At 33.3% G+C, this 72,089-nt stretch overlaps 2 protein-coding genes, 2 long non-coding RNA genes and 1 other non-coding gene across 6 annotated transcripts in view; 4 read left to right on the top strand and 1 right to left on the bottom strand.

The window, feature by feature from the left end:
* LOC18434590 (Tetratricopeptide repeat (TPR)-like superfamily protein) overlaps nucleotides 1-1,292 on the top strand; it is a 2,568-nt gene extending 1,276 nt beyond the window's left edge. Inside the window, exon 1 of the mRNA XM_006844658.4 lies at nucleotides 1-1,292. This exon is cut by the window's left edge and continues 1,276 nt beyond it. Coding sequence (XP_006844721.2) covers nucleotides 1-560 — 560 coding nt within the window. The 3' untranslated portion in view covers nucleotides 561-1,292.
* Nucleotides 1,293-11,767: 10,475 nt separating this feature from the next.
* Nucleotides 11,768-16,367, top strand: LOC18434591 (large ribosomal subunit protein eL21z/eL21y). The gene is made up of 2 exons (XM_006844659.4): nucleotides 11,768-12,060; nucleotides 15,858-16,367. Exons 1-2 carry the CDS (start codon nucleotides 11,824-11,826, stop codon nucleotides 16,113-16,115), a joined length of 495 nt encoding a protein of 164 aa, XP_006844722.1. The 5' UTR covers nucleotides 11,768-11,823; the 3' UTR covers nucleotides 16,116-16,367.
* A 4,232-nt stretch (nucleotides 16,368-20,599) lies between these two features.
* Nucleotides 20,600-32,262, top strand: LOC18434592 (cysteine proteinase COT44). Its single transcript, XR_016058024.1, has 2 exons — nucleotides 20,600-21,131; nucleotides 30,825-32,262. It is a non-coding gene; the product is annotated as a cysteine proteinase COT44 (transcript).
* A 9,614-nt stretch (nucleotides 32,263-41,876) lies between these two features.
* On the top strand, nucleotides 41,877-42,081 carry LOC148781478 (uncharacterized). The gene is made up of 2 exons (XR_016058023.1): nucleotides 41,877-41,966; nucleotides 41,998-42,081. It is a non-coding gene; the product is annotated as an uncharacterized LOC148781478 (long non-coding RNA).
* LOC148781477 (uncharacterized) lies at nucleotides 41,927-47,950 on the bottom strand. 2 transcript variants are annotated; one of them, XR_016058021.1, is made up of 4 exons: nucleotides 47,914-47,950; nucleotides 45,538-45,765; nucleotides 44,241-44,344; nucleotides 41,927-42,343 (listed from the first exon to the last, which is right to left on the bottom strand). It is a non-coding gene; the product is annotated as an uncharacterized LOC148781477 (long non-coding RNA). The 2 variants fall into 2 exon arrangements; XR_016058020.1 differs by lacking the exons at nucleotides 41,927-42,343; nucleotides 44,241-44,344 and having other exon boundaries at nucleotides 45,010-45,765.
* Between the last annotated feature and the right edge of the window lie 24,139 nt (nucleotides 47,951-72,089).

The following is a 72,089-nucleotide window of genomic DNA, read 5'->3' as shown; positions in this document are numbered from 1 at the left end:
ACGAAGCCTTAGAATTATTCATCTTAATGCTAAGAGCCAATGTGAGACCAAATGAGTTCACGATTGTTAGCCTTCTCCTTGTCTGTACGAGCCTTAATAGCTTGAGATTGGGGAGGTGGGTTCATGAGTTTATGGCAAAGAGCGGGTTCGAGTTATCGGTTTATTTAGGCACAGCTCTTATAGATATGTATAGCAATTGTGGCAGCATTAATGATGCGAAAAATGTGTTTGATGGGATGAGCGAGAGAAGCGTCGCAACATGGAACTCGATGATCACCAGCTTGGGGGTGCATGGAAAGGGCAAAGAGGCGCTCAATGTTTTTGGAGCGATGGAGAAAGGGAAAGTGAGGCCTGATGACATTACATTTGTGGGTGTGTTGTGTGCTTGTGTTAACATGGGGCTGGTAGAAGAAGGTGGTGTATACTTTGATTCTATGTACAGTGTGTATGGAATTGTGCCCACTTTGGAGCACTGTAGGTGTATGGTTGAGCTTGTGGAGCTTGGGAGGAACAATGATGGGGTTTTAGTGGAGAAAGGGATCATCTCAACCTTATGCTAAAGAGGACGGTGGGGATTGGCCAGTACTATACACACCATAGACAATTATACATTGTGTATAGCAATGTTACCTGGGCATGGACACGGCTGTTTGAGTCCGGTGCATGTCTTTAAGTGTTAGATGTGCTGGACTCAAACCAAGATATAGGAAGACACGCTTATACGACGAATATTTGATTATAAAGCAATAGATTTCTAATGTGCATATAATTAGAAATTATATTCGTTCCATTTATATGTGGTTGGTGAAGTGATATACCAGATATACATCACAAAATGCAACATGAACACCGAGGAATGAGTGTGGTGGTGCAACATGAACACTTGGTTGAAGTTGTGGAGCAAGGATTTTGGGACTTGAATGCTTTTAGAGGGAAAGGTGGGCAAGGGGAGGAGGGTAGAAGTTGTGGAGCATGGATTTGGGGACTTCAATGCTTTCAGTGTTGAAAAACTTGAGGGCAGAGATGGACCCATTTTTAGGATTAGGGGCAGTGTCGTGAGACTATCGATCGTAAAGATCAGGCTTTTATCTGAATTGTGAGAACTCTGTAAATTTTTTTGTAACTCTCCATGGCCATGAAACCCTTCTTAAAGAGCGATGGAGGGATGGAGGGGGCGTTCTTCAACATTCAGCTCCCTCCTGAATCTCTGAAGAAACGTGACCTTGTAATCCTATAATCTTGGAAAGTGGGTGGTCACTTTCTAGCCGTTAAATAACGGTACTTTCTCTATCTAAGAACTTCTTTTTTAGTGATAAGCATTAAATTATAAGAGAGAGAAATATTATACGTTTAAAGGCCTCATGGCTACACACGTACCAACATCTCTCATGTGGTTATGAGGGCCGGATATATTAAAATAGTATAAAGTCTTTATCATTTAATGAATTTAACATTTATGTGTAAATTTTTTTGTTTTTTGAACTGTTAGGTATTATCTAAAAATTTAAAATGACAAAAATAGACACATAAATGTTAAATTCATTAAGTGATAAAGATTTTATGATATTTCAATATATCTCGCCCTCATAGCCAAGTGAGAGATATTGATATGTGTGTGGCCATGGAGCGTTTAAACGTGTAATATTTCTCTCTCTTATCATTTAACGCTTATCACTCCAAAAGGGGGGCTTATTAGAGAGAGAAAATATCGTTATCTAATGCTAGAAAGTAACCACCCACTTCCCAAGATTACAGAGCTACGTTTTCTCAAAGATTTCAGGAGGAAGCCGAACGTTGGAGAACGCCCCCTCCGATTTCAAGAAGAAGCCGATTATTGGAGAATGACCTCCTTCATCCTTTTTAAAAAGGGTTTCATGGCCATAGAGGTACACATAAATTTTCAGAGTTCTCACATTTTTGGTAAAAGTCTGATCACACATTTCTGGTAACAGCATGATCTTTGCGATCAATATTCTCACGACACTGGCCCTAATGATAGGAGTGGGTCCATCTCTTCCCTTAAGTTTTTCAACATTGGTATCAGAGCGAGTTGTGGAAGTGTGGTGGGCTCGTAACCTACCGTTTCTAGGTTCCATTATTCATTTATTTATTTTTTATTTAATTTTTGCTCATAACCCACAGGTCACAAGATCGAAATCGATTATTTGATTTCATGTGAGTTTGTATTTTATTGAACAATAGCTCTTTTAATTGATTTTTTTTCAATTCTCTATTTACTCTATTGAAATTTGTCATCTCTGAAAAAGTTGATTTCATAAGCGGTGAGTCAATTATTATTTATTCGCTATTTTCTCTAAGATAATTGTTCCATTGTTGGGTTTATCTTATTGTTGTAAAAATTACCTGAAATCCTTTGATATCAATCTGTTGCTATTTTCTCTCATAAATTATTATACCTTTGCAAGTTAATAGGCGTACTTTGTTAAAGCAACAAAAGTAGATACACTTTGATTTAAACCATATGCACTTTTGATATACACACTTTGTAAATAGGAGATTTCTATTGAAAGGTAGAGAGAAACAAATCACATATTTTTTATTCTCTCTTTGGCCTTTATTTCTTGCTCATCATCAAGGTAACATTTTTTTTAATGCTGATTTTTTTTTTTTTTTTTGTGCCGCTGTGTAGCCAATATTTTTTTTGAGGTGAACTTTTTCAATAGAAATCGTTGTTAATGGTTATAAAAATAAAAATAAAAATAAATAAATAAAAAGTTGCTGAAATTTTAGAGAGAAAAAGATAAAGACACACATAATTGTTGAAAATCAGTTGGCTGCACCTTTCTTTCTTCTATATTTTATTGTTGAAAATGAGTGCATAATTTTATTGGATTATTGAAAATTGTTATGCACACAACAACTATTCAAGTAAAAGTTGTTATATCAATTGCATGCATTTTTTTTTTTTTTTGTGGCTTATAATTTTAGGATTTACTACATATTTTATTTGCATAATAATTGTCAGTGCATTGCATAATTATCCTATGCTTGGGTCCTTTTTAAGTTAGAAAATTTCATGATCTTGATTTGTGAATTCATTATTTTTATGATTATGCAATGTCATATATTTGTTGAAAATATCAAAACATCATTGTAGACTCCATCTCTCTTGTGCTAAAACATATTCATATATTTATGAAACTTATTTTTATGCAAGATTTGTCATAAAGTAGTTGTTGCCTTACTTTATTAATTTTTTGTTGCATCACAGCAGTGCGAACATAAACTGTTTGAGAAATTGTTTTTTGAGGTCTCAGCTCACTAAGCGTCGGCAAACCTATTGAGTTAACTAGCAGACAACCCTTTCTTAAACACAATTAATTTTTTTTTTTTTTGAACTTTTAGGTATTATCTAAAAATTTAAAATGGCATCTAGGCTAGTCATGTTAGAACTATCCAAACTTGAAAAACTCAATGGGACCAATTTTTCTATGTGAAAAAGAAAATTTGAATATATTCTTTTTCAAGATAGGGTAGATTATGTCCTATAAACAGAACTACCAGTTTTAGAGCCTAATGCTAATGGTCAAGCTAGAAGACGACTTGAAAAGTGGTTAGAAGATGACAAAGTAGCTAGGACTACTATGTTGAGTTTTATGGAAGATGATTTAATTAGAGTATTTGAGGTTTACACCATAGCTCAAAGTATGATGGACTCCCTATCTGGAAAGTATGAGACTACTTTTGAGACCCATGTACAATTGTTGTTAGAAAAATACAATTCTTGCATAATGAAAGAAACAGATTCAATGACCGAGCATGTCATATAAAATGACAGTGCTCGCAAAGGATCTTGTTGCAGTTGGGAATCCTGTCCCCGATCGCATGCAAGTATCCATTGTCTTTAATAGTCTCCTTCCATCTTGGGAGTTTGTTGTAATTGCATTGAACAATTCTGCACAAGGGATGACCATGTTAAATCTTCCCATGCATCTTAGTATAAAAGCTGTGAGAAAAATGAGGAAGAAGTCAAATGAGCTCCACTTTGCCTAAAGTTCATCTTCTTAGATCCTCAAGAAACCTGTCAATTATCAGAAAAATAATAGGTATAAGGGAAATGGGAGAAATTTTAAAAATCAAAAGAATAAGGTTGAAAATGCCTGTTTTTATTGTAAAGAAATTGGGCACATCAAGTTTAATTGTCCTAAGTCGAAAAATAAAAATAGGAACCAAAATAACAATCATGTTCAAAATAATCAAAATAAGAGAAAGGACTTGATATGCGTAGTCCTAGAATCAATAGTTACCGATCATGACCTAAGAAATTGGTGGGTCGACTCAGCCTCCACTTGACATGTCTCGATGACCAACGATAGATTCACAAAATTGAAAGAGATTGCAGCCGGTAACCAGCATATTTATATGGAAAATGACACCTATTGCGATGTACTAGGTGTTTGTACTTTCAAGCTGTGTTTTTTGGGTTCATGTGGCCTTTAAAGGCCTTATGAGTGCTTGTAAAATGAAATGATATAGTGGAACATGAACTCAGTAGGAGTGTGGTCCCTCGTGGACCATACTAAGCAAACAATGGTTTGCTGATATCGATCTGTACTTAACGATCTAGGCCAGTCGGTTGGAAAAAACCCATGTTACCTAGGCATGAAGAACAAAACGATGAGGGTTTTTGGGTTAGCCCTTGATGAAGTCGGAAAACATGCCCGGATGAGTGAGTCGAGGGTCTGTGTGACCCTTGTGTGTGATGGTAGCCTGCAAAGACAGGGGTCAAAACCTCATCCATATACCATCACACGACATGTATATCGATAGATCATTAAGAAAAAGCTAGAAATCCACCTTTTAGGGTAAAGCGTATGCATGTGCGAGAAATACCTCAATGCACCATAAGAGCTATAGTCGCATCAGGTCTAGGTGACCTTAACTCCTGTCTATGGGAGGTCCTGAAATCCACAGAATGGGATTGCGATCCCTTGGCTCATCGGGCGGACTTTGGTGACCCGCTAATGAGCTCCTACTTGTACTGTGGGTCATGAGAAACACTAGGTCGGTCTGATAAAGCAAGTGTGGTCTGTAGTCCACAGTTGAAGGTGGAGTGCCTCATGATTGTTGATTCTTAAACTATATGGATCATTTTCCCATCAAATTAATTTAATTGTGTTTGTTTTATGATGGAAATTATTTTAAGATTATTATTTGAATTTTTATAAACCCCTAGATATTTTATTTATAATTTTTTTATTTATAAAATTAAATATATTGATTTTATAATTATTTAAATATTCAAATAATATTCTAAAATCTTTTTATTAATTTTAAATATATAAAAATATCGTGGTGGCCCATTGTGCACATGGGCCCGCCATATTTTTAGAAGGTGGGGCCCATGAGTGCCTCCCTTGGGTGGCACGCCCCACCCTTATTCTCTTTCTTATTTTTTTGGTAAAATGACATGTGGCCATATGGTTGGAAGATATTAACTAAATATTGATTTGATATATCTTTGAAAGATTTTGTGGAAAGATTGAGTAGACTTGTGCTATTTTATAGTATGTACAATATTTTGATTAGATTTAATTTATTTAATTTCTATTGATGAGAAAATGGTTTAGGAAATGGGGATAATAGTATATGCACCTTCTATAATGTTGATAGCCCATCTATGAAATGGGTGGCCCAGATCTCTCATCCCACAAGTCACCCTTGATTGACGGTCTATGTTCAATCTCACAATAAGAGGTAAGCTAAGAAAAACCATAATAAACCATAATCTTATTCAAAGCCCATAAAAAAAGATTGTCTCTACCAAAAAATCTCTACACCTTATCTTTCTATCTCTCTCTCTTAAGAAAGTTTATCTCTCTCATGTTTGATCTCTTTCTCCCACATTGTGAAAGAACCTAAGGGTTTAGGTTATGGAGTTCTTCTCTCCTATCTCTCAAATATGGATTTATGACTAAGAGTTTTAGGGTTTAGCAAAAAGAGAATCTATCTCTCTCAAACTAGATTGCTAAGAGAATTCACCTAGAGTTTGAGTTTATGATCAAAGAGGTTCATGTTTCATTGGTGTGGCCTGGCCGAAATTTGCTTTTTCGGTTCGAGATTGAAACTAGACCGTTGATCCCGCGCTATCGGATGGTGGTGACTCGGTGTGGGGTGTAATAAGCTCGGTTGAGGTAATCTCTATCACTCTTCATTTTGTTTCTTGCAATCTTATCTCTTATTCTCAAGCATAGTGCATAGTTGTTTCAATGGCACCAAGTTGTTAAGATTTTGATTTTATTGTATGCTGATTTTATTTTGAAATTTATCTTATCATAATAAAGACCACATGTAAGTGATCTTTTGCCTAAAAAAAAAAAAAATGTATTCCCTGGTAAAAGATCACATAGGTCTTTCTTTCAATGTTTACTAGGAGAAACAAATCTCTTATTGACTGATACATTGTATGCGCCCAATATGAAGTGCAATTTAATTTCTGTCCCAAGGCTAGAAGACAAAGATTATGAAATAAGGTTTAGGTTTGGTCGGGTTACCATTGAAAAGCATTCTAGAGCTTTGGTGTACGGTACTAAAGTTGACAATTTGTACTGATTGAATATTAATGAAAGTTCATCATTTTCTAGTTATATTGATGCTTTTATGTGTATGGATGATCCATATTTATGGCACTTAAGATTAGGACATATAAATAAAGACAAAATGAATCAAATGGTTAAAAGAGGCTTGCTCTCCAATTTAGGAGAAATTGTGTTCAAAACATGCGAGTCATGTATTTTTGGTAAAAGCCTGATCTTTGCGATCGATAGTCTCACGACATTGCCCCTAATCTTAGGAGTAGGTCCATCTCTTCCCTCAAGTTTTGCAACATTCAAAGGGAAAGGTGGGGAAGGGGAGGAGAGAAGATGGGGGACAAAGAGGCCACATCATCATCATAATCTTTTTTCAATTAATTGGGGCTCCACAAATTTCAGTCTGCAATTTTGCTCAATTAAGGGCCATACCCTCAGACTGGCCATATCATATTTATAAAACGATTTTTGATTATCAGCTAAGAAGAAAAAGGCTAGAGGATTTGATATTTCTCTTTGTTTTGATTAATGGAAAGACTAGTGATGTTGGTATCTCTTTTTCTATTTTGGCTTGGCTTTAAGAGCTTTAAATTTGTTACAATGAGGCCATCTACATTTATTACAAGAAATCATAATAACTTATGGCCGTAGGATGTGAAATTGGGCAAGTGGGGCTGTGCCATTGACCTCACTAACAGTTTAATAAATATTATTTTGGAATTTGTAATGTACACCAAGGTGTAAAATTTCCATTTGATAATGACTAATAATGATAATCTTTTTGTGTCGAAGGTAAATAATTTTATAATTTATTCTAAAAAATAATCTTTAATGTTTTAGAAGCTCGCGGAATGGCCTTTGTAGGTGTTTCTAGTAGGCTATCTTGGATATATATCATATTTACTTCAACAAAGCAAAAAAATATTCACTTAAAAAAATATTACAAAGGAAAAACATAATGTAAGAAACCTAGAAACCTAGTTGCATAGGAAAGATGCTTAACCAATATAGTATAATGCTCATCTCGAACCTCTTGTAAGGGAGAACCTAAGAGCTAAGAGTGTGCCATTCTCATGAGAGTGATGGTTCCAAATATATACACACATGATTTTTATATGATTTGAAAAATGTGTAGAACATTATGGGTTGGGTCAGGTCCAGTCACGCCCAACATAGAACTGAACAACCTGGTTGGGTCTGAGATGGGCCCATACCCGACCGGACTTGACTATTGGCTCCACACTTCTATGTTGGACCCTACCTGCCAGGTTCGAAAACTAGATTTGTATTGAAAGCTAAGTAGAGTCGACCCAACCCAATTGCCACCTCTATTCGAGGCCTATATTGGGTAAAATCTAAGAGAAACATGTTTCAAAATTCATAGTTTGGTTTATAACAAGAAATTAGGGTACCTGGCATTGCAGTTTAGGGAATCAAGAAAAATATGGGAAAAATTATGCCTAAATAAGGGGTATTTGAGACTTAGTATGATATATGCTTCATAGAGGCACTTTGGGAAGAGAAAGCTTTGGGAGAAAGTTCAAGAAGAAGTTGTAGCATAATGTTCCCACAAGGTGGTATTGTGAAACTTTTTAACAAAATTCGAGTTTTTAGGCAACGTCTATTACGTACAATACAAGATGTGCATCACAACATAGTTTCCGGACCTGATTGAGTCGATGGGTATCTTTATCGGTCTAGTCCAAAGTGAAAACTAATTTTTATTAAAAACCGATTAAAATCAATGTTTATTCCATTTTAGACGGTCGAATTAGCGGGTTTTAACCTGTTCAACTATTTAATATTCTTAAACTAATTTATACATTAGTCTTTCCTTTTTCTTCTAAAATTCGATTCAACTAGTTTGGTTAGTGGTTGGGCTGATTTTGACTTAACCAAACTCCTCACGGGTTCGATGCTCAGTTCGATCCTCGTAACATTGTATTACAGCATGTGCCACATGTAAACCTAAAATAGAATTTGCATATTTGTTTAGTAATGGCAGTGGCTTTCAAATGGTCGGATCTTGGACTACTGGAATTTAGCTCCCGACAGGTTTTAGATCAACTGAACACAATTTGATAGTGTAGAATTCGTTGACATAAGTTCGAAGGTTTTTAAGGGTACCATGATAATTTAGAATCCTAAGGTGTATGAAAAAGCTTTTAAGGTCTATATAAACGTGGTAGTAGCAAGAATTCAAACCAATCAAATATCATGTCCCAAAATTTGGGGTCCTAAAAATACACGAAGGTTTTTGCATGATGAGAGGAGTGCACAATTTAGTCCCCTTGGAGAATACTATCCTAGACTTGTTAAAACCTAGAATCGGCTCGAGTTAGTCCTCTAGTAAACTAATTTGGATGGGATTTGTCTGATCCAAATTAGTCCACTCTCCAATATAAGAAAATTTTAAATACTAACAAGAAAACAATAACTAAAAATTTAAATAGGTGAAGATCTCTTGGTGCTTTGGCCTAGGTTGTCGATTCTTGTAACACAATGGCCCGATTTCTCTGGTAGATCCAAACAATTTCCATCTAATCAGGCCTATTCCTAGTTTCGAAAAGAGTTTCTACATATATGAACATCTAAAAATAATATACACGTTCTAACATATATATTCACTAAACTCTAAGTCGTTAAGATTTCTCATAAAAAATGTAAAGATTCCATATTTTAGATCCATTCAAATATTAAGAAATTTCAAATGATCTCAAGAAAAAAAAAAGGCTTATGTGGAAAGAATTTTCCTACTCAAAGTATAAAACTTCTAGTAGAAATCAAATTTTCTTCTATTTTAATACGGGGCAAATTTAAATGGCCGAGTAAACGCGGGTAATTATTTCTTTCTTCTCTTCTTGCATGATACACTACCTCTGCTTTTAAAAGACAAATGTCAAATAATGCTATTCGGTAATAAGGTGTTACATATTACGAGAAAATATGTTTTTTTTTTTTGTTATAAAGAGGTCATAATTATTCCAAATTATTAAATGTTAAACCGGATGACTAGAGATTTTTTACAAAATTCAAATAAATCTTTTTAAATATTGAGTCTAGTCAAGATCATTCTTTGGATCATCCGAGTTCAAATATGCCAAACAAGAATAAATGTGAGCGCCCTCTAAAAGTAAATAATCTTCTAACATATTTTTTCCAAAATAATAGGTCCCCTCGTCTACAATAATGGGAAGAATACTAGCCCTACGGACAGTCCAAAGTTGCCCCAATATTTTAATATGAGCCTTTTGTGAACATGTACTTGTGCAGCACAAGGGTGAGGAATGGTCGGCAAATAAGGATTCTAATGCGAGTCAAGTTAAGAAGGGAATGTTTCTACATACTTATAATTTAGAGAAAGTTGCTAAAAATTTTCAAAAATATATTTTCTAAACACTTTACCTCCACTTTAAACTTTTTTCATTTATTTTTCTCAAAAACCATCTTTTATAACTAATGCCCCTATCTCAAAAAGTTACATCCTTTTCTTACGAAAATACCCTCCCTTCACATAACAAATCATTTTCGGATCCTAATAAAATAAAACGTCGGACCACATTTATACAACGCATGCTCAGTTTATCATACTTCAGAACGTTGGACTGCCCCTACAAAATTCTGGACTACCATATCAAAACACTGGACTGCCCCTTCAAAATGTCGGACCGCCCATTCTAGCAAAAAATAATAATTTGTCGGACGGCCACTGTAAAATGTCAGACCGCCCATTCCAGCAAAAAAAAAATGCCAGACTGCTTGTTTAAAATGCCGGACCGCCCTCTCCAACGAAAATAATTTGTTAGGTAAGGAAAGGGTATTTTCATCTAAAATAAATGAACTTTTTGTATAGAGGTATTAGCTAGAAAACATCATTTTTTGGGGGGAGTTGCTAAGAAAAATTGTGTAGGGTGTAAAGTGGGTAAAAAGTCCATCATGGGGGGTTTAGCAGTTTTCCCTATAATTTATATTGTTTTCTAGATATACAATCTTTTGGTTTTTATTTAATAACAAAGTATGAGCTAAAATTAACTTTCGACATCGACATCTAATGTGGTTATTCAATTATTATTAATATGTGACAATATTGTTGACTCATTTTTAACTATCCAATCCAATCAATATGAGTTTGAATGTCTCCATTGAGATGAGATATCTGTATCTTAGGTCAATAATCCAAAAAAGTAGAGATGTTGAGGAAGGATGTCACATATAGAATTAGAGCTGGGTGCGCAAAGTGGATATGCGCAATCGAAGTTTTATATGATCGCTACATGCTAATGAAGCTGAATGGGAAGTTCTATATAACAACTATGAGACCAGCTTTGATTTTATAGAACAAAATGTTAGGCGGTCAAGAAGCAACATACATATAAGATGATTGAAGCAGAGATGAGAGTGTTGAGAATGTTGAGATAGGATTCGAAATGAAAATATTTAAGGGAACTTGGGAGTGTCTCGAATAGGTGATAAGATAAGGGAAAGTAGATTTAGATGGCTAGTCATGTTCAACGCATACGCAATACAATATTGGTTAGGAGGTACGATTTGGTTAAAGTGAAATATTTCAAAAGGCAATGAGAAGGCCTAAAAGGATATGTATAGAGGTAATAAAAAAAAATATAAAGACTTATAGTCTTAATGAGGGTATTGTTCTTGATAGAGAATAATGACGGAACATGATTTATGTAGCCAACCTCAAATATTTAGAATAAGGTATTGATGATGATGGCGATGATGATTATGTACAAGGAAACATCCAAGGTAAGCCCCTAGAGTAACATAAAACTTAAGAAATTTAATTAGTTGAAAACATTGCATTGTTGAATGTACAACGAGGATGACTTAGACGTCATTGTACAAATATAACAAGACTCACAACTATTATTGATCATTAGATGTAAAATTGGGTGAACTAGACACAATGTTCCAAACAAAATTTTTTGAATACTATAATACACTTCAATACATTAAATATCACATCCAATGACTAAGAATAATAATAACCGCCATGTACAAAAAAATTAATGATTCGCAAAAAATAGCCCTCTCACGGCATAAATTCCAAATTTCTAAAGGACGTTTAAAGTACAAGGAGCCTTTATAGTCCTTCTCTCGTTGTAGAGCTCAGCGTGCGAAGACAACATTTCGCGCGTGTGGCTTTTAGGGTTTCTCAGAGCGCTCACTATATATTACACTGAAACCCTAGCTTTCCCAGAGATTGTAGAGAGAGAAGCGAAGGGAAGCAGGAGATTGTTTTAGAGAGAGAAAGATGCCTGCTGGTCATGGTGTTCGTTCTCGCACCAGGGATCTCTTCGCAAGGCCTTTCAGGAAGAAGGGTTACATTCATCTCACTACTTATCTTCGCACTTACAAGGTTGGAGACTATGTCGATGTCAAGGTTAATGGCGCTGTTCACAAGGGAATGCCCCATAAGTTCTACCATGGACGCACTGGTAAGGTCTGGAACGTCACAAAGAGAGCTATTGGTGTTGAAGTGAACAAGCAGGTTCATTTCTCTTGTCCTTCATTTTAGGTTTTCTTTTTCTTTTTTTCCTTTTTGTTTCTGCTGTGAGTTTTTTTGCTGGTATTTGATTTGATTTGATTTTGCGATGATATGGGAATGCTTAGAAGTTAAGGACCTGTGATTTTTAGGTTTTGTTTTGTGATTGTTCTGTTTTGATTGTGCTGATAACATTTTGTGTTAGCACTGTTGTTTACTTGTTTTTCTCCAATTGTACTGGTATTTGTGCTTGGATATGGTAATTTTCACATTTATTGTTTGGAAAATGCTTGATTACTTGATTTGTTAATACTGCGTAGAAATGGACTTCTTGTTCCAGTGTAGATTAGGTTTTTGTATTATTACTGTTAACTATGTTCTGGAGTAATTTTGTTGCGCAATTGATTGGAATTAAAATGAAACTGAGAAAGTTATATAAAATTTGAATTTGAAACTGAGGACAAACTGAATAAGCAAAATTTTGGGAGATCTATATTGACCGAAATTTGGAATAAAGAACTTCAGATAAGATCTATAAATTGCAAAGCTCACCTAGGAAGAGTAAATAGAGGAGCATTGTTCCAACATTGGTGCTGAAGTTCGTGTTTGTAGAGGCGTTTGATTGGAGCCCACTGTTCAGTATCATATGCAAAATGTATTTACTGCTTGTTAAACTTCACACACTTTGGGAGATTGTATTTTTTGTGATTTTCCCCAGTTGGATCTAACTGAGGCTTTTGCCTTATTGTGCACTGAAAGCAAAGATCCATGATTACAATTAGATATCGAAGCCTGATTAGAGTTGTTCTAGTTATCATTTGTGCATTATCTGGCACTGAAATATAGTATTTGGGATTATTATTAGATATGGAAGCTTGCCAATGTTATTCTAGCTTTTGTCAAGAAAAGATACCCACTAATCTCTCTTATAATTGCAGATTGGTGATGATTAAATTTATAAGGTTTATTGGCGCTTCTATTGTCTAATTAGTTGCCTGTAGGAAATTTGGAAGGACTAGGAAAAATTAGCAACAAAGGGATTATGGAAAAGGTTTTGAATACATAATATTATGCTAGCATCTGGGTTTCAGACGACCTGGTAACTTCTCCACAGTCATCCTGATGGATGACGAGGTGCTAGCCTAGTAAATCCAAATGCTTTTGCTCCCCCAAATGCTAATGTTTATATTTGGAAATATAACAAAATGCATTTTAAATTGAGGCTGAGAAGTTTTGTTTTGCTTTTTTTTTTTTTTTTTTCCCCTCAGCCCCCCTTCCCACCAGGGGGGTTGGGGGAGGGGTGGTGTGGACTGTTGGTTGGTGGTGCATACATGGGCTTGGGTTTCTTTGAAATCCTGAAAGCTTGCGGATTAGTCCATTTTTCAGATGGACAAGAATGTTTTGGGAAATAAGTACAGTAGTTTCACACAGTATCTGCTCAGAAAGATGTTACGACTAAAAGTAGACCTTCAAAGGTATTTATCAGAAAAGAAAAAGTAGGCATTCAAAGACTGACTAGAGATGTTGTTTTGCTTTGTCAAAGCCAAATATCTGAGGTCAAGTGGATAGCTTCCAGTATAATGTTTCTTAAGTTCTTATAGAAAGTTATCAGAGCTTTCCCATTGCAGTAGCTGTTGAAGTTAAAGCACTTCATTAAGTGGGCTATTTTGCATCTAAATTGGCCAAATCTGCCGTGCTTAATAACTTCAGTTGACATTAGAACATCACTCTGTGCACCCATCTTGTGGGATGCTGTCTGTAGATTAACCTTTTGGATACCCTTTTACCATTTATACAAATTAACGTTTCTCGAAAAACATTTCTCAGAAGAGTTTCTCTTTCATCTCAACGATGTCATAGTTCGTGACGTCTTATGATATGTTTAATTTGTGAGTGGTGGTAGTTGCAAGACATGATAAACGACTGCAAAACACAGTTAGGCAGAAGATAACAGGAATGGAGGTGTAAACATTTCAAGGATACACTTGTATTTTCTATTGTCTTAATTAGTAAATTAGAATTTGACAAATTAGAAGGAATATAGAATTTTTTAGAATTATACTTTGCACACTTAGGCTTTTTTCTTTCTTTTTTTATTTTACTCCTGGCAAGCTTTTTAAGTTTTTTATAGGCATAATTATGCTTGAATATGAATATATGCACGAATGCATTCTATGTGATCTTTTTTCTGAATGTGGGATTTTATAATTCTTAATACTGTGGCTTATTGAAACTTAAACAAGATGTCATTTGATAGTAATTCACTTGCAATATGGATTCTAGTTACATCTCTTAATCTATACAGTTAACATTATAAAAAAAAAAAAAGTATTCCAGGTACAAATTGTAGACATTTACTTGAGGTGTTCATGTGGACTCGTGTCTTGAATATGGTATAATGCAATGTCACTGGCTGCTGGCTTAGGGTCTTTGAATTTTTTGTATCTTACCATGTGACCTTGTGAACATTTTTTTTTGTCACTTCAGTTTTGTCTATGCTTTTTGTTTCTTCAGTGAAGTGATCCTTATCTTAAGGAATCTTGCAGGGAATTCCCTTGAAGATACAAAAAGGCATTGAGATATTTTTAAGAGAATAACTTTGTTGAACACCTTCTATATCCCATTTTCATCCACATATGGCCCAATATCGTCCATCCTAATTGTGATCATGTTAACATCTGAAATTTCCTTGGAAAAATCTAGGAATTAGTTTAATAATATCTTGTCTGTTTCAGGATCTCATGATCTTTCACGTGCTCCTCAGTGAGATCATTTGATATATCATCTGAGGATGGAGATTTTATTAGCCTTGTTCACTAACATGTAGTTTGGATGCAAGATATGTTTTGGTCAATATACTTTTGAGTTCCAACAAAATGTAGTGTTTTGCAAGCGGTATGAAAACTGCAATTTTCAATTTCCATCTTGTTCACAAAACTGCAGTTACTTTTATTTGTCTATATCTAAATGTCATTCTGTAGTGCCATTCAAAGAAGCCAGTTTATCACAAATTTGGCATTGCCGAAACATTTTTCACTGTGGCAGCTGGAGGAGCCTTTTTTGTTAGGAAAATTCATCTGTTGTGAGTAATGAGTGCAGTGGCACTTTCTAATACTCTAGTATGATTGGGAAGTTGAAAATGACAATGTCAAGGTGACCATACCCTGCTAGTGATTCCTCTAAACCCATAGAATTTTACATTTTTAGTTACCCTTACATAATCCATTGAAGTTAAAGTAAATGTGTTGCTGGCTGAAAGGATAAACATTCCTTTCATTGAATTAATATTTACTCATATCCTCTTCTGTTACATGTCATCTCTTAGTCTTTTATCGTCAGGGAAACCGTGTTGTACTGGATTGCAGTGGCTCAAAGATGCCATGTGTTACTAGGGAGCATCAAAGGTCATCTTGAATTTTTTTTATAGACCTTTATTGTCCTGAAGTTCTATTTTTTTCCGAACACGAGCTTCTTTATTTTTCATCTCAGTTAATATTGTGTTGCATCAATTAGAGATGCTGATTCTCTGCTACCCTTTATACATTCAATGCTTCTTCTTGGTGTTTCCCAACTACGCCATGAATTTCCCTCTTGAGCCTATGCCTGTGTTATTGTGGTCCCCTTTTACCTTCTCCAGGTTTTGTGTTTTATTTATCTCGAATTACATCTTTCATTGATACTCTGAAGCCACCAACAATATCGGATAGTCACAAGTAAACACGACATTATGATTTGTGATGGAATGCTAATTTATATACTGGTTTCTCATTTTTTGCTTTCCTTAAAACTTTTTGTTTTTTCAGGTCGGAAACAGGATAATCAAGAAGCGGATCCATGTTAGAGTGGAGCATGTGCAACCTTCACGGTGCCGTGAAGAGTTCAAGCTGAGGAGAATCAAGAATGATGAGTTGAAGGCAGTAGCAAAGGAGCGTGGTGAGAAGATAAGCACAAAGAGGCAGCCCAAGGGCCCCAAGCCCGGGTTCATGGTGGAAGGGGCCACCATCGAGACTGTGACTCCCATTCCTTATGATGTGGTCAATGATCTCAAAGGTGGATATTGATAGTGCCCATTATTCAGTTTTGGCCTCTCTCCATCTCTTCTCCCCTTTTTTTGTTTTTTTCATTTTTTGTAGGCCTTTATTTTCGTAAATTCAGGACTCTCTTGTTTTACTTTTGTCACCTGATAAGATTTTGGTAGCACTGGATGCAATATCATTTTTGTTTTTGAATTTTTTTTTTCCTATGCAAAGATAATGCGAAGTAACATACGTTTCTGCAATTTTTTTGAGCTATATATTCCAAGTTATGAGCAATTTTCAATTGGGGTAATGTTGGCAATTACTTGCGAATCGTGGAAATTCACGAAGGTACATGCATTCTATGGCATTTGCCATGTCAACATGATATCTATATTATTATTATTATTTATGGCGTAGGCATGAGTAGTAAAAATGGAGGGTGATGCTACGCCTAAAGAAGATATAGGGCAAGTGTCCTTTAGGGAAGAGTTAGCTACATAGGAAAATTAAGGTGGGTACGCTTCCTCCTAAATTTTGAAAAAACGAAGGAAAATTTTTATTTAAGGTTGCACCTTTAAAATGTAGAACTAAGGATGCACCTCAAAAATCCCCGGGTAAAGGTGGTTTTAATGTTGAAAAACCTTCTGATTGACATCGAGATATATGGTTTTGAAAAATGAAAAGATTTTTGAGTCTAAAAAAAGCGCTTCTTACAACATATTATTTATACCGTCCATAAACACGAGAATGGAAAGAGAGAATTTCTCGACTATGTTATCCAAAAGAAGTTAAAAAATGGTAGGTTCTAGTCCATCAAGGAAAGGTACTTATCTATCTTATTTGATATAATTATATCCCTACGAAATCGTTGGTGAGAGAAAGGAGTGTGGAGGTAATCTAAAGTTTTTTAGATAAAGGAATTGTAGTGAAAATATATAAGTTTGTTTCAATACGATATCTATACTAAATATGATAATGGTAATTTCTACGTTACAATATCTATATTAAATATGATAATGGTTATTTTTACATTTTTGCTATGATTCTCAACTTCTAAAATCACGTATGGAGTTGTTGGTTTTAACTTCTAAATAACGAAGAAATAGTTTCCTCTATTTAACTGTCCATGAATGGGTCCAAAAAGGCTTCGACGTATCTGCTCTTCCTCAATATCTATACTATATTATTAAGCAAGATTTTAAGGTTCTTTTCTTTATCACCATGAATCGGTTTCGAGGTATTTGCTCTTCTATAATATCTATATTATATTATTAAGCAAGATTTAAGGGGTGGATACGTGTTGTGAAAATAAAAAAAGTCCCTAATTGTATAGAGGTTGTAGGACACATTCTTAACTCTAAAAGAAGAGAGAGAATAGGAAGGATCTAGGGAGGGTTCTTAATTGTATAGAGGTTGTAAGATGCATTCTTAACTCTAAGGGAAGAGAGAGAGCTCAATCTTTGAAAATAAGAAAGAGTAAGTGAGGGAGAAGAGAGAGTACATATGTTTTTGGGGAAGAAAGGGGGGGGGGGAGGCATAAATTTTATGGGCAAAAGAGAGGAAGAAAGGGAGGAGAGTCATAAATTTTAGGGGGAAAAGAGAGAGAGAGTAGTCTCCTAACATACTATATTATATATATATCTAAATATACATATCTCTAAAATATAGAAGAGTGAGAGAGGGGAAGAGAGAGAGAAAAGAGCATGAAAATGCTCATCTCAATATTGTTTCTATATCTTAATTTGAGAGAGAGATCAACATTGTTTTCTTATTTTAATAAGAGATTTCCATATCCATCTTTATGTTGATTAGAAAGATAGTTAAGCAAGAGTTAAGGGTCGAACACATGTCTACATATCTTGATTAGAGAGATAGTTAAGCAATAGTTAAGAGTTGGACACATGTCGCGAAAATAAGATGGGCCTTAATTTTATAGAGATAGTAGGACAAATGAAGGGCCTTAATTTCATAGAGATAGTAGGACAAATTCTTAACTTTAGAGAGAGAGAGCAATCTCTTAACTTGTCATATTATATCCTTATCTAAACATAGCAGATCTTTTTATATTGCATATTTTATATCTTTTCAACTAATTTTAGGGAGAGAGAGAACATTTTAAGGAAAGAGAGAGATCAATCTATATCTTAAAATCTATACTTACTATTTTCTTACCTAAAATATCTCTCCATGCTAAGAGAGAGATTCTATATCCTATTTGGAGATAGAGATAGATAGAATATAAGAATGAAATTAAAGAGGTTGTAGGATACATTCCTAATTTAAGGGAAGAGAGAGAATATGAATGGTCCATGTATAGAGGTTGTAAGATGCAGTCCTAATTCTAAAGGAAGAGAGAGAGCTCAATATTCTAAAATAAAAAAAATAAAAAAGAGTGAGAGAGGGAAGAGAGAGAGTATGTATATTTTAAGGGAAGAAATGAGAGATAGAGAGGGACATAGTGGTATAAATTTTAGGGAGAAAAAAAAAGTGAGAGAGGGGAAGAGAGAGAGAGAAAGACTTCAAAAATAGGGAAGAGTAAGAGAGGGGAAGGGAAGAGTGAGAGAGGGGAAGAGAGGGAGAGAAAGGGCATGAAAATGTTTATCTCAATATTGTTTCAATATCTTGTTTGCGTATTTTAATAAGAGATTTACATATCAATACTTATCTCAACATTGTTTACATATCTTGATTAGAAAGAGACAATTAAGCAAGAGTTAATGGGTAGATACATGTTGCAAAAATAAGAAGGGTGTGGCCAGTGTTATAGAAATTGTTGGATAGATCCTTAATTTTCGGGAAAAGAAAGTAATCTCCTAACTTACCATATTATATCCTTATCTAATAATAACATACTTTTTTATATTTCATATTTTTTATCATTTCAACTAATTTCATAGAGAGAGTATGTATGAGAGAGACAGAAATACTATATTTTATGGAGAGAGAGAGAGCCATCTATATCTCATCTATATCTTAAAATATATATTTAGTATTTCCTCACCTCTCTCATGCTAAGCGAGAGAATCTATATCCTAATTAGAGAGAAATAGTATTTTCTATCATTTCAACTAATTTCATAGAGAGAAATAGATAGAATAACAGGAATATGATAAATTACAAGGAGATTATGAAGAAATTAAAGATAATATGAGATTATTCCATATTTTAGAAAGAGAGAAAGAGCAATCTGTATCTCACCTATATCTTAAAATCGATACTTACTATTTTTTCACCTATAAAATTTTATAATTAGAAATGAAAATAGATTCTCAAGCGATCCTAAAAATTTTAAATGTCAAAATATGGTTATTCAGAGCCTCAGCTTTATATAAACTTTTTTTTATTTTAATAATTACAATTTTTATAAAATATTTTAATTAAATTAATGAAGGATGATATTGTCCTATTAACGACATTAGCTATTTTGGAAAAATAAAAGTGATGATTCATTAGCATTTATTACACATGGTTTTCCTGCTTCCAAGATGACATATGTGATTGTGATAATTATCTAATGAGTTAACCTTATAATAGCTTGGCAATTATAATGAATAGTAATATAGGTAGAATGAGAGCCGCCAAATCTTCATCATGTGGTTCAGAAAGATATCACTACATGAATTTTAATATTTTTTCTAGAAATCGGATCATAATGATATTTTAGATATGTGTACTAAAAAATAAGATGCACAATTAAAAAAGTATAAAAAATATTTTTTAAAATATAAAATGACCGAAATACCTCTTAAAAATGATGAGGATAATTTAGTCATTTTAAATTATTGAAAATAACTTCTTTTTACATTTTTATATTGTGCACAATAGCGTTAGGTATATACACCTAAAATTTAATCTTAATCAGTTTTATACAAAAAACTTAAAATTAAAATAGTGATATGTATTTTGTACCACTCGATGAAGATCTGACGGCTAGGATTCTACCTATATTACTATTCTTTACAGCTCTCATAGATTTTTCTTTATTTAATAAGTTCCTCTATGTACGTCGATCCATCGGAAAAATCCTACTTTATACTACTTTATCTATCCAAAATTTAAAGGAAATAGTTTATATAAAGATGCAACCTTATAATGTAGAACTACAGATGTGCCACAAAAATCCATTGGAAAAGGTAGTTTTAATGTTGAAAAACCCTTTGATTGATCATCTCGACATCGAGATGTATGATCATGAAAAATAAAAAGATTTTAAATCTCAAAAATAGTGCATTTTACAACATATTATCTACACCATCCATTTTCAAGATTTTTGTATGTTTATAGATTTGTTTGATTTTAACCATTTTTTAAATTTAAATTTTTATAATTAGATATAAAAATAGATTTTTAAATAATCCTAAAAACATTTTACATCAAAATTATATAGAGGTATGCATCCATATGCCAACTGCACCCAAATTTAAATGCCAACTGCACCCAAATTTAAAATATAAAAGTATGCATCCGTATGCCAACTGCACCCAAATTTAAAATATAGAGGTAGTTGCAACCTCATTGACTTAAATAGCTCTGGTTTGTGCATATCTAAAATCCATATGATCCGTGCACACCTCTCTTTCTCTCTCTAAAATACCTCCATCCGTGCACACCTCTTTCTGTCCTCTCTCTACGTTCCCCATATATATCCTCTCCCAATTAGAACGGATATTAGGGAGTGGTAGAGAGAGAATCTCTACGTTCCCATATATATCCTCTCCCAATTTGAAAGGATATTAGGGAGTGGTAGAGAGAGAAAACAATGTAAAAAACGTTTTCTCTCTCTAACCACAATTCAACTGTGAGATGAACCGACTTTCTATTTTATCAGGATTCCTGGCTCTCTCATGATTTCGATCTATAAATACCTTATTGAGGAGTTCATTGTGAAAACCATATTCCTCATTCACCATTACTGTTCTATACTAACTAAGGATTAATTCCTCATTCTTCTCTCTCCTTCCAAGCTTTTACAATCCTCACTCCAGGGATCCTTTCTCTCCAGGGTTTTAGGTTACTGCTTCTGAATTACCCAGGAAGAAAGAAGCAACTTTCCTACTGGTATGTTGAACTTAGCCTTTCTCTTTTTTTCTTTAAATTAATATTACTCAATCTTATACTTTTCCAGATTTTTATGCGCTTTTCTCATGCTTTTTTTTGTTATGCTTCCCTGTGTCTTATTGAAACAAAACCAATGAATATTGTAACGAGAAATATAAAGGAATTATTGAATTAACATATTTTGCTGTAAATTAAGTTCTTCGAGTTTTTTCAAGTTTTAAAGTAAAGCCAATATTGCATTCTCTAAATAGATCTAAAAGGATTAATTTGAAATAAATTGCTGTCAATTATTAACTCAATGTTGTTGCTTTTTTTCTATTTTGAATTTTCTTATAAAATCGGCTTAAAAGTATTTTATTTTTTATTGAATTTTTATGCTTCTAAATGTTATGCATGTAATAGCTTTTATAATATAAAGATTAAAGTATTTATTAAATACAAAGCCTTAAAAATTTTTCTTCACCCTTAACAAATAAATAATTAAGGTGGATGCTAGTTATATTTTTTTTAGACAATAAATTTTTTTATTAATCAGAAATGTAAAACAATAAAATTGCAATGTAATAGGAGAAACAAATAAAAGATCGACTTGAACTGCAGCTTAGCCATCAAATCTGCCTTGACATTGGGAATGGGGTAGTTTAATAGCATCAAAGGATTTGGGTAGTCTAATGGAACTTCTATTAAACAAGTATTATAATGAAAGTCCTATTCCAAAACCAATTAGAACTATATCGATTTCAATCTTAATATAAATAATATATATCAACTGAAACTTCTATTAAACAAGATATTCCAAAACCAATTAGAACTATATCGATTTCACTCTTAATATAAACAGTTTATATCAATCTTCTCTTTGGTTATTATATTTGTTTGATTCAGATATCTTATATTTGCATCCATATTCCTTCTCCAAGCTTCTCTATGGACCCCCTCAAGAATCTGTCTCCCCTGTTTATAAAAGGCCAGCTAATCTAACTACTCACCAGCTGTCTCTAGTTGATCTTCTCATTGTACGTTATCTTAGTTATTTACTTAATCTTTTGCTCGACTTAATTAATATTTTGCTCGTGGGCCATTCATGCATATTTGCATGCAGGAATTAACTGTGAATTTTCTTATGCTTGTTTTTTTTTTCTGATCCCATTATTTCGTCTGTCTTCTCCATAATTTTCTTTATTGAACCTATATTATAATTGTGCTATGAAAGTTAATTAGGGTTAAATGAGGTTTCTTAATGTACTACCATGTTTATGCGGGCATGCAGGAATAGATTATATTCTTGGATGAAAATCTTCTTTTTCTGAATCTCCATTATTCTGTCTCTACTACTTATAACCCCTTGTGGAATAAAGAGTCAAGGCTTAAGACTTATACAGAAGTCTTCTCCATGGTTGTCTCAGTAAAATTTATATTGTGATTTGAAAATCAAGGCTTAAGAATTTACATAAGTCTTCTCCATGAAAATAATGGAAAATTAGAGAAAATCATGGAGACCTAATTTATAGGGACTCTAAGCGTTTATATTCAAAAAAATTATCACTTGAAGTATTGGTAAATAATGAAAACCACAACAGAAATTTCCATAAAACCAAAGAATGCCAAGTTCTCTACTTTATTGAAAATTCCGAAATAATTCAGTTGAAAATATTTCAGAATATATCTTTTTCTTATGTGCCCAAGGAATTCTAATCTATAAGAATTCTATTTAATTATCTAAATATTTATCCAAAAATAATAGACATAAAAACCCTTATCTTATCCAATCCAAAAAAAATAAACACAAGGACCCATAAAATTAGAGAATTATCACATTGAAGTGACCCCATCTTATAGTAAAGAGTAACCATATAATTAGAGAATTATCACATTGAAGCGACCCCAACTTATAGTAAAGAGTAAAGACTAAAGAGTAAAGACTAAAGACTAAAGACTAATGAGTAAAGAATAAAGAATAAAGACTAAAAACTAAAAACTAAAAAAAAAAAGGCAAAACAATTCATAAAATTAGTAATTTAATACATTAAAGAGACATTATCGTATATATTAGAAAAAGAGTAGGAATCCATTCTCTTTAGGAATTCAAGAAGGAAAAAAAAAAACCCATAAAACTACTTTTACAAGGGCTCTTGTTTACAATGCAAATTGGAGATATCTTTAGAGGAAGATCACTTAGATCCGTACCACAAATTGATTTTAAAAGTGATAAAGAGTGGCAAACATCAAATTATGATATGAAGCAAGATCTCTTTAAAAACGAATAGATATGCTATCAGATTAGTGACAAAGCCAACATTGATCTAAAAAACACAAAAGATTGAATAAAAAATAAAAATAAAATAATAAATCTGATAAAATAAATGAAAAATAACAGAAAAAGAGTTGATGAGGAAAGTACCTGGCCGGGCCAATTGGCCCGAGGCACCCGAGGCCTCGCCCGTGTCAAAACCTTGGCTGTGTACGTATGTCCTCTGTTATTCTCTCTTCAAACTTGACTAAACCTTGACTTAGTTGAATTAGAGTTTTGCTTATCTAGGCTAAAAGTTAGTTTCAAGGGGGGGGAGGGGCTAAGGCTTAAGGTTGCTTCTCTAGATCTAGATTTTCTCACGGTTTTCTTCCTGGGCTCCCTCTATCTCTCAGATTTCCTAGCCTACAGGTTAACATAGTTTAATCCTAAATGGGTCACAAAATGTGTTTATATAAAGGCTCAAATCATACCATAATGGATACATATCAATTCCAAACATTTTTGCTAGCCAAATTTCCATTTTTGGGGTCTAAGGGAGCCCAAATCTGACCAAAATTAGCAGTTTAGTAGTTTCAGATTTTGGGGTGATTCATATGTTTTTGTGATATTGCCTACCAAAAAAGCCGGCTTGCTCTTTTTCTTTGATTTATTACTAAAGTGGTCCTGCATGATTCTAGGTCAAAGGATAGGGATCACAGACTATGGTGGTCTATGGTTCGGGGGTTCACTAAGATAATGTAGTCCTAAGGGTTCAAGAATATCATAGAATGTGTCAATTTTAAAAATAGGGTGTCTACAGATGTCCCTCTTTGGTACTCCCAGTACTTCGATAGCTGAGTATTAAAGAAGTAGACATTGCGGACATTTTAATTTATCTGATGTCACGTGATTAGAAGGTATACCACCTTTCCCTCCAAGACAATGCGCTCCCTGTTCATCCACCTAGGGCATTTTCATCTTAGGGATTTCGGCGTGAGATGTTCTGGTGATTTATGCAAGCTTGGAACTTAAGTTGCATTTTCTGGCAATGTCATTTAACTTAAGAGGTTTTCACTTTTAAAATTTTGAACCTGGCATTTTCTTTGATTTTTTTAGGGTTTTCTAATGCCTTCTATAGGTTTTACTTGTTTAGAAAAGTGTTTGCCTCTTCAATTCTGAAGAGAGAGCTGTGGCGACAATGCCATAATCACCATCTATGGGTGTCCAAACTCTTTCATTTTAAAAGACATTTTTAGAAATTTTGAAAATAGGGAGAGATTTGAAATAGAACCCAGAACTTAAACAAGTCATGATTTTAACAAAGAAATTAAAATTTTTGAAAATACAAGACATATTGTGAATCATTCTAAAAAGAGAAATAAATTTTGAAAAACAAATTTTTTGTTAGCAGTTTTAGCTCCTACAACCATAGAGCCCTCTAAACAGTTTAACGTCAAGCAGCAATGGACAGATACACCTGACCCTTTTACATCATACAGGGCTAAACGGATACACCGACCTTTTATGTCATACGGGGCTAGACATTTTCTAAATACATGCGACCTTTAACGTCATACAGGGTTAGCCGTTTTCCTGTCTCGGCTCTTTTACGTCGCACGAGTTTGACGTTTTCTGAAATGTGATTTTGATCGGCAGTATAAACTCCTGCCACTAGGGAGTATCTGAAATTTTTTGAAAATTAATTAAATGTTTGAAAGCAATCTTTTTCTTTTCTTTTTGGTATTATAGCCTTTGCCCCTATTTTGGGGAATTATTTGCACACACTTGTCTAACTGAATTTTGAGAAACTCAATCCTCCTATTTATAGGGTTTCTGTCCAAAACTTCCAGTTAATGGACCATCATACATACACACAAGGATAAGTTTGCCAACTATAGAGTGTCTAGCTAGTTTCAAGCCTTCATAACAAGCATAGGAAGTTGGCTTCGAGAGCGAGGCCAAATCGACTAACAGTTTAACCTCTTGTAGTGATGGAGTCTTGATTCTAGAAAAGGAATTTTGAAAATGATTTTTTTATGAGAAAATGAAAGATTACTTTTGAAAACATTTTCGAAAGAGAGATGGGCCTTTAAGTTTTTGCCACTTGTAACCCCTTTGGTAGTTATTTTCTTTATTTCATTTTTATTCACTTATTTAAAGAAGATGAAATGGATTTCCTTGTGAGATCTTGAGGGCCCAAGAGTCTTGATGTTTGACTTGGCCTTTGAAGCTCACATCTTGTGTTTCACAAAACTAAGAGAAGTTCTTTGGGTTCTTGCTGGGCTTCCTTCTTGGAGAGGTTTCGATGTTCTTCCCAAGGTTTGTCGAAGTTTCTTGGGTCTCTAATTCATGTTACCTTCCCATATCTTCCGAGGTTGGTTGTGTTGGGATTAGGAGGAGTCTCCATCCTTAGGGACTGACTGCTTATGCAATAATGTTGTAACTTGCAAGTACCTGTTTGTACTTGAGGTTTTTGATCAAAATCTCCTTTTTGGATGTTTTATTTTTTTTAACCCGTGGTACCCTTTTCGAGTTTTCACCACCTTTTTTTTTTTTTTTTGAGCCCATTACGGGTAGTATTTCTTGAGATATACCCCATTAATGGGGTCGCTGAGTTCATACCCCTCCTGATTTTTTATTTTGTAGGAATTGTCTAGATGCACTTGGGTTACCACAAATGACCTATCCCAGTTAGGTTTGAATTTGCCTAATGCGTGTGGATTAATAGGAGCATGAAAAATCTCTTTGAGTACCATGTCTCATTTTCTGAATTGTCGGGGAACAACTTTTCTTTGGTATACCCTTCCGATTCTATGATGGTAAGCTACGATGTTATGTGTTGCTCGTAGTCATAATTTGAGTACCATGTCTCATTTTCTGAATTATCAAGAAACAACTTTTATTTGGTATACCTACTTTTCTTTGGTATACCCTTCTGATTCTACGATGGTAAGCTATGATGTTATGTGTTGCTCGTAGTTGTCTTCATCCAAAGCATCGAGGGCAACGACTTGTGCTTTGATCTTTTCTTACTCATCTAAATTATTATGAATGAACACTCGGAGAGATGGTATCTCAACTTCAATGGGTAGCACATCTTCTATACCGTACACTAATGTGTATGGAGTCATGCTAATAGGAGTCTTCTCATTTGTTTGATAGGCCCATAACGTGTCATTTAACTTTTTGTGTCAATCTTTACCACCTTCTATAATTCTGTCCAAGGGTTTAAAAAACGAATTAGTGCCCCAAATCGGGCACCCAAAAAACCCATCCGGATCGGTGATTCGGATCGGGAATCAATCGGATTAAGCCTTAAAGAAAATCCAAAAAAATTATTAAAATTCATTATAAATGTTATTTTTTAGAAATCCAATAAGAAATAGGGGTACTACATTATTAACTTTCATTTTTTTCATCAATATGCGAATATTGAGATGTTCTTTCCTGTATGAACTTATGTTAACCATTAAACTTACATCACACAAAAGAAAAATCATAGAATTATCATGGATGAAGTATACAATCATACATGGACTATAATAAAGAATAGATTAAATCGATGAAAAAATGACCATAAAATCTCGAATTGATGGAAAACCCTAATCCACTAAAAAAAACCCAAATTATTACAACCTAACTAACTATAATCCAAAATTATTGCAATCCAACTGACTATTATATTATATACTTAAAGGGTGTAGTTTGTATAGAGCCTAGGCTCTAAATAATCAAATTAGAGCCTACCTTCAAATAATATCTAGAAATATGGTTTTAATATTGAAAATCTTTGTGATACCCTTAAGATATGTTTTTATATTTATTTATAAAGTTTAAAGCTTCAAAAATAGTGTAGATTGACAAATCTATGAAAACTTGAAAATCTAAAAAATTGACGGTCCAAAATTGTATTATAAAATACACTATTTCCAAAACTTGAAATCCATTTTTTTCTCATGTCCATGCATCTTGATGTCGAGATGGTCAATTTGAAGATATTTGGGCATCAAAACAAACTCTTCTACTGAAATTTTTGGGGGAGGCTCAAATTTGATGGTTTAGAGCCTCGTTTCTATATAAACTTTTCCCATACTTAAATTGAAATTGTTGGTTTACATTTTATAATTATTTTACTATACAAATAATAGCAAATCCAAAATATTTTATAATATATTATTGACAACTGTAAGAAAAAATAGTACATTACATAATTTATAATGCCTATAAATTAATAAATAAAATAAAAGGTTTGCTCATCAATATAGAAATTATTAGAGTGTGCGCCAATTTTTGAAATAACACTTTAATTTTTCAAAAATCTAATTTTTTAGATTTCTAGAATAAATTTAGTGCAAAAAATTGTTAGTAGAGAGAGATTTCAAATGGGCTCATTGTATGAACCCTATCTTTAAATTATATTCTTAAATTTATGTTAAATACCACCATGTTATAAAAGTAAAAAATATAATTAGACTATTTATTTCTAGGTAAAAAAAATCTAACGATAGGCATAGATGAGAGAGAGAAAAAGAGCTAACATGCTCCATCCCTATATTGTATACCTTTACATATCCAATTTAAGTTTATAATAATCGCAACTTAAATGCATGCCTGAAAAACATGATACTTGTTGTATTACCTTTTATTTATTTATTGACAAGAACTACTTGTTGTATTACTTTTTATTTTTTTTTTACAAGAAAAATATGATACTTGTTGTAGTACCTTTTTATTTTTTATTTTGACTAGAAATACTTGTTGTATTACTTTTTTTTTTTTTTACAAGAAAAATATGATATTTGTTGTATTACCTTTTATTTTATTTTTAACAAAAAATACTTGTTGTATTACTTTTTTATTTTTTTGATGAAAAAATAAGAAAATAATTTTATTTTTGACGAAAAATACTTTTATTACTTTTCATTTTTTTCTTGACAAGAAATACTTATTGTATTACCTTTTTTTTTTCTTACAAGAAAAATATGATACTTGTTTTTTACAATAAAAATATGATACTTTTTGTATTACCTTTTATTTTATTTTTAACAAAAAATACTTGTTGTATTACTTTTTTATTTATTTAATGAGAAAATAAGAAAATAATTTTATTTTTGACAAAAAATACTTGTATTACTTTTTTATGGTATTAGTTTTTTATTTTTATTTTTGACAAAAAAAATATGAAAATAACAAAAAACTAAAGATGGTGCCTCCAAGGAGGTTCGAACTAGGGGACCTTCAAGTGGGTAAGAAGACATGATAACCAAATATACCACGTACTGGTGGTTGTAATGTATGCGTGAATAAATGATTATATTAAAAGGCAAAAGTATATTAAGGATTTGTCCCACATCGAAGAGATGTCGGAAGAAACTCCTCTATAAAAGAAGAAAACCAACCTCCCTCCAATGCATTATCAATGCGTGGCCACGTGTAGAGGGGTTGGGCGATGCGACCTTGATTGCATTAGGGCGATTTATGATATTATTTTAACATGTGAGGGAAGATTCTAATGTGTGAAGGAATATTCCGATCTATGACATCAGCTTACGCCGAGTGATGTGTCATACACCCGAATCACTATACAGAATCGCTAGTTTTTTTTTATAAACGGGAGATTCAACGTCTTACACAAGAATTGACACGGGGTGACCGATTCCCGTGTCGACTTGTGCTAGTCCGTTGTGATTCACAGATTTTTAAAACACTGATTCTATCAATAATTTTGAGTAGTCATTTGTTTGTGGCCTTTGCTTGTCCATTTTCTTAAGGGTAGTAAGATGTGGAGAATTTCTGCCTTATCCCAAACCTTTTGCACACCTTAGTGACTCTTTCATTTTTGAAATTGGTTCCATTGTCCGTAATGGTTGATTGTAGAATGCCAAATCTGAATATAAGGTTATTTTTTATCAACCGGGCAACATGTTGACCTTCAATTTTGATAAATGATGTGGCCTCTACCCATCATGTGAAGTATTATGTAGCCGTTAATATGTAATGGTGGCCATTCAAGGCTTTTGGTTAAATCATTCTAATACTGTAAAGACCCCACATGGCAAATGGTTATATGGACGGTGTTGAGTTAAGTGGTACAGACGGTGCATGAATGAGGTCTCCATAAAGCTAATACTTGAGACACCTCTTAACGAATTTCCAACCGTCTTTGGCCATGGTGGTCCAATAATAACCTTGGCGCTTGATTTTCTGAGCTAAGGTAGCTGCTCAAGAATGACCTCCTTCATTGTTTAATTTTGTTAATACTTGATCGATTTTTGGTTGATCGAGGCACCGCAAGATGACACCATCAAAGGATTTCTTGAATATAAGGTTGTCTCTCATTAGAAAACCCATAGAAAACCTTCAGAGGGCTTCTTTATCTTTTTTAGTGGCTCTGTCAGGGTATGACTCATCTTTCAATTTATTAGAAAACCCATAGAAAACCTTCAGAGGGGTTCCTTATCCTTTTTTGGTGGCTCTATCAGGGTATGACTCATCTTTCAACAGGGACAACACATCGTGGAACTATTGCCTGGACTAGTGCATCTAAGGCCACAAAAGATACTTCCTCATCTTTCTCGTTTTCTTGTTCTATTTCTTTTTCAATCCTTGGTGGAGAAGGGTAATGTTTGTGTCTCATATAATAGCATGGTGACTTCTAAAGGGATTTTTACTAAAACAGTGGTCATGCTGGATCACAGGATAGAGATCACGAACTATGATAATCTATGATTCAAGGGTTCACTGAATAGTGTGGTCCTAAGGGTTCAAGAATATCACATAATTTGTTAGTTTTAAAAATGGGGTCTCTACAACTCTATTATTAAGTTAATAGAGAATGTATTTTCTTTAAGAAAAATGAGAGAGAGGAAAAAGGGTGCATTGCACTATATCTATATATAACCTCCAAGCCTGAGCGTCTATATAGAACCTCCAAGCCATAGCAATTTTAATTATGCAATTTTAATAAAGAAAAAGTTTATATAAGGTTACAACTTAAAATGTAGAATTACGGACGTATATCAAAAATCCATCGGTAAGGATTATTTTAATATTGAAAACCCTCTAATTGAGCATCTCGATATCAAGACGTAGGATTATGAAAAAGAAAAGAATTTTGAGTCCCATAAATGGTGCATCTTACAACACATTATCTAGACCTTCCATTTTCAAGGTTTTCATATGTTTATAAATCTACTTGATTTTAATTATTTTTGGAGTTTAAAATTTTATAATTAGATTTACAATAGATTTTGAGATAATCTTAAGAATATTTTACATCATCAAAATTATATATTATGACAAATAATTTTGATAAAAATTGAAGGTGCGCCTTAAATGAATTGGTTTGGTTTCTTTTCTAAAAGAAGTCGTTTCTGCAGAATTCTCCCCCTACTAACCGGTTAAAGAAAACTATCGTTTCTGCATAATTCTTCCCCTACTAACTGGTTAAAGAAAACTAACAGGTTCAAGAAAAGGAGGTTAGAAGATAGAGAGGTTTAGTCTTGATGGCGTATAAGATGGTTTTAGCGGTGTTGGCCATATTTTTGTGCATGGCCTCTGCTATGATAGTTGAGAAGCAAGGATTTCCTCATTCGGTAAGGAATGAGGTAGAGGCGAGGATGAAATACGAGCTCTGGCTAAGGAGATGCACAAGGGCCTACAATAGTTTGGAGGAGAAAGATAAGAGGTTTGAGATATTCAAAGACAACTGGGCTTATGTCGACCAGCACAATGAGAAGAGTGGCATGACATTCAAGCTCGGGTTGAATCAGTTTGCGGATCTAACAAATGAGGAGTACCGGGCGAGGCACCTGGGCACGCGTGTAATGAACTACACTACGGTTCACGGGGCTCCAGCTGTTTCGTATGTGGTGGGTGTTGTGGAAAAGCTGCCAAAGAGAGTGGACTGGAGGGAGAAGGGGGCTGTCGCTCCTGTCAAGGACCAAGGAAACTGCGGGAGCTGCTGGGCTTTCTCGACTGTTGCTGCAGTTGAAGGGATAAATCAAATTGTGACTGATGATTTGATTTCCCTTTCGGAGCAGGAGCTCGTGGATTGCGACACTTCTTACAATAATGGATGCAATGGGGGCCTCATGGATTATGCTTTTGAGTTCATCATCAACAATGGCGGAATTCACACTGAAGAAGACTATCCATACAAGGCTAGAGAAGGCATGTGTGACCGAACCAGGAAAAACATGCATGTCGTGACCATCGATGGCTATGAGGATGTTCCTGTGAACGACGAGAAGGCTCTGCAAAAGGCTGTGGCGCACCAACCTGTAAGTGTTGCCATTGATGCAGGGAGCAGGGAGTTCCAGCTCTACCACTCCGGTGTCTTCACTGGAAGGTGTGGCACCCAGCTCAACCATGGTGTCACGGTGGTGGGATATGGAAAGGAGGATGGGGTGGACTACTGGATAGTGAAGAACTCATGGGGGGACAAGTGGGGTGAGTCGGGATTCATGAAACTAGAAAGGAATGTGGAAAACTCAACCGGAAAGTGTGGGATTGCCATGGAGGCATCATACCCGGTAAAGACAAGCAAGAACCCTGCCAACCCCGATAGGTCTCTTGTGAAACCATACTTGACCCATGGTGGCTCTTATGAGGGGAAGAGCGATTGAGTTTCAATTACAATAACATCTTGTAATTCTCTCTTTTTTGTTAACGTCAATTGCTAACCATTCAAGCCCAAGCCAGACTCACAAGGGTGGGAAGCCTTAGCAATCTTGGAGATGTTAGTATATAGCATTGCTAGGACACCTGTTTTGGTTTTCTTTTCTTTTATATGCTTTTGCTTTTGTCTTGGACTTGGAACTTTGATGCCCATGATAGTCATGATGTAAATGTCTATTGGGTTAAAAGTGCTTTTATGAATACCATGTTATTTTCCTTTTATACAAAGAGAGTCATGAGAATAATCTTAAACCTGTTATTCACTAATATAAGGATGAAGTTTCTATTTGGGTTAGGCTTTATGAAAACAAAATAAAACCTTACTTCAAATCATTGTCCGGAGAATACTTTTGGTATCAAAAATCCTCATGATGACTCTAAAAACAATTTCTAAGATAAATATCTATTGAGTTAAAAGTGCTTTTATGAATAGTATGTTATTTTCCTTTCATACAAAGAGAGTCAATAGAATAGTCTTAAACCTGTTATTCGATAAAACAACAGGAATAGTGCTTATTGGGCAGAGAGAATAATAGAAGGATAAAGTTTCTATAAGGCCTAAGTTTTATGAAGACAAAATATAGCCTCACTTCAAATCCTCGTCTGGAAAGTACTTTTGGTATCGGAAATCCTCATGATGGCTCTAAAAACAATTTCCAACACAGAAAATAAAATTTGATATTAAAAAAATGTTATAGATCTTAAAGAACCGTGAATACTTATTTTTAGGGTGAAATGTATAGTCTAGATAATTTGTTACAATATACACTTTTTTAGAGCTTGAAATCTTAATTTTTTTTCACAACCATAATGTTCAAGCCTAGATGATCAATAGACAGGACTTTCAATACTTGAATTGCAATTTTCTGATGAGTTTTGAGGCATGACTTACTTATTTTGATAAGGTTGCAGCCCTATCAAACTATATCTATAATATAATTGGTGAAGTTTGCATAAAGTTGCAACCTTAAACTATCAAAACCAGGCGTACTTCCAAAGTTTGCCATAAGATACAACTTTGATATCTAAAATTTTTAGGAGGGCTCGTGAATCTATTTTCATCTCTAACTATAAAATTTTAAATTTTAAAAATAGTTCAAATCAAGCATATTTATAAACACATAGAAATCTTGAAAATAGACGGTCTGAATAATGTGTTATAAGCTATGTATTTTTAAGACTTAATTTTATTTATTTATCATATCGATATATCCCAATGTCGAGATGATCAATTAGATGATTTTCCAATATCAAACTAGCGTTTTCAGATGATTTTTTAAGTATACCTTAATTCTACAATTTAAGGTTTTAACCTTATATAACTTTTTCCTAATATAAAGTTCTTCAATCAAACAAAATTAAGGTTTCTAATCGCAAGATGATAACACAAAGAGGTACATTATTATGACTGAAAATTACACATATCCAATTACTTGTAACCAGCGTTTCAAAAATTGTTGATTCGGATTGAAATCGTTCAATATAGATCGGATATTATCCAAAGCGATCCGGATCCAATAATATATCGAGATCCGAAATTTTTATATTATTTTAATAACAAATTTATTTTATAATATAAATTTCTTACACCATACGTATTTGCTGCAGCCACCATTTACATTATTTTATTTAAAACTTCTTACACATATGTGCTGCAGCCACCATTTAAATTATTTTATTTAAAACTTCTTATACATATGTGCACCATACGTATCTGCTGTAGCCACCATTTGCAATATTTTATTTAAAACTTCTTACACATTCCTGCCGCTAATATAAGTGCCTATTATTTTATTTAAAACTTCTTACACATACGTGAGCCACCTTAAACAATCCATTTAAAGCGCACCTCCAAATTTTATTGTAGCGTATAATTTTGATGTAAAAATATTATTAAGATTATCTCAAAATCTATTTTCATATCTAATTATAAAATTTTAAACTCCAAAAATGATTAAAATCAAGTAGATCTATGAACATATGAAAATCTTGAAAATGGATGGTCTATATAAAACTCTAAAAATGATTAAAATCAAGTAGATCTATAAACATATGAAAATCTTGAAAATGGACGGTCTATATAATATGTTGTAAGATGCATCACTTTTGGGACCCAAAATCCTTTCTTTTTTCATAGTCATACATCTCGACATTGAGACGATCAATTAGAGGGCTTTTCAATGCCAAAACAACCTTTTCTGATAGATTTTTGAGGTGCATATGTAGTTCTACATTTTAAGGTTGCAACCTTATAAAAACTTTTTCCTTTTTAGGTATAAAGGTTTAGTTGGACTAATACAACTAATTTCTTTTAGAAATTAAAAGAACACTATTTTTAAATATCCATAATGATTTTTTTAAAATATTTTGAGACAAAATTTGCTTATTTCGCCGATTCTCCTAATTTATTGTTAACGTTTTAGATTTTTAAATTAGATGATATTATAAGATAAATTTCAAATTTACTTTTATTTGTATAGTAAAATAATAATAAAATAATAAAATACATACAAATAATTCTAATTTTAATGTATAATATTGTCTTTAGTTAGATTTTAATAAATATTTGATCAGAATCTTCATACAGGGAACGAAAATCTCAATATTCACATATTGATGAAAAAAATAAAAGTTAATAATACAGTACCCCCATTTTTTATTGGATTATTAAAAAACAATATTTATAATGAATTTTAATAAAATTTTGGGATTTTTTTGAAGGTTTAATCGGATCGATTCGGCTGACTCCTAATCCGAATCGTCAATTCACCGATCTAGATGGGTTTTTGGGGTGCCCGATCCGGGGCACCGATCTGTTGTTTAAACCACTGCTTGTAATAGATTAATTAAATATTCAATGATCAAAGAGATCTATTAATGAAAATTTTGATTCATCATGAGTCGTCCCTGCAATAATATGTAGTTATATTTAGAAAGAAAAAGTAATACAAATTTTTTATTTGTTACAATTTTTTTCTCTAAAAAATATGTGCAAAAAATTCGTATAGAACAACAATGATTTTGAGTTCATACCATTGTCATTGTCAATATTACATGAGGATCTCTTTGAGCGGAAAAGATTATTGTCATTGGTGAATTGGTTTGATGATGAAGGAATGTTATTTGTCATTGGTGTAGAAACGCCTTGTGAAATATTAGTTTCTGAATTTTCGGATTGCTCATATTGTTTATGTTGATAAGCCTTTTCCATTACTATCAGATGAGCACGAGAACATGAATCTCTACGTTCATATTTTGTTCAAAGAACTCTTACAAATTGAGTAGTTTCTAAGGTTACGAAACAAAAATAAGAATAAAACCAAAAAATATAATGAAACTATGAAAACTAAACCCATCCATATAGCATGACAGGGAATTATTACCTCAAACAAGCTCAAAATCAGGTAAAAGCCGGACAAAACTATATAATGCAAACACAAAAAATTAAAATTAAAATTAAAATTAAAATTAAAATTAAAAAATATAACGAAACTATACAAACTAAACCCATCCATATATGTTCTATGAATCAATCCATTGAAGAAAACACCCTGCTTACGTGGTAACAGATCACAACCTAATATAGCTAGTCAAAACAGAATCACAGCCTAATAAAGCTAGCCAAAAAAAATTTCTTTTTACATTAAGTAACATTTCATAGGGAAACAAAATTTTTTTATATAGAAAAGCATTAAAAATAAATTTTTTATCACTGCAAACATAAATAATAATAATGTTTATGTGGAAAACTCACTAATGTTGTGAAGTAGAGTAAAAATTTGTAATTACTTTCATTGCTTGTAATTTTTGTTTGTTATTATTTTTTTACTTCAAAAAGAACGTTAGTAAAATAAGACCACGTACAAATTAATTCAAGGCAAGTACTTATAAAAAAAAATTTAAAAAATAATTGCATACCTTTGGAAAAGCAAGATTTCTCTTATTTTTAAAGATTAATGTGTTTCTCAATCTTCATAAAATGGGAAGAACACCTAAAAAAATACAAACAAAGATAATGTAAAAAATAAATAAATAAAATTACTACGACTTACCTTCAATATGAACAACTAAAAAAATATAAAGAACACCTAAAAAAAATACAAATAAAGGCAATGCAATAGATAAATAAAAAAAAATTGCAATGACTTCAACAAAATTAAAATTACATTAAAAACAATAAATATAACAAAACTATGCAAACTAAACCCATCCATACATGTTCCACGATTCAATCCATTGAAGAGGCGTAATAAATACTCGCATAATATATTTCACTTTAATATGTTACATATTATGTTTTTTAAATTTTTTATCTTAAAAAATTGATGAATTAGATGAGCACGAGAACGTGAGTCTCTACATTGATCTTTGTTAAAAGAACTCTTACAAATTGAGTGGTTTCTAGGGTTACAACCCATTTCCTGTTATTACATAGTTACTACAATTTTTTAATATGTATTGCATACTAATTTAGTAAATCATAAAACCAATGGTTTAAAAACCGGATCGGTGACCCGGATCGGGCTTTTCAAAAACTGATCCGAATCGGCGATTCGGATCGGAATCGGGTGAATCGGTTAGAATAAAACTTCAAAAAAATCCGAAAAAATTATTAAAATTCATTATAAATATTGTTTTTTAGGAATTCAATAAAAAATGAGGGTACTCCATTAATAATTTTCATGTTTTTGAATGAATATGCGAATATTGATATGTTCTTCCCCTGCATGAACCGCCATTCAACATTTAATTTACATCACACAAAAGGATAAACATAGAATTATCATGGAATAAGTATATCAACATACATGGACTACAATAAAGCATAAAATTAGTAACATACGATCTAAATTAAGATATAAAAAGTTTAAATTAACCTGACAGTTCAAAAAGAAAAATAATCACCATATGTAGTGATAATATATTGCGGTAGTTCATGTAGTCATATTCGTTGTTATTTGTTATTGCAAAATACCTTTTTTGACAATAATATTTTCGTACATATCAATTACAAACATTTAGAATAATACAAAATGCAAGCTCCAAACATGGCTACAACTCAATTATCAAGAACATACATTTTTTGCATTAAAAAATTAATAATAAAAACAATTCTTCAAAGAGCCGGCTAACATCAGTCATTCCAACTAAAAAATCCATGAACAACAGATAAAAAAACTATAGTTTTGTATTGAAAATATAATAACATGCATTTTTTTGCATAAATAATCTATCAACATACAATTTTTTCAACAAAAACTTTAACAATAAAAATTTAAAATATGGTTTAATACCTCATGATAATTAAAACCTTGTCACGATTTTCACATCTTTTCGGAAAATCATCATTTTTCAAAAAATTCGATCATGGAAAAAAAAAAAAAAAATTTACAGCAAACTCAAACAATAAAAATTAAAAATTGGGTTTAAATGTTTAATACATCATGATAATCAAAACTTTATCACGATTTTCACATCTTTTCGAAAAATCATCATTTTTCAAAAAATTCGATCATGGATAAAAAGAAATAATAAAAAAAAAGTACAGCAAATTTTCAAAAAATTCGATCATGGATTAAAAAAAAAAATTAACAAATTTTCAAAAAGTTCGATCATGGATTAAAAAAAAAAAATCATAAATTTTCTAAAAAATCGATCATGGATTACAAAAAATTCGATCATGGATTACAAAAAATTCGATCATGGATTACAAAAAATTTAATCATGGATTACAAAAAATTCGATCATGGATTACAAAAAATTCGATCATGGATTACATAAAATTCGATCATGGATTACAAAAAAAAAAAAAAAACATAAAAAAACAAAAAATTCGATCGTGGATTACAAGAACAGAAAAAAACAATTCGATCATGGATTACAAAAAATTCAATCATGGGTTACAAAAAAAAAAAAAAAACAAAAAATTCGATCATGGATTACAAGTAAAAAAAACAAACATTTCGATCATGGATTACAAAAAAGTCGATCATGGATTACAGAAAGTTTTATCATGGATTACAAAAAATTCGATCATGGATTACATAAAATTCGATCATGGATTACAAAAAAAAAAAAAAACAAAAAATTCGATCGTGGATTACAAAAAAAGAAAAAACATTTACATCATGGATAACAAAAAATTCAATCATAGATTACAAAAAACTCTATCATGGGTTACATAAAAAACAAAAAACAAAAAATTCGATCATGGATTACAAAAAAAAACAAACATTTCGATCATGGATTACAAAACATTCGATCATGGATTACAAAAAATTCTATCATGGGTTACAAAAATAAAAAAATAAAAAATAAAATTTGATCATGGATTACAAGAAAAAAAAACAAACATTTCGATCATGGATTACAAAAAATTCGATCATGGATTACAAAAAATTCTATAATGGGCTACAATAAAAATAAAAAAATAAAAAAAAAAAAAAAAAAAAAATATTGTTCTTCACAGAGTTCGTTTTACATAAGCGATTTTAACTGTAAAATTCACCTCTAAGTGAAAAAATTACATCCAATTGAGTATATTTTCTGATAAACAACAATATAAGGAATCAAAAACCTAAATTTCTAACACATTATTTTTAATATACCATGAAAACAAAATCAAAAGGCGGAAAAAAAAAAAAAACAGCGGAATTTGGTTCCGCAGACATCTCACTGTTCATATCAAATTTCTTGCTGTAATTGACTAGATTACGTAAAATTGAAAATTTTAAATCATACTAGACACAATAAAGATTAAAAACCCTAATTATTGAACTCATTTTGTTCAAAATATGCCGTGAAATAAATCAAATGGCGGAAAAAAAAAAAAACCCAAAGTTCTTACCTGTTTTTGTGAACCGAAGCCTTCAATCTCCAAAAAACTCTGTTTTTCTCAACGATTATCACAAATTAGTAACAAAAGGTTTTGATTCACAGCTTTAAGATCAAAATGCCTACAAATTTTGAAAGATTCATGCCCTAGTTGGTTTGAAATTTCAGAAAAGGCGGAAACCCTAAACCCCGAAATTTTTGTGATCCAAAAACAACCAATTTTTCCACCATTTAATTCTTGAAAAAGCTGAATAAAGCTGTTTACAGCCTGCAAATCAGATCACATGCCAAAAAAAACAAAAAAAATGATCAAAAAATGACAAATTTGAAAGAATCCGTGAAGAACACTGTGCAACCCGTGTTCTTCACGGACTCGCCGATTCCGCACTTCTTGAAACGATCCGGTCCATTTTCGTGAAATCCGAGTCGAACCGGGCGAGTCCGGTTCGACTCGGCGATTTTTTAAATGCTGCTCTCTTCTTAAAATCTCTACTCTCTTTCTCTCTTCTTAAAATCTCTATTCTATATGCACAAAATTTTAGTTTCTCTCTCTTCTCCTAAACATGGGTATATGTCCTACAACCTCTCTATAACATTAAGGTCCTTTCTTATTTCCACGATATGTATCCTCCCCTTAACTCTTGCTTAATAATATAGTATAGATACATGCAGCTCAAAGAGGTTCAGCCTAAAAAATCTAGTATCCACTAGTCCTCAGCCAATGCAATAATCTTTTTGAAATTAATTACTGATTACAAACCGCAACCCATCCATATACGCTATGAAATGTAATCACTCACTACTTTATAACGTGACGGGAGAATACAGAGTTTTCAAAGAAGTCCAGTAAAACCTAAGGTTGTTATTGATTCAAACAAAGTACGAGAATTTAAGACGGCCCTTCTTTGACAAAAATTATGAACCACTAAAATTTTGAATCCAAGATTATATTTTAAACAAGCATGAATGGAAGCAAAATATTTGAAAGGAAAAAGTTTATCTAAGTGCAAGGCTCTAAACAATCGAATTATGGCGCTCCCCAAAATTTTCACTAGATGTTGTTTTGATGCTAAATAATCCTCAAATTAACGACCTCAAAATGTATAGACATGAGAAAAAAATTGATTTCAAAATTTGGGAATAGTGCATGTAATGAATTTTTTTACCATCAATTTTCAAGATTTTCTAAGTTTTTATAGATATGCTTGATCTACATTATTTTTGAAGCTTTATATTTTTATGACGGAAAATATAAAAAGATCATTTACCTTTGATACAAAGTGCTCACATTAATTTTGACCATGGATGTAAAATTGGGTGGCTAACCAAACTCAAACTTCAAAAAAAAATTTCTCAAACTTTATGACATCCAAATTGTAAGAAATTGTGACCATATGAATCAAAAGTAAATAGTCTCTTTGCATACAATATCATTTTATAATTGTACGAGGTTTCTGTAAGGTTACAACCTTATATCCAATTAAGGTGCACCTCCAACTTTCATCATAACATGTAATTTTGATGTAAGCAATTCTTAAAATTATCTAAAATTCTATTTTCATATCTAATTATAAAATTTTAAACTTTAAAAATGGCTAAAATCAAATAGATCTATAAACATATAAAAATCTTGAAAATGGACAACCTAGATAATGTGTTGCCAGATACACTATTTTTGGAGCTCAAAATCTTTTTGTTTTTTCATGTTCATACATCTAGATATCAAGATGATCAATTAAAAGGCTTTTCAACATTAAAACAACAAGATGATCAATTAAAAGGCTTTTCAACATTAAAACAACAAGATGATCAATTAAAAGGCTTTTCAACATTAAAACAACAATTTACGATGGATTTTTGAAATGCATCTTTAATTCTACATTTAAGGTTGCAACCTTATACAAATTTTTTGATAAAAATATATTTTAAGGTTATCACAAAAATTTTCAGTATTAAAACCACATTTGTCGAAACTATTTGAAACTGCACTTTACCTTGATTGTTTAGCCACGACTTTACACGAACCTCACCCCATTTTAAAACCCAGATTAAGATTATTTGAGCAAATCAACCATCCATTGGACTGATCCAAGAGGCCAAATTGGCAACCCTAAAAACAAAAAAATTAAAACAATTTTATAAATCTACGGCAAGCAACTTTTTAATGTTTGGGAGTTTAAATCACCAAAATACAGAATTGAAGCACACCCCTACACTGGACTGATCCAAGGAAGCCAAATATAGCAACCATAAATTTTAACATAACTAATATGAATCTATATTAATATTAGACAACAACCGACTCTCAAAGACTTTTAAATAAATAGACAACCGACTCTTAAAAGACTTCTGATTTCAAGAAGAAACACCCTTTGGCCCATTTGTTTCTCTCTCGTGTTGGATGAGATCCCATGGTTGAGAACTACAAATTTCCAGCTCCAATAACAATGAAACAAAAGAGTACTAGGGTTGAGATTGAAACAAAAGCGGAAATAAAAGAGTAATAGGGTTGAGATTGAAACACAAGCGTAACGGGGTCCAGATAAAAGTAGTAGCACCACCAGTGACACAACCTACCCGTCTCGGATTCGATTTCTACCAACACCGACCCCTTTCAAAAACCAACAGTTTCATAAATTGCTAACCAACTAGCAACAGATAAAGAGTTCATAAAAACATTAAAAAATAAACAAAAATTCAAAAAGCAACCCCTACGGGGTGGGTCCAAATCTATGCCACTCACCTGGCTAAATTATCAGGAGAATCACTTTCATAAAGTCGGGCACATAAACAGCGCTAGAGAGAGATTTAGTAGTTGGCACATTATATAGCATTGGAGAGAGAGATTTCATGTTAATGGCACATGGTCATGTTGGCAAGAAAGGTTCATGTTCCTTGGAGAATGATTTTTTTATTTTTTATTTTTTTAATGTCCGAGAGAGATTGTAATCGGTGCGCAAAGAAAAATCTTCCTTGGAGAATGATTTTTTTTCATTTTCCTTTATTTAATGTCAGAGAGAGAGAGAGATATTGTAATCGGTGCGAAAAGAAAGATCTCGCAATCGGAGTATTACATTGGCAAGAAGATGGAGGTTCACAATTGTAGCACTCGCAGACTTGTAGGTGAAAGAAGGGAAACCAACAAACTTCATGCTTTCCAACCCATCCACCACCAAATTTAGGTGAACCATTGCAAAAAACCAAAAATCACAGCTTTCCAGCTTCTCCAAGAGGACATCATCCCCCAAGCCAAAAGGGGGAATACAATGGCACATAAAAAACATGATCTTTGAACTTAATTTCACTTCACCAAATCCAAATGACTCATCTAAAGCATGAGTAAGAATCCCCTCTCTCATGAGCAAGAATCCTCTCTCTCTAGCCAACATTGTCACTCTTTGTATATGAACCCGATCTCAAAACCAAAACACAAGGAGGTTTTCAGGCCACTAAGCATGAAAAGAGACCCCTGCAAGAGAGTGAAGGCAACCAAGTATCAAAGGCATGAATAGGATGGTTATAATAGGGACTATCTATCAATACAACAAAAATAAATTAAGTAGTTGATCCTCAACTAGCAATCCAAATTCCCACATGATATGGTTGCCAGCGCATCCTGCTTGCATCTTAAAACTATGATTAAAAGACGAGCTTTCCATTTACCATCACACGTATAAAAGTTTATATGGTCATGGATTAAAGAAGATCTTTCTAATGCACTACCACATTTAATAATTTACCAAAAACTAATCTAGTTCTTAGCTGGATAGCTAAAAGTGAGCTAATAATACTATCACACATTAATTAATTATCATCAAGTTTCATTTTCAGCTCAATCACAACCGTATGATCAAAATCGGACAGCTACGGGTCTCAAGATGTTTATAATTATATGTATCTAGAGATGCACAAAAACGTCTCCACATCGGAAAATGGATAACAGGACAGTAGCCACAAAACCAGCATAACGTCATCATCCTTTCTTGTGAGGAGGCCAAGTTCCAACAAAGAGAATAAGCTACGAATCCATCAAGTATCAAACCCTAGGCTTCAGGTAGATTTGTGCTTTATTTCAAAATTTCAAAATCACCACATTCTCAAAACAAATAAATATCTATATTCTTAAGCACAATAAGAGCTTCAGACCGCTATGGCTATAAGGATCCAACCATGAAATGGGCACTTTAGGCCACATTTCCCTATAATGCAATGTATTAGACTTGAACAGCTTCTTATCACCACATAACAAAGTTCACCTTATTAGGCCTAACATAGTTAACAAGGTCCACCTTATTAAGTTTAACATAGCAATCGTAGGCCACGGAATTTCATCCGAACGATTTAGAGTTTCTCTGATTATCAGAAATAAACATAATGCTCACAATGGGCCTTTGTGTGGTTGGGGGCCTAGATACAACTTACAAGGGACCATATAACTACAATCAAAAGAACCACAACTCTGTTTGATTTTTAGACAACCAAATTACTCTTTTTATCTTTTGGGTTATGCCTACCCTTTGGGTAAAGTCTGCAATTCTGACATCAAGGTTGCAGTCCATAGAATTGATAGACCTTTCCAATTTCAAGAAAACCCCAACTGCCTGAATTGGGGAATGATTTTACCAAAAGATTGAATTTAATACTTTCTTTATTGAGCATCAGGAGATTGTTTTTTATTGTTTTTTAAAGATGGATAGAGAAATCGTTTTACAGAGATCCCAATCTCCAAACACCACCATTTTGAATATCAAATTTCTATTTTCTTGGGTTTCGAAAGTAGTACTCGTGATGGCATTAAGGTTGCAGTTCATAGAATTGATAGACCTCTCTAATTTCAAGAGAACCCCAGCTGCCTGAATTGGGGTATGATTTTACCAAAAGATTGACTTTAATATTTTTTTATTCATCAGCTGATTGATTGTTATTGTTTTTTAAAGATGGATAGAGGCATAGTTTTACAGAGATACAAATCTCCAACGACCACCATTTTGACTATCAGATTTCTATTATCTTGCGTTCTCTAAGGTGATCGTGGTGGCATATAAGTATCTAAACAACTACAAGTAAACATTAAATATAAAATATGTTCTCTACACATTTGTTCTTATTTCTCGATCCAAAAAGCCATTATGTCAAGCTAATCTATCTCTATCCACATTCTTACATAATCTACACATTGAGTAAACAACCAAAAGGAAGTCTAAAAACACAATGAAGGAAAAATTGCAGCAAATTCATGATCCCAAACGGTTCAAAAATTGAAACTAAGTATAATTCACAATTACTCATCAGTGCATGCCTTTACAAAGGCCATTCTATTCTAAAAATAGGTATTAAAAGGATTTAGACTGAGATTGTGTACTTACAAATAACAAAAACCCAACATCAAAATTGATGGATGCTTGCATGCTCGGCATATGATATCATTCAAGCAAATCCCAATTAAAATGGGAAAAGAATCCGATTACACCTGAAACAAACAAGAATTACACAAGGAAATTAAAAGAGGCACTCATGAACACACCAAACAGAAAAACAGATTCCCAATCAATATCGAAAGATATCCATTCACAAATTAAGAAACCATCAATCACAAAAACGAAATCAAATCCAATTAAATGCTTGATTCCATTAAGAGAACCAAGAAACACACAAACAGCCATCTTCACTTTAACACACACCAATACGAAATGAAAACAACTTAAAAGGCTTCATTGCATTCAAGGGCAAATACCAAAACACAAACCCCATCTTGTGTATACTCATACTTTGTCTCAATTATAGGTACTCTGATACTTGCATTTCTTTTCACTTCATGAGAAAAATTAAGTTCCTTGTTATGTAATTGTGGTGGGCATATCATTCCAATTTAAACGTTTCCCACCAATGCAGCGTTTGAGCACCATAAAATACGTTAAAATGTCATGGAGTTGAATGCTTTTCTGTGCCAAAGTACCAGTAGTACTGATTGCTTAAAGAGGCATGTTTCTAATGAACCGGTTTCTTCAAAAATGCAATGTTGCTCCCTATTTCTACATATTCCACCATTAAACTCCCTTAAAAATATGCAGAACCCATGTCCCCAAATTCACAAACCCACATTATCCACACTGTCCCATATCAACAAAAAAGGCATTCACCAAATTAGATGTATATATATATATATTTCATTTATATATATTCACCATTCAGGACTGAAACTTCCAAACCAACCAGTACACAAAGGTCCAATACAGAGAAAATCAAAGAAAAAAAATACCCATTTTCTCCAAGGGATCAATCTGGTAAAGGGAAGATCTTGAAACTATCACATGGCTAAACTATACTGAGGCTAGACCCTTCTCAGTAGACCCTTTTCAATAACATAGGCAGCCTAAATAGAACTACTCCCTCAGATTCAATAGACCCTTTTCAATAACATAGGCGGCCTAGAGAGAACTACTGAGAAAAGAAGAGAACAGAACAAAAAAAAAAAGGAAAAACAAAGGACAAATACAAAAGAAACAGCCCAATATCCACTTAATTTTTTATCATTGTTTTCCCTTTTTCTTATTGGGCCTCTACTGTTCTAGTAGTAGAAGCAGAAACAGCAGGCTGAGGGGGCAATGGAGCATTAGACTGATGATGGTGATGAGACTGGTGTTGATGGCCATGAGAGTTTACCCTATGGAGCCTGCACCTGAATGAACCAGCATGAGTTGTTGGGGCACAAACACAGGCCCTTGGAGCACCTGATTGCCCACTTAATGAGTCATTGGACCACGTCCTCTTCATGGTCCCTTTTGGGGTGTGGTCCTTGGACTCCTCAGAAGAAACATATGAGGAAGCCATGTCTTCTTAAAGAGTTGTCTGGTTTTCTAGCTGTGTTTTGTTTTTGGAAGAAAGATGGATCTGCATAAGGTAAAAGGTCCTTGGTCAGAACGTCAAAGACCATAAAAAAGAACAATTGGTTTCACCACAAAGGAGATCAGGACTGTATTGATTATAAACAAAAAGTGCTAATTTTTCTGCAAACTCCTAGAAGAATGAACAATGGAAATGACCAGACACGTGGAATTTAAAATTGGTCATATCAAATTAGACATCAGCACTGTATGTTAAGGTTCTTAAATGAGAGAGAAAAATCTCTGCAAATTCTTAAGAGAAAAGGAGCAATGGAAGTGATCAGGAACACATGTATTTTTCAAAGGAGAGTCTTTTTCTTTTGCAAATTCTTCAAAAGAAAGATTAATTGAAAATTGGGTTTTTGAGATTTCAAAGGGTAAATGCAAAGAAAAATGATTAGCAACAGTTAAATCTAGAAAAATGAAACTTCAGCTCAATTGAAGACACCCATCATGGCCATCTTAATCCACTGTCGAGCCAAAAATACGAGGAATTATCAGTGGGTTATGATTCAGAATTTCAGTTAATTTCGAGATAAAATTCAAATTTGAACAAATACGATATTTCGCCGAAAGTCAAGAAGCACAAGTCAGTTTTTGTTTGTTTTGAAATTCCGGTATTCCATCCTGTCTAAAAGTGGGAACCAATCAAACAGAAAAGGACATTTATAAAAGAGCCCCTGATTTTTAAACAACGAAAAAATTTATATAGAGCCAAGGCTCTAAACAACAATCAAATTAGAGACCCACCTAAAAAATTTCAATAGTAGAAATTTCAGTTGAAGAGGTTGTTTTCATGCCAAATATCCTAAAATTGATCATTCCGACCTCACGACGCATGGACATGAGAAAAAATCGATTCCAAGTTTTGCAAATAGTGCATCTCAACATCAAGATGAATGGACATGAGAAAAAAAATGGATCTCAATTTTTGGAAATAGTGCCACTGTCAATTTTAAAGATTTTCGAGTTTTCGTATATCTGCTTGATCTACACTATTTTTTAAGCCTTAAATTTTATAATTATAGAAAATATATTTTAAAGCTATCACATAAATTTTCAGTATTGAAACAGACACTATTTGAAGTACGCTTTACTTTGATTATTTTGAGCCACGGCGCTATACAAACCCCATTCTTTAAAAAAAAAACCTAAAGCAACACAAGAAATTAAAATAAATAATTAAATAAAACTTGCACAGTTGAAAAAGTTTCAGCTATTCACATTTTTCTATTCCTTCCTTTCTAAAGTTGGGTAAATAAGAATTGACGAAATCCAACAAATTTATGATATTATAAATGGAAATTAACAACAGTTTGGACAGCTCACTCATTTCACAAAAATAAAAAAGGTTCAGCTTTTTTCTTTTTCCAAGAATGCAAGACCAAAACAACTTTGTGTTTTAATTTTTCTAACTAAAAAAGAAATAAATTTCTCAGAGCTAATGAACTCATATCACATAGCATATTTTCTCACCTTATTTGATCAATAAATTAATAAAAGCAATTAAACGGGAATTAAGAGGGAATTGATAAAATAAAAAATCCTCGCACAAAAATAAAATAAAATCAACATCTAACACAAATCAAGCACTTGATCAGAAAAATAAGGCAAACAAATTTGCTAGATCCAGGTTACCAGATATATATATATATATATATATATATAAACGGAAATAGAATAAAAAATTAAAATAAAAAGTAAATAAAGAAATAAAATGCCAAAAAATTGCTAATAAAAAAACAACACCATGACAAGGAAGATAAATCCAAAAAATATTAATTAACGGGATCAAATACAACACCGATCACAACCTGTAAATAATCCCCGAAATAAAAAAAAAGGATATCACACAGAGCTCACGCTTACTAAGTGAATAAGACAGAGATATAGAGAGAGAGATGGAGAGTAAAGAGAGAAAATGGGGGGAGAGAGAGAGAGATTAAGGCAATCAACAAAAACCTCCCGTACACGAAGAAAGCGTTGAAACCGAAACGATTAGCAGGTGGGAAACCAGTCACCAAACGCTCTCGAAACAGGTGGATTAATTGAAAATAAATTTTGATGTTACAAATCTAGAGAGAGAAACAAGCTCAACAAAAAGAGAGAGAGGAGTAGAAAGAGAAAGAGAAAGAGAAGAGAGGAAAAGACAAACCTGCACAACGGTCTTTCTGAAGCCAAAGCGGCAAACTGCGTTTCACAGGGCGAGCCTTCTATTTATAGCCCAAAAATGGCAATAAAATTGGCGGAAAAAATTAAGAAGTAATTATTTGGGCATTTAATATTAATTAATTAAAAGGAGCGGGCAGGGCGGGCAGGCTGCCCAGGAATCCGGTTTAAGCAAAAACCTGGGCCCACCCTCCACCCAATGGGCCTAGAATAAATGCTACTTTCCAAAAACAGAAGACCAAAGTACCACAATACCCCTGGACTGGCCGAGATCAATCTAGAGGGTAGAATGTTCTCCTTTGAAGACATCAAAGACTAAAATGACCCTGAATCGCTCAATTTTTGGGGAGAAAAACGACCAACATTGAATACTTTTCCTTCGGAACAAGGGTGGCAAAGTGGTTTCCTAGGCGGGTCGCCCCGGTCTACGACCTGTCAGTCCTTGCCAGGCGGACCTAACCTGGACCGACGCTAACAGGGCCCCGGCATCGGGCCCTTACTTTATTAATGCCGCTGGGATAGGTCAAATACATAAACAATGAAAAAGAAGAAAATTAAGATAACAGGTTCGGACCAGGCCGGTCTGACCCAGACTAGGCCTACTACAAACCTCGACCAGGCCCGACCTAGCCCTTTCCTTGGGTTACGTTGGCCAAAGACCAAGGCCCTTAATTTTCTGGGCTTTGCGAACCGGAGCCGGGCGTGTTTTATAGTGCCGGCCATTGGGGCCCATTGCCAACCCTACTTCCCAAAGATTACAATGACCCAACGGTAAACTTGGATGGGCACTTTTGGAATTAAACAACGTTGTATCGACGGTAAAGATTACACGATGCGAGATGGATCAGACGTTTGTTAAGGGATTCCGCAAGGTGGGGCCCACTTTTTAAACGTGGCGTAATATGAACGAAAGGATGAGGATAAGGTCCGAAACGTACGGTCCCGATTCGATCTTGCCGGCCTCAGACTCTAGAAGCCGAATCCTGGCCGCCCATCAGCAACAAAGTGCACGACACGTATTAGACACGCGTACGCAGCTCCTTGTGCATAGCCGTAGGGGTATTTCAGTCAATTCAGATGAAAAGACGGGGAGGACTAAACTAGGATTAGAAAACGTATTGGGGGTGGTTTAGGGTTTTCAACCCGGCGCCGAATCGCTTCCCTTAAAAGAATGAACCAGAGCAGCTGAGACGTGGCAGTGATCGGACGGTCCACCTCGGTTTGCGTAACTTCCTACAAGGGTCGCCAGGTCTTTGAGTTTAAAAGGGCGGGAAAAGGTCCACATCTAGGGTTAGGGTTTTTAACCTCGAGAAATATGATATTCGCACCATCGTTTTTTATAATACTATCCAAACTACTTCGAATAAATGGTATAGCCACCCCTATTGTTCGATGGAGACATTAAGATTTTGGAGTTGCGATAGTATAAGTTTCAGTTTTTTTGGCGGGTCCAAGGTAACAGGGTGTGGTTGAGGTTAGAGATAAGGTTAGGTTTGTGTTGTCGGGAAGCGAAATACGAAAAGATCAACCGCCACCGAAATTTCGGCCACTGCAGTAAAGATAATGAACGCTCCGACTGCCGGATGAGTTCGGTGGCAGGGATCGCGATTTCTTGGTTCGGGTCGGGATCGGGTTGGATCAATGCGTCGAAATTGAGAATGGGTTTGGTTCTTATTTACTGAATATATGGCGGTCTAGATCATCTAGTTCCTAGATTAATTTTTTTTTATTTTTCAACTATTCTTTTAAATTGTATAAACGAGTGATTTAAAAAACTAATCAGTAACTCGGATCGGGCATCGTAAAAATTGGTCTAGATCGATGAATTGGTTGTCCAGACCACCTTTTTATTATACAGAAGAAATAGTGAACCAATGAAAATCGCCAATTCTTTTCTAGACTAGAAAGATTTCCTACATATTAACAGAATGAACCGATGAAAATCGCCAGACTCGAAAGATTTCCTATATATTAACAGAATTGGTACGGGGTGATCGATTCTCGAGTCAATTCCATACTAACCTGGTGTTTTTAAAATCACTAATATAGACCAATATAAAGTGGTTGAATCAGTTTGATTCATCAAATCGTACCAGTTTAAAAAAGGCGAGTTCACCATCTAATTCGGGTTTTCAAACATTCCAAATTCGTCGAGTCGAATGAGCAACTACTCCTATCAAAATTGGGTGTTTCATTAAAATCATGAGTCGGGCCTGCCTCTCAATATTTTTATATTTTATTATATTATTCAATATTGTATTGGATCCATTGGTCCTTTCCGTGGTATCTTCAACTATTGGCGTGGTCAGTCATGTAAAATTAGTCCAAAACCGCTCAAAAATTTAAAAAAGTGTTTGATTAGTTTTGGCATGTTGGACTAGATAATTTCAATTGTGGTTAAACAAAATCAGGTGATTTTTTATATAATGTATTCTATATATCTAGTCGATTTTTTATATAATATATCTAAACTATTATTCTTGTCTTTTAAATATAGTCCAATTGATTCGATCATTTTTTTACCGAGCACAAATCCTTATAACTCCACTGGGCCGTTCATTTTTTGGTGCCTACTCAATTTCTGTTAACTATAGCATGATGCAAATTGAAGATCGGTCCGAGTCAGCCCAAGATAATCGAATCAAACCCCATAACTTGTTGGACCATGATTTTAGTCTTTGAAATAATGATCCTTACTTTGCCTACTCATATCTACGTGTTCTTACAAATTGAGGGGTTTTAAATGTGATTTTTGTTTAGGCCCTCCATTATTTGGGGTGATGCATTTCTATAGCTTGTACAAATACTCCCTAGTCCCTATTGTGGATTATTTTAGAGTCCTTGTAATTTTTTATTGTAATGATTGGCTTTAGAGTACTTTATTTACTTGGTTGGAGAATAACTTTTGATTCCCTAATTAAGTGATGAAAGTGACACATTTCATCTATAAGTTTAAGAAATTTGATTACATTTTCCTAGAATCTTTGTCTGGGTTTACCAAACTTCCCCATTAACACCTGCACCACTATAATTGGGGAAAAAAAGTTTATATAAGGGTGTAGATCTAAACTATCAAATTAAAGCATACCTCAAAAAATCAGCAGTTGCCACCATGTTGAAGAACCCTCAAATTTGATCGTCTTGACTTCGAGATACATAGATTTAAGAAAAATGGATTTCAAATCTTAAAAATAGTGCATCTTTGTTATGCATTATCTAAATCGTTAATTTTCAAGATTTTCAAATTTTGCTTGATACACAATATTTTTTTAAGTTAAAAATTCCATAATTATAGATGAAAATAAATTTTCAATCATCATAAAGATTTTTGGCACTCAACCGATATCTTTTGACACTATTTTAAGTCATGCCTTATTTGATTGTTTAGAACTTTAGCCTTATAAAAACCACACCTTAAAAGATAAGTGTAATATATTTTAACACAAGCTTGTTTTTTTTTATTTGGGCTTAATTTGGTTGTTTATTTTCTGAGAACCAAAACTTTATGTTAGGGATGTGGCATTCACGAGTTGATATTCTCTAAATTCAGAACCACCACATGTGGAATGATTCCTCCTAACAAGGACTTTTATTCCTCTAACATAATACTGATATCACACTCCAGCTTTGAAATATAAAACAGAAAAGAAACTATAAACAAAAAATACTCATATTTAGAAGCCCATCAGGTGAAATACATATCTGGATAAACTTTAATGGGTTGTAATTTGTGTAGGGATTGTCTACCAGACCATTTATAATGGTAAAATTACAAAAAAAACTCCAAGATACCCCAACTTAACTTTTTCTCTCACTTACCCTTTTCATACGCAAAAATCATTATGGACAAATATGATGTTGACTTTTGGACCCCAGTAGCACCCGGAGCGCACCATCACATTACCGAAGTGAGTTGGACCGTCCTTTGCAACTACCAAACCGCCCTTTACAACTGCCCGACTGCCTTTCAATTGCCGGACCGCATCTTTCAAAGTGTTGAAGCCCTAATGTCGGAACGTGTGTTATATAGTGCCGGAGCCTTACTAACCGATCGAACTTTATACAGTGCATGAGTGCTATTGCCAAACTGCACTGACATGGTGCTGGAGATAGAGGAGAAAGAGGTATGGATAAGGTAAAAGTAAGGGAGGGTAGTTTAGGTATTTTTTTATTTTTTATTTGGTTGGGGGAGGCATAGATAGTATATTTTGGGGAAAAAAGAGAGAAAAAAAGTTAGGTTGAGGTAAGTTGCATAAAAAGTATAGTTTTGAGGTTTTTGTAATTTTTTATTTAATTTTTATATGGCGGTCATGATCATTATTGTTCCTTAAATTTCAAAATGAATGACTGTAAGAGTGTCATCCAATACAAGCAAAGTTAAAAAAAAAAATTAACGGACTTCGTAGCTCACCTCCATGTACAAAAGATAAATGGTCACTTTATTGACAACTCCAATTGTGTAATATTTTTATGAAAAACAAATAATTTCAAAAGGAGATGAATTTTGAGTTTTTTAATGCTTAGATTCATCTGCCAATAAATAGATGGTTGGCGTTAACCAAAAATGGGAGACTCCCTATCTCCCATTTTTTCTATACAAATTCATTAGAAAAATCTCTTATCTAAACGAGATCTACATGTGTGTTAATTTTGAGTTCAAACAAACTCCTATGATCCAAGGAGATTTCACTATAGTTAGGCCCATATTTAAGGTCGTTAACTAATATTGTTTATTTGAAGGTATGGTCTTTAATAGAGGATAATGATAGATCAAGATTCGTGTAGCTGACTTCAATTAGTTAAAAAAGAACTTTGATGATGATGAACATTGATCTCGTCAATGTCAAATACCATAGCTTATTGTATAAACTATAAATTTTATTACAACCATGACAAAAAACCATGTCTACTAGACAAGGAGATTTGTTTCTTGTATATCCATGGACTTTGAGTTTCAAATAATTTCTAACCTGGAGGTTGAGAACTTGCATCCACAGAGCATACTAGCACAATGTTGTCGAGAACGCACCGGACAACCTGTCTAGTTAGATTGCTAAGCAATAGTTTAATCTGTCTTATCCATGGTAAAAACCAGTCTTAATCGAAAATTGATCAAAATTAATGTCTGACTAGCTTGGGTGCATTCGATCAGTGGGTCTAACCGGTTGAACAGTCGAACAAAGTTGGCATTTTTATGTAGTAGTTTAAGTTTTATTCTCATATCTATTTATATCATTAAAAAAATTGGTCCGGCCAATTCAACTAGCAATTAAACTGAATTTAACTCGAATAGACCTACAACACCACAAAATCCATCTCTCATTTTCTCTATGAAGTTACCGTACATTAATAAAAAAAAAAAACTACTGCTACAGACTGCCTAATAAGAAAAGTGGTCATCCTTATAAAAGAGAAAATTCTAAATCTCCAAAGAGATAATAGTAAACGATTTCACTGAGAAAAGAAGGAATACTGATCTAGTGTTTTAGTTCTCTTAATTCAAGGAGAACTTAATTGAGCATAAAGTCAAAAAAGTGGGTCGAAACTCGAAACAACCATCGTTTTCGCACATAGTACTAGCATGATCCCCATTCCATTTTTAATCGTTTACTTGTCCTCAAATGACTAAGTCACACCTCACATTTTCCCTTAAAAAAGGATTTCAGTATCATTTTTTATATTTTGTATTTTTGGGAAATTTATATAAGATATCATTTAATTTTGAAACTTAAAAATAGCATCATATATCTATATTTTACGTTTAAATATCACTTCTTGAAAGCATGTAGCATATTTCAATTTAATCTTTTTAATATCATATTAAACTCAAATTTGAGACGCACATGCTTATAACCATCACACCCTAGTAAAAACTATAAAAAGATAACTTAAAAGAAATAAAATTATTAAAATACCCCAAAATTTTGTCGCTCCACTTGCAAAGCGGTCGACAGGAGTTGCAGGCAAGTGCTTGGTAGGCAACAGCCAAGTGAACCGGGCGGGTCACTCAATGAAAGGGGGGCACAAAGATCAAGCAAGTACAATAAATTTGCCCTGATTTAATGAAAGCAAGGATTATGCGAGATAAGAATTTGGGGTTCGTCCATAAAGCTCTGAATTCTTATAAATAAAAAAAAGATTTTCGAACTCGTCCCAATGGCAAGGTGAGCAACGAGCAAAGTGGCCAAGTCTTGTCAAAGATTCTTATACCAGAATATTTTCTTAGTAGAAGCTAGTCAGAAGCGAAGTGAGTAAGCAAAGCACTTAGCGAGCCATGACCAAGTTTTTAGTTATTTTTATTATTGAATTGATCTTGATATTTTTTATGCAAAATTTGAGTTTAATCAGATGAGTTAAATGCACTATATATTCTCAAAAAATGAGACTTACGTCTAAATATGAAGCACTTCTATTTATAAATTCTATATAAAATGTTAGTTTTTTTTGTCAATTCCTTCTTCGTAAGAGTGTATCCATCTATTGAAATGAAACACTTCTATTTATAAATTATATGTAGTATGAGAGGTTTTTTTTTGTCGATTCCTTCTTATTAATAAATATATTTAGATATTGAATACAAATCGGTCTAAAATGACTATACGTCTCCTCCATACCAAAGAATTGATCCTATGTATTTATAGAAATGGAGGGGTTAATTAGTCACCAATTAATAGGGTGAGGCCTCTGTTATTGCTTTATTCTCTCTTGTTCCTCTTTTTATTTCCATACTACCCCGCTCTATTGCACCCCTACAACGATATCAAAAGCTCATTAGAAATGGATGGCCTTGACACTACGCCAAAGGACCATATTGACAATAAGACTTGGCTGAACAAAGATTAATTTTATATATGACAAGGAAATAAAATGAAAGGCAATAAAATACATTTGTAGGAGTTTATTGATAACGCTTATGGTTTTAACAATAATAAAATTATGATTATTGTTCTTAATAATAATAGTAGTAGTAATAATGATAATAATAGTAACAATAATAGTAATAGGAAGTTTTCAAATTACCATGAGAGATGAACAATTTAACACTTTGTCCATATGATTTAATTTAACTCCAAAAGACCTGGAAGAAAAAAAGCATGGTCTTTGAGTTGAAATAGCTGCAATTAGGCAAAATATTAAATACTTCATCTCTTGTGGATACTTTGAACACATTATTTTGGACAATGGGTATGTGAATACTTCAGATAGAGAATCCCAAAAACATGTAGACGGATATTTGAGATTATTTTTTTCTTTTAATATGTAATCAACAAATTTGATTTGTAGATTATTTAGTACAGAAACTACATTTTCTAGTGGAACTTGTTTTGCAGCTTTACAAAGAACTAATGAGAGGACCACATGTTGAACCTTGTCCCATATGATTTGAGATAAATCATTGTACTTTTTTAGTCGCTTGCAACTCTAAAACATTGAGGGGCTTACTTAAAAGTGTGAGAAGTCAGATGAAAGACACCTCCCACCTTAGAGTAAATTTCGAACTCTCAACCCAGTCACAAGCGGTCCCCTACAAATATATATAATTTCAGGATGGCGAAAATTCGATTTTACATGGTCGCACTTCACATCTCTTTGAAAAATGTTAGAATTTATGGGAGCATACATGTACAGATATTGAATAGAGAGAAAAAAAGAGAGAACACAACATTTACATGGTTCAGGCTAAAGCCTTACATCCTTGGATCCAAAGCCCAACTGGCTACATCAGGCCGAAGTCTTACATCCACGGATCCAAAGCCCAACTGACTACATCTTCATTATTTTGGATAAACGTTCACATCAATGAGTACCTCTATATATAGAGGACAATCACACAATTAGATGAGATAATTATAGTATGGTAACTCGATGACTAAGTAACTTGGTCTCTATCTTCTAGGTACCTAACATTATCAAGAGATATATACATATACATTCATCAAGAGATATATACATATACATTCATAATGATGTATATGAAAATGAACCCGAGATATCCATATCCCACCATATCCTAACACCCTCCCTCAAACTCAAGATGCTTTGATACAAAGCAATTGGAGTTTGAACAATACTAAGTTGCCAAAAAAAATAAAGAATAGTGATCGAATCCATAATAAATTTCACGGGTTACCACGGTCTTCTAAGAAACAACCTTTTCTTAGACTCTCTATTTTCTTCTCTGAAGACCTTCTCTCTTCAAAGGCTTCTCTGAAGACCGTCTCTTTTCATAGGCATCTTTCTTTCTAGAGGTTTTTTCTCTCTAAAAGAAAAGGATCATCACACATAATGGAGCAACGGAAAACTCCATCATCCAATAGGAATAAGTAACGAAAAACTCAATCATTGAAACATAGGCTTCTGCTCCATCATCCAATAGGAATGAGTAACAAAAAAACTCAATCATTGAAACATAGGCATCTGAAACAAACAGATCATCACACGAGATGGAATAACGGAAAACTTCATCATCAACCAGGATTGAGAAATTTGATCATCTTCATCTCCTCATTTGGACTTCGGAATGCTTGATCATCAAACCGAAACTGAAACTAGAGTCTTGAAACAAAAAAGTCTTGAAAAATCCGCTAATCATGAATGACTGAAAAATGCGCGAATACCTAAACATAACGAGGCGCTAGGAGCAAATAACGTGCGAGACAGATGAAAAATGGACGAATACTCGAACTAATATTCTTGTCCACATAGCGGGTACATTACAGATGTTGACTACATTTCTATTCATCTCATCTCCATATCTCATATTCTCCATATCTCCTATACTCTCCCCCTCAAGTTGGGTGTAGATGCGAAGAAACACCCAACTTGCAAAATACAATTGTGTTTTTTTTTTTTTTTCCTTGTTAGTATCAAAAAAAATGCCAATGAATTTGGGCTTCTAGACAAAAGCCCACATCTTAAAAAAATACCGCCCTTTTTTTTTTTCCTTCTCTACTTTATCAAAAAAAAAAATTTCTTTTATATATGAAAATCCAATATTTCCTCATTCTTCAGAAAAAGAATCTACACCTTAACAATCTGAAGTCTAGAGTACCCCAAAAGAAGAGTAAAAGAGTCAACGGGCAGGCGTTTCAGTCCGGACAAATACTAAAACAGATGGGCAGGCTCTTCCTCGAGCAACGAGCATCCGTAGCAGGGGACGAGCAGCTATCGCCAAAAAAATCCTTTGCCCTCATGTAATAGTGAAGGGCCTCTGCTTCCGTTAAGGAAAAAGGGGTTTCGGCATGCTTCAAAGTCTCGATATTAATGGCATCCCCCTCTCTCTTGAGCTCACATACCACCAAATGGATAAGATCGATGCTTTAGTAAATGGATAAGATCAATGTTCTTGATCGACTGCTAACAAGGATTGTGCGCCATATGGCTTTCTTAATTGAATTGAATATGCGGTGGTGGGTATGTAAGGGTAAACGAATTGTTGGAATTGAACCTGCGAAGACTTGCTAATGTTCCCCTAAAAGCACATACCACCAAGAAGTTGCTAGAGAAAGAGGGTAACAAAGTTTTTGCAACCAAAAGATGAAACAAAGGTAACAAACGAAAACAGGGTTTCAATCGATGATTGAAAGATTGATGATTACAATAAAAATTTGAGAGATCGATGATTGCTTCAATAGTAGATGAAAATAAAATTGATTTGATTAGTGACCTTCACAAAACAAGCGATCTGTGAGCCGCAAATCAAAAAATCAAAATTTTCTTCAAATCAATAAATCAAAATTTTCTTCTTCGCTCTGATACCATGTTAGAATTCGTGGGAGCATACATGTATTGGTGAGCCGCAAATCCAAAAATCAAAATTTCCGTCTTCGCTCTAATACCATGTTAGAATTCGTGGGAACATACATGTACAGACATTTAGTGGAGAGAGAAGAAGAGATAACACAACATTTACATGGTTCAAGCCGAAGCCTTACATCTACGGATCCAAACCCCAACTGGCTACATCTTCGGCCAAAGCCTTACATCCACAGATCCAAAGCCCAACTGGCTACATCTTTATTATTTTGGATAAATGTTTACATCAATAAGTACCTCTATATATATAGGACAATCACACAATTAGAAGAGATAATTATGGTAGGGTAACTTAATCTTCATTATTTTGGATAAATGTTTACATCAATAAGTACCTTTATATATAGAGAACAATCACACAATTAGAAGAGATAATTATGGTATGATAACTTGATGACTAAGTAACTTGGCTTCTATCTTCTAGATACCTAACATTATCAAGAGATATATACATATACATTCATCATGATGTATATCAATATTAACCCGAGATATCCATATCCCAACAGAAAATATATCTTGAAAAATTGCTGATCGATTATCTCCACCTCAATGATCATGTCCTTGTCAATAAATAAATAAATTTGAAATGTTTAAACTGATTTATCTTGTGACTTTTTTGCAGTACATGTCTCTGCACATTATTGGGTTTACATTATTTGTGGAAATTCAAATATAATAGTCAATAGTAAAAATAAATTTGCAGGCCATCAAGGTTTTCTTGTACTAGTTAGTATTTCTAAAAAGGGTTATGAGATGTAGCCAACCCCAAATAATTGGAGAAAGTTCTGATGATGATAGTTTTGAGACATGGCCTTGCCAAATTTTATAAAGTTGCAGCCTTAAAAAAATAATAAATAAATAAAAATAATATATATATATATATATATATAAAGTCTTTCCAACGCCTATAGGTGAAAATGAATAGTGATTTCGGCTACTCTTGTCACCGTCCAAATTTTATAGCGCAGTCACGATTGTTCGGTAGTGTTTTATTTTAAATTTTTTTTCTACAGATCAGAATGACGTCAAATTTGACGAGTATGTACATCTTACTGAGGCGCCTCTAATAAATATATATATAAAAAATTATCCACGAAAACTAAATTGGCCAAAATACTCCCGAAACTTTTCAGGGGTATTTTGGTTAATTTTTTTCATGTAAAATAATTTTTTTATAATTTTCGAATATTCCCTTATTTTTTATGAATTTACGCTTCAAATTTCAGGTCATTTCGATTTATAAAAAAAATAAAAAATGAAACACTACCGGATAATCGTGATCGCGCGATAAACTTTTGACGGTGATGTAGGTAGGCAAAATCACTGTTCATTTTTTCCTATAAAAGTTACGTAATGTTTTCTCTATATATATATATATATATATATATATATATATATATATATATATAAAAGGATAAAGTTTGCCATGGGTATGGTATTACAGCTTTTCTATCCATAAATCGACATCAATCTCTATCTTTTCACTCCCAAAACAAGAAAGGAAACGGCAAGAGTACCTACCCACTCTTCGACAAAACTCCCAAAACAGAAAGGAAAGGGCCAGAGTTCCTACCCACTCTTCAATAAAGCGGTTACATTTATTTATGGGACCAATCCTAGTATTTCCAATAAAATTTACATATCCAATGTTACTTAAACCGCTATAAGCTTGAATAGCATGCTACTATCTCTCACTCATGTAAACATTGTTTATCTTATTTATGAGTATTTTCTCTTGAATACGAACTTTCATATTCATGGAGAGAGAGAGACTCATTAAATATTGGAACGATTGAAGCACTAAGTTATTTTCACCAAAAAAAATAATAATCAAATTTTCCTAAATCATCAATATCTCTTCTTCACCCAAAAAAAAAAAGAGTCAGTAGAAGATATTCCTAAATATCAATATCTCTTCTTCATGATATTTGGGAAAGCGTATTCTTTTTTTTTAACAATTAAATTTATGAAAGTGTATTCCATCTCACATGAAATTCTTCTTTTTGTAGAAACAAAACTTTTGCCAAATATCACTGGTGTATTTAAACTGGGGGTAATTACCATGATTCGGTAATCTTTTCGGGATGAATGAGAAAGAGAGAAAATCACCAAAACTTGCTCAAGAGGATGAATTATTTGCATTTTTTGCAAAATATTATAGGATAATGTTCTAGGACGTGCGTGTGAAAGAGGTGAAAGAGAGATCTTTTATGCCAATTTTCCCAATGGGTTGGATTCATATAAGGGATTGTTTATAAAGAGACTATTTATATTTGGTACATGGAGGTCACAATCATTCGTAATTATTAAATATCAAATTGGATGTTTAGGATGAGTTACGAAGTCGAATATTTTTTAAAAAAACTGTCTCTATTCAATGACACATTTCCAACCACCCATTTTACATTTTGTATTTTTTTTTAATAATAATAAAAAAAAAACTCTATTAAATGACACTTTCCCAACCACCCATTTTACACTTTGTACCTTTTTTTTGTTTTTTAGAACTTTGTGTCTATTTTTTCACGAAATATGCGTTTATCAGCAGTATGATATAAAGTAAAGTTGAACCTTAAACAATTTTGGCACAAAAAACTCATATGACAGTTTGAAAATTTATTTGCACACCTGATTATGAAAATTAAAGCTCAATAAATAGTGCATATTTGGTGGATCCAATGAATATGTAATGAGGTTGGGTTGTGCATAGATTGGATATAGACATGAACCTAACTTGTTGAGTCAACGATTGAATTTGGATTTGGACCCACTTCGGTTCGAGCCAACCTATTTACCACCCCTATATGTGAACATAAATAAAATAGACAATTTATATAATATATTATAGATGAACTATTTATAGGATTTGAAATCTATTTTTTCTTTAATTGTCATGGTCAAGATCATCATCAATATGAAGGTTTCCACAAAGTTGCCTCCCCTAAGCTAACGTTTCCTTTATCAGAAATCCTTTCCATGCAGCTCTTTCAAAAGTTTTTTGCTCAAAAAAAAAAAGGGCATTTCTTCCCCATATTTTATTTTCTACAAATAAAAATCAGAAAAAATATTTATTAGTGAAAGTCATACGGCAGCTATAGAAAATGGACCACATTCATGTGCCAATTTAATGAACTGCCTCTGAAAGAGCCGACAGAAACCCAATTGCCCCTCTGTCCCATTCTCGGGGCCTTTAGGAGAGAGTGGCACTTTTTCTCTCTAAAAATTTAAATTTTAAAGTTTCAAACTAATCCACTTATTATCAAAGTTAAAAATAGGTTGATAACAGCTGGAAAAATATTGTTTCTTTACCCAAGATTTTGGTGATTTTCTCTCTTAAAATTGCCCCCAATTTTTGAGAAAAGTGGACCCTATGCTTTGTTTACAAGTGACTAAATTTTCAAACCTAAGATCTATCTAATAACAACAACGTTTGGGTTTTTTTTTTTTGGTACCTATTTTTGTCTGTATAAACCATGGAATTTGTTGTTTTTGAAAGTGTGGGTGGGTTGACAATGTGAGTGGGTGGTGTCAGCATGATTGAAAAACACAACATCGTAACTAGTTATGGGGGTGCTACCATACGACTTAGCCCCTCCTTTCCTTTATTTTATTTGGGGTTTCCTTTGCGTCTCCATCATGGCTCGTTGGTCATGAGAAAGGAAAGGATGAATGTCCATCATGGCTCGTTGGTCATAAGAAAGGAAAGGATGAATGGGGACATGGTTAATGTTTAAAAAATCGTCGATCAGATTTGGGAATCTAACCAGTCTATGGTTGTTTCATTTTAAAAAAATATTGTTTATTATTTTACATCCTGATTAGGACTCGATTGATATGGTCGGGGCAGTGTTGGAAAAATTAGGCGATTTAAATTCTAACTGCTTGGGTAGACTCGATTAGATCGGAACTAGCCATTGTGAACCAGCTGGGTATTTTTAAAAAAATTTATATAAAATCCCAAAAAACAAGGAATTTTGTAATGCATTTTTTTTTTGAATATGTTTCATCATTTTGACAAATATTGGATATTGTTTTGGCCAATTAATACTTATTTTTACATTTTTTCTATCTTTTTTTAAAAAAATTCAAAAATACCCCTGAGCACAAATCAATTCTTAAAATCTAATTTTTCTTTAATTTCAATTTCATTTGGATGTGCCTTGTATAATCACGCTTTAAATATAGTTTTCATAGTTTATTATATTTTTTATATTTTGTATTTTTAAGACTTTTTTTAACACCTTAGACTTGCACGGTTAGGCCGGTTGAACCAATTGGTTTATCAGTTTAGCCGGTTGAACTGTTTCTGGCCGTATGTCTAGTTAACCATTCTTGTTTGATTTTTCCTACAGTCGTCAAGGGTCACATGGTCAGAACATTGGTGAGTTAAAGCCCTAGCATGCCTTTCGAAATATTAAATGTAGGTGATAAAAACCAAGATTTTGACATGAATAAAGGAAAATAAAAGTAGTGCTGAAAATTAAAGAGCAAAATGTGAAGATTTAAGTGGTTCACCTTAAAATGGCTAGATTCACGTGCATGACAAACTGAAATCCATTATGTATATGAGAATTGCCTCATATATTTGGGACACATGGTAACCTTTATAACCCTCGATAAAAACCCAATCGAACAAGTTTTTTACACCAACTCTCTTGACCGACATGGAACATGGATCTTCTACTATTTTCCTATCTCTATGGGCTTTTTATAGCTTTGGAATTGAGATGGGAGATCCATCTTTCATGTCGGTTGAGTGAGCTGCTTACAACCAATCCCTATTAAAAATATATCATCATTACCCTAAGTAAATGATACCAAATATTTTTGGGAACAGTTTATATAGGGCCAAGGCTCTAAACAATCCAATTTGAGTCTACCTCCACTAGAAGATGTTGTTTTGATGCTCAAATATCCTCAAATTGATCATCTCAACATCAAGATGCATGACCATGAGAAAAAAATAGATTTCAACTTTTGAAAATAGTGTATTTTGTAACACATTTTTGGATCATCAATTTTCAAGATTTTCAAGTTTTCATAGATATCTCAATCTACAATATTTTTGAAGCTTTAAACTTTATAAATAAAGATGAAAATATATTTTAAGGCTATAAAAAAGATTTCCAGTATTGAAATCACATTTTCGACAGTATTTGAAGGTAGGCTCTAATTTGATTGTTTAGAGCCTAGGCTCTATACAAACCACACCCAATATCTTTGCCCATTATTTCTTTTTATCTTTTCTAAGGCCGATAGCATATTACAAAGATATGAATATATTTATCTTTTTTTTTCTTTTTTTACAGTGCACAATTGTCTAAAATCCTAACCTTAAACGTATCCTTTTAAATACTACGCATCCATGCACCAATTGAAGAAGGGAATTGTGGGATATAGATGATATTAAGTTTTTTTAGAGTAAATTTTTTTATAAAAAAACATAAGAAGTAATTAAATTTTAAAGTATCACACACGTGTTGTGTGGTTGGTGGAGGCGTCCATATCGCATAACTTATGGAAACCGAGGCAAGCACTGTGTTAGAGTACAAGTTGCAATATTCATTTTAGGGGAGTACAATAAGCAGTGCATACTCCTTTGTTCATCTCCGCCGTCCATTCATTCAATTAGAGAATGCAGTTATTTTGTTTTTTTTATTTCTTAATTTGAACTGGAGCATAATATGAAACTATCACGCCCCTCCATTTTATATCATCTTGCTTATCCTTCATTACCAATTTATATATAAGCAATTAAGCATTCACAATAAGGTCATCAAGCATTAGAAGGCTTCTCATACTGAAATCATGAGGAAGATGAGATCCATTATTGACCATTTGGATTCGGTAGCATTTTGTGGATTGGTTAGGTTGAGAAATAGGCTCCCTCAAGAAAGGGGTTGAGTCGTGGTGGTAGTACCCTCATACCTAATTATTACGTTGTGGTTTTTAATCCTACTAATACCGTTAACTGACACTTTCGAAAAGTTAATTTTTTTCCTAATCTATTTGATAAGAAAATGCGTAGGGGCATATCTTCCCCACTAATTTACCACAAAAAAAAAGAAGATTTCCTCTTGAATGCTCGAAGAAAAAGAGTGGCCATTTATCACCCTCGAATGATCGGACAAGAATACAATGTTTTTTTTTTTTTTTTTGAGCTCGGACAACCATTCCAATTATTTTCTACATACAAAGATTGCTTTATACTCAAGGGCGTGCCATGTCTTTTGACAACTGGTGTTATCTCTTACTCTTTGTCAAAACCTTTAGTGACAAGTATATATTATGGATGAAAGTTAGTACTAAAAACGGATCACCTAAAAATAAATTCAAGATGCAATAAAAAAATACCTATGTCAAACAGTGATAGAAGTAGGTATCTACTTAAATAAACTATATAAATTCTGAACCATATTATAATTGGTGAAGGTCTAATACGGTGAGCCATATTATAATTGGTGAAGGTATGTCTCTCTTCCAATGGTAACTCCCAATATGGAGGAATTCGCCACTTTAAGTGCTTTTTGTGTATGGGAATAGGGTTGAGGTTGCGGTGATAGCACCTTAAACCTTGGTTTTGGTTGTCATTCCCACTAACGCATTCGAAAATTGGATAGGGACTTGTATTCTCCATTTGGAAACAAAATTTAATGGGAAAATTTTGTATAGACTTCTAATTCTTTATATTATTTCATGGTAGAACATCTTTTTATTTTTCTTTCAAGAATCATAAGAAAACTTAAAAAATTTCAACATACGCCCTCATCTTTTATCTCCCTCTTTTATTGACTTTTTACTATAAAAATTAGCTACAACAAATATTTTTATGCCATTTCAACCCAAAAAATTTTTAACTATTTTTTCTTTTTCCACTCATTAAATTTTTTTTTGAGTTAAAATAGTATAAAAAGATTTGTTAGGACTAATTTTTATGGTCAAAAATCAATAAAAGAGATAAATAAGATATGAAGGGTACAATGAAATCCTTAACGATTTACTTATGCTGCTTTGAAAGAAAAATGGAAAGAAGGTCTACTATGAAATAATATAAAGAATTAGAGGCCTATACAAAAATTTTCTAAATTTTATTTTATAGTTTTATTATAAAATAACTCAAAATGAATTGAATAAATTGAGCCTTAAGATTGTGTATTTTATTTTAATTATTCCACAAACATGATATGCATGGTCTTTTGTGCTCTGAATTATTGGATCTGAGACATAAATAGCTGAAATAAATTTAGAATAATCCTTGATGGGCTGAAGTCTTCGATGAATGATGTGTTGAAGGAGACATTTTTTTATAAAATTAATAACAAAAATAGCAAAAAAATTGCACCAAGTCTCCTTCCAATTGACCTGGTCAGGTTTTCAAGAGAAACCGAGGGTAAAAATGTAAATAAAAATATATTTTTATTTCATTAAAAATAACAAAAAATCATGTGGATAGGATAAGCTGATAAGGTCGCAAATCCACAGCGCCTTAGACGGTTACTATTTGTCCCGAGCCCTTTTCCTAGACCAATTAAGTCAAGACACGTGCACGTGGGACCCAGGCCACCGCAACACCAAATGGAGAGTGTCGACATTTCTTGCTGGCGATGACGGTGACGTCCTTTCGGAGAAAAGTAGCGAAAAGTCTTTTGGCCTTATTTGTCATTTAAGGAATGAGAGCTACGGTTCGTGCGGGTTCATTTACATTGATGTTTAGTGGGGGGAGAGCGATGGAGAATGTGAGATAGGGACCATCATCAAGATTTATTGTGTTCCGAGTATTAATTTGAACTTCTGTAACTTGTAGATTGATTTTTTGAACTTTTAGAGAGAGAGAGAGAAGGGAGAGAAGAGAGAGATAGGGTAGGGCTAAGAATTTACTTCGTTTGCATAATGGATCCAAGATTTGGATCCGATGGGTTGGTTCAGGATCTATAAATTGGAATAATAGTTCGAATTAGATACGGGTATAGGTGGATCAGATCTAGATCTGATTTAGTTATTAAAATATTATATATTATTGTATATACATATATGTTATATAGATATATAAAATAATATATAAATTTTATTTTTGGATCCGATAGGGTCTGGATCCTGTATATACTTTTTAGATCCAAATCCGAATATATTGGATTCGATTGGGTCCAAATCTGGAACGAAAACCCGTGCACACTTTTCGAATCCGAATCTGAAATCCCAGGATCCGAACCCAATCCGACCTGTTCTCACCCCTGCTCTAAGAGGTTGCGTTTTGAGTTTGAGTTTAACATAGCAAGTGATGATGTTAAAGGTAAAGTGATTTACGCACGGTCTACAGAGACATCTTACGTCCATCCTATGGATGTGGAGTTGTGATTTCCCCGGAAGGGTCAAATCCAACAATTTAAAAAGTTTTCTTTCAAAACCTATCCTTTATCCTTTGAAGTTTTCAAAATTTACTTAAAAAAGGAAAAGTTTATATAGAGCCTGGGCTCTAAACAATCAAACTTGAGCGTATCTCAAAATTTTCACTAGAATATGTTGTTTTGATGCTCAAATATCTTTAAATTGATCATCTCGACATCAAGATGCATGGTCATGAGAAAAAAATGGATCGTAAAATTTGGAAATAGTGTATTTTGTAACGTATTTTTGGACTGTCAATTTTTAAGATTTTCATAGATATGCTGATCTACACTATTTTTGAAGCTTTAACCTTCATAAATAAATATAAAAAATATTTTAAAGCTATCACAAAGATTTCCAATATTGCAACCATATTTGTCGATACTATTTAAAGGTAGGTTCTAATTTGATTATTTAGAGCCTAGGCTCTACACAAATCGCACCCATTTTCTTAAGGGTGCCATTTGTATAGAGCCTATGCTCTAAACAATCCAAATAGAGCCTACCTTCATATGGTATCGAAAAATGTTGTCTTAACATTGGAAATATTTGTGATAGCCTTAAAATATATTTTCATATTTATCTATAAAGTTTAAAGCTTAAAAAATAGTGTAAATCAACCGATCTATGAAAACTTGGAAATCTTAGAAATTGACAGTAAAAAAATGTGTAACAAAGCACACTATTTCCAAAACTTGAAATCCAATTTTTTTTCATGTTCATGCATCTTGATGCCGAGGTGATCGATTTAAAGATATTTGGGCATCAAAACAACCTCTCCTAGTGAAATTTTTGATATAAGCTCCAATTTGATGGTTTAGAGCCTCAGCTCTATGGAAACTTTTCCCTTTTTTTTGAACACTTATGTTCTCCAATTATATGTGCGTCTAAAATCTATCTCAATAGATTAAAAATAAGGGACACATATCTACATATGAGTTCTAAGTCACAAAAAACCGTATCCATGATAAAAAGGTGGAAAAGAATGAAACATATAAGAGATAATAAGTAAGTTTAGAGAGAGAGAGAGGATTGATTCGTAAAGAGAGAGGAGTGATTAGAGAGAGAGAGGATTGATTAAAGTCTTGCTCAATCAGACGACCTGTCTGATTTTGAGAGTCACCCGGCCCCTTAAACGTTCGCCTGACAACCTTTTGATAACTACTTTTGCAATAATGCATTGATCAGTGATTAAAGCTCAACCTAAAGTGATAATGCGAGAGCACCATCATTTTTTAGGAAAGTAAGTATAATACAAAGAAGGAAAATGGTTTTCTTGAATTTTACATTTTATTTCCGGCATTAGAAATTGATTTTAGAACCATTTTGAAGATTTACGTTGTCAAAAATATTTTTCGGACCGAGGCTAGACTTTATTTTCTTTTCATGAATCCTAAAACTTTATCAATAAATTTATTCCCTCTTGTTGATCTGACAACTCATATAATTGACCTTTCTCTGTCTATCTCTCTCTCCACTCTGGGATAGGTGAGGCGTGTTCCCCACTTTCATTTTAGATTTGTGTGGTGAATGATAGTTTTCCTAAGTCAAGGAAACGCACTTTCTGCCTCCATGATAGGTCCATGAAAGGGCCAACTATGAAATTATAACCTTGGAAAATTTAATCAAAATACACTGCATATCAACCATTTTAGGTGGGAATTTATATAAGGAAAAAAGTTAATATAAGGTTGAGGCCCTAAACAATCAAATTAAGATATACCTAAAAAATTCACTAAAAGAAGTTGTTTCATTGCCAAAAATCTCTCAAATCCGATCGTCTCGATCTTGAGAAACATGGAAATAAAAGAAATGGACTTCAAGTCTTGGGATAGTGCATCTTGTAAAGCATTATCTAGACCATCAATTTTCAAACTTTTCAAGTGTCTATATAGATCTACTTGATCTACACTGTTTTGGAAGCTTTAAATTTTATAACTAGATATGAAAATATATTTTCAGGCCATCAAAAAGGTTTTCGGTACTGAAAAGACATATTTTGATACTATTTGAAAGTGCACGTAATTTTGATTGTTTAAGACCTCGGCTACACCCAATATTTAAATAATACATGTCTATATTTAACATAACATTTAAATATATCTTTTTTATTTTTGGGTTGGGCTCGGGTCCAATCAGGTTTGTGTGTTGGTCCGGTCAGACCTCAACCCGACTGACCCGTTGCCACCCCTAGTATTTATAGGATGTATTGAAGGTATTAATATTGGGCAACCAAAACATGGCGCATCTTTATATTTTACTAAAATATGTAAATATAGTTTTGGAAATTTTTGTGATGACCTAAAAATCTATTTTCACCTCTAATTGTGATATTGAAGGTAAAAAAATTGTGCATCTATAAACACTTAAAAATCTTTGAAAAAATGGTGCATCTATAAACACTTAAAATCTTTTGGATGATCCTATTACAAAATACCCTTGTTTTTTTAAGACTTAAAATCCTCTTCTTCTATCTTTTTTCCTTTGTTTTATTTCATATCCATACATATTGAAGTCGAGAAGATCATTGGAGGGTCTTTCAACATCGGGAAAATCTTTTCAGGTGGATTTCTATGGTGCAACAAGGTTGATATCTTATATAAGTATTTTCCTTTATTTATTTACCGTTTTTAATTACTCCAATTCATCATCATGAACATTTTGATGGACTTTTTGAATTAAATAAAAAGTAAAAAATAAAACATTCCATATCTTAGGTGCATTTTTATAAAATTATTATTATTATTATTATTATTGGATAATTTTTGTTAGACCCACAACTTCAAGCTTGTTTAGGTGAGCCATAGGCTTGAGCCTAAAATTTTCGTCATAGAAATAGTAGTCTTCGTAGGTAGGGGTGGCAATGGACCTGGACCTGACCCGGTTCCGAGAATGGGTCCAACATTTGGACCTGGCAGGTTGCGTCCGGGTCAAAAACTTGGACATAAACATTATTCAGGTTCGAGTCCAGGTCCAACCCTACCCGACTTGTACTCATAAACCGTTGGAGATAAAATACTTTATTTTAAGCCCTATTTGTTAGGGTGTATTAAGGATTGTATACAATAAGAACTCGTAGTCATATTTAGCTATTAAACGATAAATCAGACGGTTTGAAATCTAATAGCAGATGATTGTGATTTGGTTGTCACTAATACGTATATATGATGATAAAAAGAAAAAAAAGTTCGTAGTGAGGGTGGCAATGGACCTGACCAAACCCGAGACCCGACGGTACAGGTATGGGTTCAATTTTTGGACCTAGACCCAAATACTATTCGGGTCTGAGTGTGGGTCCAGCTGGACCCGACCCATACCAAATCCGTTGCCACCCCTACAAAAATTGTCTCTGTCTTTTGTTTGCTTGGGAAATATTTTTCAGAAGCAGATATGCTCCCCCTTGGAGTACACATGCTCCATTCATGAGCACTTTTAGGACCCTAAATTTTAAAAATGCGATCTCGTTCGCTTAGCAAATAATCTTAAGTAACAATAAAAAACACAATTAAACTTGAAAAATAAAACCAAACTAACCTTGGAAAAAAAAAACTTTTTTATATACTTGAAAAGTAATATTATAATATTAGAAAGAGATCGTCCGATTTTGGGCAATTAAGTTTAAATGGACATGAACCAAAATATATTTTCAATATAATTTGGTATTCTAATTTTGGTAATATAATTTAGTAATTCTAAGTTAGATTAAAAAATCCTCCTACCTAGGTTTTTTGTTGAAAGGAGTAAGTATGAGGTTGTCTACCAAGGTACCATTTTTTTTTCGTTCATGGAGGTCACAATCATTTTTATCCCTTAAATTTCAAAATGGATAATTGTAAGAATGCCATTGAATAGACATAAAGTTCTAAAAAAAAGAAAAATTTTCAGACCTTTGTAAACAATCCCTAAGTATATAATTGCTCCAGTGAGGGTATCGCTGCACATGAACTTTTATAAAAAAAACATATTAGCCAAGTAGGGGGATTAGAACTACATAATTGATACCAATTATTGACATTCAACTCTGTGTGATTACTTTGAAGCTAAACATCTAATAGTATTTGGAAAGGTTTTCTATTTCCATTTGTAGAAAATCATCTAACCACTAATTAAAATATAAAAAATTGGACTAAGTGCACAATGACCCAATAATTCACTTTTGATGACAAGGTTTCCCACTAACTCTTAGATCTCAAGATTGAGAGGATTGTATCTTTAATACTAAGATACATCGCAAGGCAAATTCGCATGGGTGCACCCCTAACCTTGGACAATGATGATTTGCAAGACACCAAACGGGTTCCAATAATAGATATAAAAAAGATTAAAGAATCAGTTTGGATAATGAAAATTTTCAAGAATGAGTTGGATTTAGGTGCATCCACCTTTTGCAAATCCGTAATGGAGATGGATTGAGGATCCAAAACATCACAGATCTGACGTCTTAACCACTATGATCATGAATTCTATGAAAATAAATTGATTTCTTGATCCTTTAAAACGTTCGAATCAATCATTTGAGTTCTTCAAAGCTTATCTGATCTACATTGTTTTTTGGGCTTCATATTCATGGATATGAGGTGGAAATAAACTTTTTAGTTATTTAGAATTTGTATTAGATTCTAAAACCCTAGAAGATTAGGTAGATGCGTGAGCTAGCAGACTCGCTAAAACTTTTCAGCTAAGTACTCTGCAGTAACTTTAGGTAGGGCTGCAATGGGCTGGGCCAGCCCTGGACCAGGCTACAGAGGCCCTCACCTAAGCCCAATCATCACCCCATTAGGCCTGGGCCGGGCTAAGTAATATTAAAAAAACAAAAAAACGGGTAAATAACTTGGGCCGAACTAGGCCAAACTGGGCTGGCCCTGTCTTTGCCCAGCCCCTGCCCAGGTCCTAGTTTTAAGGTCCAAGCCGGGCCACCCCATGCATTGCCACCCCTAACAAGTTATAAGCTGGTGGATACCACAAGGTGACTTCTAGAGTTTCTATTGCCACGATGCCCCAAATTAACAATTAGTAGAGAAGAAAAAAAAAGGGGGAAATTTATCAAAATAACCATGAGTTATAAACTATTTAACTTATTTAACTTTTTACCAATATCTTTTGATAGTTTCAAAATACCATCAAAGACGCATGGAATAGTTGCAAAAGATAAAATATTAATAGTAATAGTGTATCACTAAAGGGTGATTTGGTAAATTTCCCAAAAAGGTTTCCATAAAAAGAAACAATAGTAGTTGAAGATCACAATGCCTATGGACTTTGCTAGCCCATTTGAAGGAATTCTCGATTAAGTCATGTATATAGATATTTAATCACAAAATCATATTTTTAACTTTTGATCTTATTTTTTTCCTTTTAGAGCATATCACAAAAAATTTACAAGAAGAGATTGTTTTGAAGCTCAAATATCTTCAAATTGATCATCTCGACATCAAGATGCATAGACATGAGAAAAAAAATTAGATTTCTTAAGTTTTGGAAATAGTGCATCTTGTGATGCATTTTTGGACCGTCAATTTTCAAGATTCTCAAGTTTTCATAGATCTGCTTGATCTACACTATTTTTTAAGTTTGAAATTTTATAATTAGAGATGAAAATATATTTTAAGGCTATCATAAAAATTTTCAGTATTGAAACTATATTTCTCAACACTATTTGAAAGTTTATTTTGACTGTTTAGAGCTTTGGCTCTATACGAACCACAACTTTTTTTTAAAATGTTTACCTTTCCATTAAAAATGCTTTACAAATTTAGGGAAGTATTCAATGTACGTATTATAAAGGAAAATAAAATCTAGTGATAGTCATGTAGGCGTGCTGCTCCTCCCTTGGCTAATTCATCTGCATCTTTGATGGCTTCTTTGTAATAATATGTATTATATTAGTTACATGCAGTATCAACGTTTAAAATTTCTACAATGATAGTTGAGAAAAGGTTCTGATGATGATGATAATAA

Source organism: Amborella trichopoda, chromosome 6 (assembly GCF_054954075.1).
Source record: "Amborella trichopoda isolate Santa Cruz 75 chromosome 6, AtrichopodaSantaCruz75HAP2 v2.0, whole genome shotgun sequence".
NCBI classification, from domain to species: Eukaryota; Viridiplantae; Streptophyta; class Magnoliopsida; order Amborellales; family Amborellaceae; genus Amborella; species Amborella trichopoda.
Note: the sequence above shows the minus strand (reverse complement) of the source record. Positions and strands in the feature narration are given on the sequence as shown.

What these genes read in the sequence shown, in the direction of transcription:
- LOC18434591 (XM_006844659.4), top strand. Translation starts at nt 11,824, where the DNA reads ATGCCTGCTGGTCATGGTGTTCGTTCTCGCACCAGGGATCTCTTCGCA. An exon ending in GTGTTGAAGTGAACAAGCAG is followed by an intron (nt 12,061 to 15,857) that starts GTTCATTTCTCT and finishes TTGTTTTTTCAG; the next exon opens with GTCGGAAACAGGATAATCAA.